This window comes from Primulina eburnea, chromosome 6 (genome assembly GCF_022965805.1).
Source record: "Primulina eburnea isolate SZY01 chromosome 6, ASM2296580v1, whole genome shotgun sequence".
Taxonomy (NCBI): domain Eukaryota; kingdom Viridiplantae; phylum Streptophyta; class Magnoliopsida; order Lamiales; family Gesneriaceae; genus Primulina; species Primulina eburnea.
The window spans coordinates 25,335,012-25,407,100 of NC_133106.1; the positions used below are offsets into that span (position 1 = coordinate 25,335,012).

The 72,089-nt window shown below is 36.7% G+C and overlaps 4 protein-coding genes across 8 annotated transcripts in view; 3 read left to right on the forward strand and 1 right to left on the reverse strand.

The window, feature by feature from the left end:
• LOC140833948 (apoptosis inhibitor 5-like protein API5) overlaps positions 1–11,904 on the forward strand; it is an 11,941-nt gene extending 37 nt beyond the window's left edge. The window contains exons 1-16 of the mRNA XM_073198488.1: positions 1–180; positions 278–439; positions 1,090–1,189; positions 1,272–1,337; positions 5,681–5,793; positions 5,875–5,949; positions 6,133–6,282; positions 6,916–6,981; positions 7,068–7,133; positions 7,739–7,849; positions 8,220–8,306; positions 8,392–8,498; positions 8,871–8,985; positions 11,004–11,069; positions 11,378–11,466; positions 11,557–11,904. The exon at positions 1–180 is cut by the window's left edge and continues 37 nt beyond it. Coding sequence (XP_073054589.1) covers positions 94–180; positions 278–439; positions 1,090–1,189; positions 1,272–1,337; positions 5,681–5,793; positions 5,875–5,949; positions 6,133–6,282; positions 6,916–6,981; positions 7,068–7,133; positions 7,739–7,849; positions 8,220–8,306; positions 8,392–8,498; positions 8,871–8,985; positions 11,004–11,069; positions 11,378–11,466; positions 11,557–11,737 — 1,641 coding nt within the window. The 5' untranslated portion in view covers positions 1–93 and the 3' untranslated portion in view covers positions 11,738–11,904. The remainder of the gene's footprint in view (positions 181–277; positions 440–1,089; positions 1,190–1,271; positions 1,338–5,680; positions 5,794–5,874; positions 5,950–6,132; positions 6,283–6,915; positions 6,982–7,067; positions 7,134–7,738; positions 7,850–8,219; positions 8,307–8,391; positions 8,499–8,870; positions 8,986–11,003; positions 11,070–11,377; positions 11,467–11,556) is intronic.
• A 31,041-nt stretch (positions 11,905–42,945) lies between these two features.
• On the reverse strand, positions 42,946–45,053 carry LOC140833949 (transcription factor TCP4-like). Of its 3 annotated transcripts, none has more exons than XM_073198491.1 (2): positions 43,334–45,053; positions 42,946–43,209 (listed from the first exon to the last, which is right to left on the reverse strand). In XM_073198491.1, the coding sequence occupies exon 1, from the start codon at positions 44,641–44,643 to the stop codon at positions 43,372–43,374; it is 1,272 nt and encodes a 423-aa protein (XP_073054592.1). In that variant the 5' UTR covers positions 44,644–45,053; the 3' UTR covers positions 42,946–43,209; positions 43,334–43,371. The 3 variants fall into 3 exon arrangements, with proteins under 3 accessions (XP_073054592.1, XP_073054590.1, XP_073054591.1); XM_073198489.1 differs by having other exon boundaries at positions 42,946–43,218; XM_073198490.1 differs by having other exon boundaries at positions 42,946–43,245.
• Positions 45,054–47,202: 2,149 nt separating this feature from the next.
• Positions 47,203–60,428, forward strand: LOC140833950 (uncharacterized). 3 transcript variants are annotated; one of them, XR_012118615.1, is made up of 7 exons: positions 47,203–47,282; positions 49,933–52,663; positions 52,757–52,802; positions 52,905–53,015; positions 53,213–53,284; positions 53,858–54,146; positions 54,208–57,922. XR_012118615.1 is itself a non-coding variant. In XM_073198492.1 (7 exons), the coding sequence occupies exons 3-6, from the start codon at positions 50,363–50,365 to the stop codon at positions 53,257–53,259; spliced, it is 2,505 nt and encodes an 834-aa protein (XP_073054593.1). In that variant the 5' UTR covers positions 47,203–47,282; positions 49,933–50,074; positions 50,302–50,362; the 3' UTR covers positions 53,260–53,284; positions 59,892–60,428. The 3 variants fall into 3 exon arrangements, 2 of the variants coding, with proteins under 2 accessions (XP_073054593.1, XP_073054594.1); XM_073198492.1 differs by lacking the exons at positions 53,858–54,146; positions 54,208–57,922 and adding an exon at positions 59,892–60,428 and having other exon boundaries at positions 49,933–50,074; positions 50,302–52,663; XM_073198493.1 differs by having other exon boundaries at positions 53,858–57,922.
• A 4,666-nt stretch (positions 60,429–65,094) lies between these two features.
• Positions 65,095–71,635, forward strand: LOC140833651 (uncharacterized). The gene is made up of 8 exons (XM_073197977.1): positions 65,095–65,585; positions 65,874–65,962; positions 67,092–68,461; positions 68,675–68,837; positions 69,285–69,467; positions 69,585–69,874; positions 70,196–70,648; positions 71,144–71,635. The coding sequence occupies exons 3-8, from the start codon at positions 67,094–67,096 to the stop codon at positions 71,633–71,635; spliced, it is 2,949 nt and encodes a 982-aa protein (XP_073054078.1). The 5' UTR covers positions 65,095–65,585; positions 65,874–65,962; positions 67,092–67,093.
• The last annotated feature ends 454 nt before the right edge of the window (positions 71,636–72,089 follow it).

Here is a 72,089-nt window from a genome sequence, read left to right on the forward strand (position 1 = left end):
TCTCATTTCCCCCACCATGCTTAAACCCTAATCCTATCTTCTCCAGACCGCTAAATTTCACTCTGACTATCGAATCCAATTATCGAGTAAATTATGACGGATACGACGGAGGATTCTGGAGAAATCGAGAAGCTCTACGAGTACTGCGAAAAACTCAACGAAGCCAAAGACAAGTCGCTAGTCAGTCGATCTTTATCTCTGTTATCTGTAAGATTTTGGGGGTCTAATTTTGGATTTCCTGTTAACAAATGCCTCCTCTTTACTTTTTCGGGAGCAGAATAAGGTGGATTACGAGGGAATTATAGCGGCCGCGAATGGAAGTGTCAAGGCCAAGCAATTGGCGGCTCAGATGATACCAAAGTTTTTCAAATTCTTCCCAGACCTCTCGGAGCAAGCTCTTGACCAGCATTTGTATTTGTGCGAAGATGAGGAGCTAGGGGTAAGCGTTTACTATCAATTTAGCTTCTTTTTTTTTTCTTCCTGGAGGGATATTATAGTTTTGGTACTTTGACTTTTTCTCTTTTTTTTTAAAATTTTTTGCACTTAAGACAAAGTAGAGCTGACATCGCTGCTGCTCATGCTATCGATTTTTGAAAGATTATTCCTTGGCATCAATTAAGAAATAATCGTGTTAGTTCCATGGGAAAAAAACTCAGGCGTGATATTTAGGGCTATTATTGTGATTTATAGTAAAGAATGTTGTTTTTTTACTAAATAGATTGCAGCTTTAGTGAATTAAGTTATTTTTTAATTATATTTTGTAAGAAACAAAATATATTAATAAATTGATGGTACTAATACAATTGAATAACGAGATAGTTTTCCAACCGTCCAACCGCTCCTATGAAAAAGCGAACTGAGATCCTAATTTGAATGCCTAATCTCTTCACATTAAGTTAAATTTGATTCATTAACATCACCATTCAAGGATACTGTAATGTATATATGAAACTGAAAAAGAAAAATGAAAAGGGAAAACCTATACTATAAAGACTTGTATGTATAAGCAATATGGTTAATTGGATTGAATATCTACCAAACCTATGCCCTTTGGAATATTACCGTATCTTAATTTGTTCATTGCTGAAGGTTCGAGTTCAAGCTATCCGAGGGCTTCCCTTTTTCTGCAAGGATACACCTGAACATCTGGCAAAAATTGTTGATATACTTGGTCAACTTCTTGTAGCTGGTATACAAGCCTTGATGTTTGTTCGCATCTTTACAGTTTTTTGTTTGTTCTTTAGTTTGATTGAACATTTTGGTGATTGTAGGAGATAATGTTGAGCGCGATGCGGTGCATAAAGCCCTTATGATGTTATTGCGGCAGGATGTAAAGAGTAAGACCAGCTAATAAAATTAACCATTTCAGGAGAAAAAAGTATCTGGAAGTTATTTCAAAGAATAATCTGGATGTTATACATTCTTTCACTTGTTACGGCACGATCAAAACTTACTCTTGTTTGAAATTTTAAATTTTTTAGAAAGTTGGACATTTCCTTAAAAATAATAATAATAAAAAAAAATTGGGCAGCATGCAGCCTGAGCTGCATGCAGCAGCTCACCGTGCGCATATGTATTGCAGCACGATCAAAACTTGCTCTTGTTTGAAATTTTAAAATTTTTAGAAATTCGGATATTTACTTTAAAAAAAAAATTTAATATAAAAAATTGGGCAGCAGAATGCATATTGCAGGACAATAAAAACTCTCTTGTTTGAAATTTTTAACTTTTTGGAAATTCAGACATTTCCTTCAAAAAAATTTAATAAAAAAAAAATTGTGTAGCATTGAGCATGAACTGTACGCAGCAGCTCACCGCGCGCGTGTGTGACTGTCAGCTGCAGTCCACCCACTCTACATGCTTTTGTCAAAAGCACAAAGCGCTTTGCGCTTGTTTGAGTTTTGCGCTTTAAGTGCGCTTCATAGAAAAACTTTGTTTTTTTTTAAAAATATGATAGATGAGAAATCACGCACTAAAAGTGTGATTTACTCCTCTAATATCTCGTCGCCTCTAACCAACGTCTGTAACGACCATGGGCTATCCCGATGTAGGGTCTTCTCGTTCACGGGCTTTCTCATGCGCCGTCACTTATAGAATATCCCACTCCTGGAAAGTGGTTTCTTTCGCCTTTCTCAACACTCGAACCTAGGATTGTTTTTAACGACCATGGGCTTCCTCTGGGGCCTTCGCCCGTAAACGGGCTACCTAGTAGCTCAATTGCTACCAACACTCTAGGAATCTAGCTACTTAAGTCTGGAGGTTCTGAGTTCGAGTGTTGGGAGAACCGTAGTAAACCATTTAAAAAAAAGTCTTTTTTTTTACGACTATGGGCTATCCCGATCTTGGGCTCTCTCTGGGCCTTCTCCCGGAAACAGTGTGTTACGACTTACGACATCTCCTTGGCCTTTTGCCCTCACATTTTATTTGATACTTGGAAGATGAAAATGGTGATAATTTCAATATTCGATATCTCATGTTTCATATTTTTTAAAATAAAATGATTTTATTTCTTTTTTTTTAGAATATTTTATTTATTTCTCTTTACTAGCGTGGGCTTCGCGTTGCGCTTTAAGCTCTAGGACACCTGAGAGCTTTAATGCGCCTTGCGCTTTTGACAACTATGATGTTGCCATTTTCTTTTTTTACTTTTTATTTTTTTAATAAAAATTTGTTTGATGTATGCAGGCACCCTAAATTATATTGGTTCTGCCATTTAGCCTTTGCAGAATTTTTTAAAATAATTTTCTTTAAATACTTCATTTCTCACTCCTTCAAATGTCATTCATTTCAGCCTTCTACACTAATCTTTGTATTAGGAAAAAACATTCTCCACCAAATTTTTGTTCCGTACTACTATTATAATCTCACACACACTAAACGCTTCATTTATTCTAAAATTTCTGAAGATCGTAGTCTATCTAACACAAAACATTCCAGACGACAAAACAAACAACTATACAACATAGGATCCTGGTGAAACATTATTGATGATGGTACTGCAACATCAATATAAATTAGCCGAATTAGTGAAAAGTTCTTATGAGAGTGGACAAAAAAGGTCAATCAACTAAGAACGTGCCGTTGGATACACTTAGCTTGTCAATGATTATTTATCTAATGACATCCGAGATGATGCAAAAGAGATGGCCTAAATGTGCTCTTTGCCCCTACTGGTGCGTGTTGTGTCGTAAGGATTTGGAAACACAAGATCATATGCTAATTCATTGTAAAGTTCACTAATGAATTGTGGGTTAGGGCTTTGGAAGAAATGAGACTGGTTTGGGTCGTGCCGAAAACAACACGAGATTTGTTTAATACGGATCTTGGACAAATGCTCGGCAAAAGAGGTAATTTTTTTGGAGAGTGATGATTCATGGAATTTGTTGGGCAATCTGGTTAGAGAGGAATAGAAAATTTTTTGAAGAATTGGAAGACGACACAGAAGAATGTTGGGAAAAAATCAATATCAAAATATTAAACTGGATTGGATCTCATAAAGAGTTTCATGGCTTATCGATACTTGATCTTCTACGAGATTGGACTTATGTGTATTGTTAATTGAATGTTTTTCTCTTTCTTGGTAGTTGACCACTAGTCCACTTCATGTAATGGAAAAAATCACATATTAATAATATTATTATGTTTCTTATAAAAAAAATGATTATTTATCTACTGAGTCGATGTATACTAATGACATGTTCCGACGACGATTCAGAATGAGAAAAAAGTTATTTTTTTTGCGCATAGTCTATGAATTTGAAAATCATCCTGATGGATATTTTAAATGGAGGGAAGATGCAACGAGAAGAAAAAGATTATTGTCGCTGCAAAAATGCACAACAACTATCCGTCAACTAGCTTATAGAGTTCCGGCTGACCAATTGAACGATTACCTGCGGATGGGTGAAACAACTTCCCTCAAATACATGTCCAACTTTTGCCAATGTGTAATGCAAATATGTAGAGGTCTATACTTGAGAAAACCCAATGCAACTGACATTGCTCGTTTGCTTTAAATGCATGAGCAAAGGCACAGTTTCCCAGGCATGTTAGGAAGCCTTGATTGCATGCATTGGGCCTGGGAAATTGTCCCGTCGCGTGGAGGGCCCAGTACACTCAAGGCAATCATGGCTACCCAAGAATTGTTCTTGAGGCGGTCGCGTCTGCCGATTTGTGGATATGATACTTTTTTTTGGAGTCGATAGGTCTCGTAATGACATCAACGTGCTTAACAAATCTCCTCTTTTTAATAACGTCTTGGAACGAAACATATCGGAGGTTAATTTATTGTGAACGGTACATAATTCACAAAATGATACTACCTAACGAATGATATATATACCCGAAACAAGCCACTTTCGTAAAAAGTTTTTTCTTGCCCCAGGATTCCAAAGGAATGAAATTTAAGGAAAGACAAGAGACTGCAAGAAAGGATGTCAAGCGGGCATTTGGAGTGCTCCAAGCTCGTTGGGTAATTATAAGAGGTTCAGGGCGACATTGGTTAATGGATAAATGCGACGAAATCATGTTTACACGCATTATTTTACACATATTTGGGTTGTATTGGATACCAGATTGGCATTGTATTGGATACCAGATTGGCATTGCTGCAATGTCTATGTTTCAAATTATCAGAATGAGAACTACATTGTCCATGAGCATTGTAACATACTGGGGATTTATGTATGAGAATGCTTCACCGTCGAAAAGAAGATTCCTACATTGAACGAACCAAATAACCCAAAGTCGAATTAACTGAATTGTTTTTAATTAACCAATCCAATCCATTTTCCATTAAAACCGAAATAACCGAGCCAAATTAAAACCGATTATTTCGGTTTGTTAAGCGAATTAACCGAAGTTTTATGAAAAAAATTGAACGTATACATATTGCACACAATGCAACCAGGCAAGAGAATGAGAAGATATTGATGCATTACTTTCTTCCTTGCTAAACAAAAGAATGAGAATAGATTAGCCAAAGATGAAAGTCAACAACCCAACACAATTAAGGCCTGTATGGAAATTCAATATTGTTTAAATCGGCTTAAGCGATTTTTCGTATCAGTAAGCAAAATCGGACCGATTTAACCACTATCTTTTAAAACCGAAATTTTGAATTAATTTGATTTGGGTCGGTCAATTTGGTTTAACCGACTTTTTTTTCACTTCTGAATTTTTGTTATCAGAAGATGTATATGCTTCTTAATATGTCTTATAGACTCCAAAACCTGGAAACAGTTGTTTATCTGGATGAGTCTTACGGAACACTATGAAAACAAGGATATTCCATGATAAAGCAGTTGGAGTCTGGCCTCTTAAAATTGTTGGTATTTTGTGAAGCAGAGTTGTCCGCATTAGTGGGAATATGATTTTGGAGATCCGATGTAAGATTGATAGTTTGTGCATATGATCAGCAACAATGGAATGGGCTCTACTTGAAGGGAATTATGATTCAACCATATTATTTTAAGTGCAACCAATCAACAATTAAATTTGTTGCTTGAGATAGAATGTTAATGTGTACACATAATTCTGTTGACCTTTTAATTGTGTTTTTAGATGCTAAAGTTACTAGATTTCTCTATGCCTGGAGTGCACGGTCTATGGCTTCAGATACTGCCATTAAAAAGACGAGTGCATGAGTGTATTCTGAAGCGATATACTATGTTTGCCTCAGCTTCATTAACAGCTTTATTCAAGCACATCGGAAGTATGGATGATAGAAATGCCGAGGATCTCAGCACGTGGGAGACCATCCGTGAAAAAGTTTTTTGCTTTATACGAGACAAGGTAGAAATTATTTAGTTTCAAACGGATTTTTTTCCACTGGAAGTTTTGCATTGGGTGAATCTAAATTTGGACATTTTCCAGGTGTTTCCTCTGAAGGCCGAACTGTTGAAGCCAGAAGCTGAAATGGAAAGACACATAGCTAATTTGGTGAAACAGGTAATTCTTGAGCGATGGGGCATCCAAATTAAATTCTTAATCCTTAGTACATTGGTCATACTGTATAGTCTCATTTCTAATTTTTGGGCATATTTTGCTTATAAAGTTGACGACTTCTATAACCTTTTGTTAGTAGCTTATTTACACCACTTGATCAAATACATTGATTTATTCTTGGTCCAGAATTTGCAAGACGTGACTGCAGTGGAGTTTAAATTGTTCATTGACTTTTTGAAAAGCTTGAGCTTATTTGGACAGAACGCGCCTGTTGAGCAAGTTCAGGAGCTTGTTGAAATTATTGAAGGCCAGGCTGACCTAGATGCTCAGTTTAATGTATGTTCATAATTCATATATTCCATCTGGATCCCATCATTATATTTAGCCGTTTGATGTTGCCAAGTCGACAGTTTTTATCTGTTATATTGGTTTGGATTAATGTAATATTTTTACCTTTTTGTTTATCACAATTAAATTCCTTCTTTTTATAATATTCTTTTCAAACTGTTGAATCTGGGTAGTAATATGGCTTCCGAGAATGAGTAATCCTGGTACTGAATTCTCATTTAATTTCAGTACATGTAGAATGGGTTATAAGAAAAGAAATATATAATGTGCGAGATTCTCTAGCATGTACTACGTGGGTTTCAGTTCCTGGATTTTTTCACAATTTTTTATGTTTGTTTCCAGTCAAGACAATTACCTCAATTCTTGGTCTTTGTTATTAGCAAACTTTCCTTAGAGAATAGGTGGTACGAGTTTGTCTGCATGTGTATTATCCAGATTACAGTTTCTTATTTTCTTTCTTAATTTATTACATTATTGTTCTCTTTAAAGAGTTTCTACATAATTTTCCTTTTTTTATAAGTTCACCCTTTTACAAGTGCAGGCTCTTTCTTGGACACAAAAACAGTTTGTAAAGTACATATATTTTTTTATTTTTATTTGACAAGCATCTTCCTTGTTCAGGTTTCAGATGGAGATCATATAGATCGGTTTATATCTTGCCTGCGCATGGCCCTTCCATTTTTCATGGTGCACTATGATAATACCAATCATCACATTTCTTTAGCTGTTGAATTTATGGTATATGTTGATCTTGTGCATATATGTGATTTTAGAGGGGTGCATCAAGTAGCAAGTTCTTCAGCTATCTGAACAAGCAAATTCTCCCAGTTTTTGACAAGGTAATATGTACTGACCAAACTAAATTTTTGGCTATAATGTCAAAATTGAGTGACCAAAAAGTTTTAACTAGCAATGCTTTATTCATTTCTCTTTTAGATACATTCCCATTATTGATGAAGCCATGCTTTGCTTTTCTCACAAGTGAAAATTTCTCTTTTTTATGCTATCACTTTACCATTCTATATGCCTGATTCTTCTTTTTGTCTCCTTTTTATTTCTACTCATTGGTTTCATCAATATAATGTCTCCTTTTTATTTCTCCTCATTGGTTTCATCAATATAATGTTCAAAACTGGTGAAATTTAAGGGTTTACCACATTTCTTATTTTTTTTGGTAAAACTGTGCTTTGGTAATTGCAGAGTCAACATTCTAAGAACCACTTATAGATATAGTTTTCTTACTTTGTGCCTTGATAACAGTTTTTATCAAATTGGCTGAAGCCTGTCCAGCTCCATTAAATATTGTTAAAGAAACTTGCCTTTTTTTATAACCGAGAAGCTTCGAGCTTAAGGCATCTCTTGACATTTTCCTTTTTTTTTATTGTTTCATTTATACATATTTATTTTGAGTTATCTGATGAAAGATTATCAATCTTTGCAATAGCTTCCTGAAGAACAGAAACTAAGCATGCTTAAGAACCTTGCTGAATGTTCATTTACTGCAAAATCTCAAGATTCAAGACAGCTTCTTCCTGCTGTTGTTCAGCTTTTGAAGGTATTCTTTCTAGTTATCATGGATGTAAAGGTGCATGATTCGTGTTAAGTCCGTATTGTCATTTATGCTTTATTCTTTCGTAATCTATTCTTCATCAGTTCTCTGTTGCTATTTATGTGTTAGTCCTAATTTTTTTTGATGAATTATCAAATCATCAGTGTTCCAGGCTTCCAGTGGGACAGGAGATGTCACCTTACCTACTTAACTGAATAAATTGTGGCTTAGCTCTAGGTTTATTATTGCAACAGCTTTGTTTCTGTTTGTCATTGTGGATATTAATGAAGTAATTTGAGTTGTTACAGATTGATGGTCTATTGTTGCATGGATTTACTTTCAGCGAATTCTTTCTGAATTACTCTCTCTCTCTCAGAAATATTTAGTACGAAGAAAGATTGAAGAAATGAACTTCACTAGTATTGAGTGTTTGCTTTATGCATTTCACCATTTAGCTCACAAGGTACAAATACTGCTGTATTTCACATGTGAATCTGTGTATCTTACGATTGCTAAACTGACTTCCAGATGTATTCATGAATTTATAGACTCCTAACGCCTCAAATAGCCTCTGCGGCTACAAGATAGTCACTGGACAAACATCTGACAGGCTTGGAGAAGATTTTTCAGAGCAATATAAAGACTTTACAGAGAGGTATTTGTGAACTAAATGGTCATCAAAATCTTACAATAAACCAAAATTTGGAATGATTTAGATGGACGCTATGATTAGTCTTCAGTTTGTGATCTATGGAAATGAGTGCAGTTGTGCTACCTGCCTATGACAAAACTGGGGAGTATGCCTATGCTAAAACTATAATGATTGTTGTATGTTAAAAAGTTTTTTTACTTCGTTTTATGGAGTGAGAGGGTTTTTTTGATTTTTTTTTTATTTATTTGTGTAAACCCCTTTTTCTTTAATCTCGGACTCCTGAACAGCTTCGTAGCTTCTTTATTGAACTAGTTTCTTCCAGGACTTGTGCCATTTATCCTTCAAAATTTGATCACTAGTTTATTGATGCAACAGATTGAGCACCATTGAGGATTTATCTAGAGCAATGATTAAAAAATTGACCCAGGGTATGGCGGATCATAATAAAGCAATGGCTGCAGCAAAATTAGAAGAAGAAAAAGACGTGATTGTAAGTCCTCCCTTAGCAACAATGATATTGTTATGATGCCTCCTTTGCATGGGCGGAGCTGGCTATATTATAATTTTTAGACTCAAAATTTTAAATTTGTATTGCTAATATTACATGCCTAGCTCCTCACACTAAAGCCAAAAAACAACAAATTTTTTTCCTTAATAATTTATAGACCCAAATATTAGACTAAATTTTTTAAATTTTTACGAAATATTGCTACCTAGATAGACCGTCTGTAACCTTGTAGCGCCCTTACCCGAGCCACTACTACACAGACTAATAAACATGCAACACTAAACTTAATAACAATAATTAAACAGCGGAAACCAAATACTTAATCATCTTACAACCCAAACGAAAACAAAACAATAACAGCAGTCTTAAACATTAATACAACCACAGAAAACCTCCACTGGATCACCGCCGAAAACCCAACTGCTCTAGCCACTGCCCTGGTCGTCCGAACCGTCCAACCTAAGACCTGTCCCGTGGAATGGGGTGCCCAAGATGAAAACAAAGACGTGAGCGACAATCGCCCAATACAAAAATGTACGAGTACACAAACTAATATGATGCATGCGAAATATGCTCAGATATCAAGGATCAAGTCAAGAATCTCATGCTCAGTCTAGAGGCGCCTGAGTGTGTAGTCTCTGATCTGTCCTAGGCATGTTTTGACTCCCACACTCATCATCAAGACGTGGACCTGCAATGTCCAGGTCATCAGAGCCCGCGGGTCCGTCGGACACTGTAGCTCTCGATGCCCCATCGTCCACAATGCAGAATAGGGCTGAGCGGCCCCAACAAACGAGGTATATCTCAAAAGATATCAGGCTCAACATGATATGTCATGCATAATATACCAAAGCAGTAAAACATGTATCATGCAACAGATAAATATGTAGCATATAAGTGTGTATACTGCGCTTAGATATCTCAGTCAGTACATCACGTACCTCACTAAAATAATCTGACAGAAAGCTCTGAACCTAGACAATACCAACATAATGAAATCACTAACAAATCAGATAAAACATGCTACAAAGATTTCCCTAATGATCCTTAAATCACTATCTAAGGATTTAGGATTATACCTGCGTCCGTCGTCAGCCCGCTGATGATGTCTCGATCTCAGTTCACCGACCCCTTCTCGAGTCGATACTAGCTCCGAAACTTCCGACACCAAAGTGCCCTAGAAACTGGCTAGAAAACCTAAGGTACAACTAGAACTCTCTCTGAAGAATGCGGTGAAGGAAACAAAAGAATCGGCTTCCATTTATAGGCTGCATCCGCACTATTTCAGAAAATCCGAATCAATCTTATCTACCACGTGTCAGAATCTCATTTGTGTAGTTGGATTTCTCGAGATAATGTAATCCAAAGTAGATCGGTTTATCCCTTTTTAAATTTGGTGGATACAAGCAACTTGATCCCGATTTATCAATTTCCCTAAAACTTAATTAGCAACTCATTAATTATCTTTTAATTAATACTTCATTCAAAACAAATATTCGGGTCATTACAAACCTCTTGTACACTGCTTTCTCCTCATGAGTCTCGAACTTCATATGCTTTGATTAACATTCATTCCAAATCATATTACTTACTGATTCATTTTCCATGTTTTTCGATAATTCAATTGTTTTTAAATTGTCTTTTTTCGATTGGAAATTAATTCATTTATAATTTTTTACGGTAGAGTTTATATTTTCTATCAGATTTTGTTTTAATTGCGGGTTCTGTACGCGTTGTTCTTTGCCATTTTTCCTGCGTTTCCCATCAACTAACAGGTCATTCTGGCCGCGTGTAGCTTATGTTCGAACCTTTGGACACATTATTATAACTGTCTATCAACCGGTGTCTTTTTTGCTTTATTAATTATATTAAGTTTACACCGTCAAAAATAAATTATATAAAGTTTACACTGAACCAAGATCTTGGCTCTGTCATGCTCCTTTCCAACTTAGATGTTTTTATAATTCGCTCATAATTTCACCTCGTCTTTTGTCTTGCAGAAAAAGCAGAAACAGAATGCTACTATGGGACTTCGTTCCTGCAACAACATACTTGCAATGACCCAGGTGAATGCTTTTTCCAAATTATCACTGTATTTATCAGCTGATTCTGGTAGAGACCTTTAATTATACTTATGGCATTCGATAAACAATTTCTTGTAAGATATAATGTGAACGGGTTGTCCAATTTTAAAAGAGTTTACGACAATACCCTACATTTTTAAATAGTGATCATTATCACCCAAGCTTTAGTTTTATATTCGTCAGAGGTTATAACCACACGAGTCTCTCTCCTTTCCAACTTCAGATCTTCTCTATTTTTGATGGTGACTCTTCTCATTTATCTCATATGATACATCATGATCTGCATTCAGCCTTTGCACTCGAAAGTACCTTCATTCATTGGTGACAAGAAAATTACCTTGTCATGGAAAGAAACCACCCCAACTGTTGCTGCTGCCGGGTAACAAAAAAATCCCAGACGTTTTTTTAACAACTATTACCTACCATTTTGCCATTCTATTTGTTTATCAGCAAATGTTTGTCATTCCAGTAAAAAACGAAGTGCTGCCAATATATCCAGCACTAGTGCGCCTAAAAAGGGTAGTGGAGCAGGACTTCAGAATCCACTTCTTAACAAGGCATTTGAAGGGTTAAACGAAGGAAGAAGTAGAGGTCGAGGTCGAGGTCGAGGGTGGAGGGGACGTGGTGGTAGAGGAAGAAGTTACCGTTAAAATGTGGTCGTTTCCTTGTGACATTTTCTTATGTGCACATACTTTTAACCTAGCTCTTGGGTTCCTTTAAAATTTATTTGATGGGTTCCAGTAGTCGGTTTACCTCTTGCATTCCCTAATGACAACTGTTGAGTTTCTAAAGAAGGGATAAATACATTTGTGGATGATCTCGCAGCGCTATATCTCTATGTTTGCATAATATTTCTTATATATGATCTATATAATTAGTAAATCATCGATTGGCAATACTCGTAGCCATATATTTCGTCGAAAATTTTCGTTCAGGGGGTTCGATATAACACTATGAACAACTACAAAGATACATTTTTTTGTGTGGCTAGAGCAGTTCAGAAAACATAGCTATCGACATATAAATATGTTGGTAACACATTATCCGAGCTAATGTACTTTGTATCTTGTTTTAAATCGACAAAAATGATTGGATTTATAGATTATGAAAAAATGATAAAAATAAGAAGTTTGAGCGTTTGATTAATTAGTAATATTCGTATTTAATTTTTAATAAAATATCAAAAAAAAAATTATTAGAGAACTCAGTATCTCTATTCATTTATTTGAATTTTGTAAAGAGGAAGTTTGGACTAAACAAAAAAATCCTGAAGGGAAACAGGATTTTTATTTATTTATCAAAATGCTATAGTTACATTTGAAAAATCAAAATCTTGAGATCAGTTGTGAGATTTTACTTAAATTGAAAAGGGAACAGAAACAAAATATGAGGTTAAGAAATACCAAAACTGTTTTTTTTTTTTTTACAAAGTTAAAAGCGAATATGTATATATATATTTTATTGAATTCAAATACTATAAGATTCAAAGTAGTAGCGGTTTTGGTATGTTTTCAAATACTCTATATTTTATACAAAATATAACGCTAAAACAAAGAAAACACTGGAAATTAATGACAAACTCCCGACACAACTTTGTACTTACAAAAAAGAACGAATTTAACAAAATATAAAAATTACAATAAATTTTTCTGAAATTTTGAGTGAAAAGGCGTAAAATACTTGAAAATAGACTAAAAACATGAAAAATGTCTGAAGATAAAAATTGGAATTTTGCAGAAAATTTGCTGTTTGTTATGAAAAAGTAAATATTTATGATAAAAAGGTAAAATTATCAAAATCTCAAAATTATCAAACTGCACACTTTATAATATTTTTCTCTCAACTCAATTGTGATTTTCTTCACTAATGAGATATCTATTTATACAATTTCTTCATAAATAATCCAAAAATAAATTCATCATTACATACATCATCACACACTAATTTTCAATATTTACAACTCTTATTTTCAACATTCAAAACATATTTTTGAACACTCCCCCTTATGATGATGATCATGATACATTGATTGTCCTCATTACGTGTTTTATACTGTCCTCGTTAAAAACCTTACTAGGAAAAATCTATTGGGATAAAAAACATAATAAGGGAAAAAGAGTGCATTCACGTAAACTCTCCTTCATATTGACACGAATAATTCTTCACAAGTTTCGTAGATTGCGCATCCAATATTATAATATACTTTCTGAATATTGTCGTAGGAAGTGCCTTTGTGAAGAGATCTGGTGAGTTTTCTCTTGATTGAATGTGACGAACATCAATATATTTATTCTTTTCAAGCTCCTTGGTGAATGCGAAGAACTTAAGAGGAATATGTTTAGTTCTGTCGCTTTTTATGTATCCTTATTTCATTTGAGCAACACATGCATCATTATCTTCATATAGAATCACAAGCTTCTCGTCGAATGATAATCCTACATGAGATTTGGATATATTGGGTCATTGATTTTAACCACACACATTCACAGCTGGTTTCATGTAGTGCAATAATCTAAGCATGATTTGATGAAGTTATTACGAGTGTTTGTTTCTTTGAATGCCAACTACTGGCAGTGCCTCCATGAGTAAATATATATCCAGTTTGGGAACGTACCTTGTGTGGATCAGATAAGCATCCAGCATCGGCATAACCAATTATACTTGGATTAGCATCTTTTGAATACAAAAGTCCTAAGTCTATCGTTCCTCGTACATAACCGAATATGTTTAATTTCGTTCCATTGTCTCTTTGTTGGATATGTGATAAATCTTGCCAATAAATTTATGGCAAAAGATATATCAGGCCTTGTACAATTTGTAAGATACATAAGGGCACCGATAGCACTTAGATATGATATTTCTTGACCAAGAATATCTTCATCATCTTCACATGGACGGAATGGATCTTTTTCTATGTTTAATGATCTAACATCCATTTGAGTACTTAAAGGATTTGATTTATCCATATTAAAATGCTTAAGGATATTTTCTGTATAATTTGTCTGGTGAAAAAATATTCCACATTCTTTTTGTTCAATTTATAAACCCAGACAATACTTTGTTTTTCCAAGATCCTTCATTTAAAATTCTTCCTTCAAGTATGACACAACTTCTTGAATTTCCTTATTCGTTCCGATGATGTTTAAATCATCAACATATACAATAATAATTACGCATCCGGATGTTGTTTTCTTAATGAAAACACAAGGGCATATTGAATTATTTACATATCCCTTTTTCATCAAGTGATCACTTTACCGATTATACCACATTCGGCAGGATTGCTTTAGCCCATATAACGATCTTTGTAATTTCACAGAATTACAATCTTTGGATTTTGAACTTTGTGCTTCAGACATCTTAAATCCTTCAGGTATTTTCATATATATATATATATATATATATATATATTACTATCAAGTGATCCATATAAGTAAACTGTAACAATATCCATAAGACGCATTTCTAAATTTTCAGATACCGCCAAGCTCATCAAATACCGAAACGTAATTGTATTCATAACGGGAGAATATGTTTCTTCATCGATTCTAGACATTTGAGAAAAACCTTGTGCAACAAGTCGAGCTTTATATCTTATTATTTCATTTTTCTCATTTCGCTTTCGAATAAAAACTTATTTGTATCCAACATGTTTTACACCTTCAGGTGTAAGGACTATAGGTCCAAAAACATTACGTTTATTTAGCGAATCCAATTCAACCTGGATGACATCTTTCTATTTTACCCAATCCTGACGATTTTTACATTCACCAAAATATTTTGGTTCATGATCTCCATTATCAGTTATGATGTCGATTGCCACATTATAAGAAAATATATCATCAATTTTTCTATATCTTTTCGGTTCCATATTTTTCCATTATTAATATAATTTATAGAGATTTCACGATTCTCGTCAGTTTGTGATTCTGACAGAACATTTTCATCATAATTTGTTTCTTCAGCAACATCATTCTCTATTTGTGATCATCATGTGTTTCTTCAGGAACATAATTCTCTATTTTTTTATCATCGTGTTTCTCTATGAATTTTTTTTCGAGGATTTTTATCCTTGGAACCGACTGGCCTTCCACGCTTCAGGCGTTTTATGGCATCATGAGCTTTTTCAATTTGTTTCTTTGGAATTTCAATTCGAGCAGGAGAATTTATAGCATGTATATATGATTTAGTTACCCATTTTGCATCTGTAAATACATATGGTGTTTGATTTGTTATTCTTTGCAAGTGCACAATTTGCTTGTACATCTTTTTCACATTATTTTGTCTTGGATCCAGATATAACAATGATGATACATACCATGTAATTTTCTTTTCGCAATGTTTCTTTTCTCCCCTTAACATTGGGAAGATTTCTTCATTAAAATGACAATCAGCAAAACGTGCTGTGAACACGTCGCCTATCTGAGGTTCAAGATATCGAATGATTGATGGACTAATATAACCGATATAATTCCAATCTTTCTTTGAGGTCCCATTTTCTTTCGTTGAGGTGGTGTAATAGGCACATACACCATACATCCAAAAATTCTCAGATGAGAAATGTCTGGTTCTTTACCAAATGCAAGCTGCAATGGGGAGTATTTATGATATGCACTTGGTCTGATGGAATTAATGCAGTGGCATATAAAATTGCATGTCCCCATATAGAAATAGATAGATTTGTTTTCATAATCATAGGTATAGCAATCAGTTTCAGACGTTTAATCAATGATTCAGCAAATCCATTCTGTGCATGCACATGAGCAACAAGATGCTCAACAGTAATTCCCATAGACATACAATAATCATTGAAAGTCTGTGAAGTGAATTCACCAGCATTATCAAGTCTAATTTTCTTGATTGTATAATAGGGAAATTGGTTCCTCAATTTTATTATTTGAGCAAGTAATCTTACAAATGAAACATTTCGAGTTGAAAATAAACATACATGTGACCATCTGCTGGAGGCATCAATCAATACCATAAAGTATCTAAATAGTCCACATGGTTGATGAATTGGTCCAAAATATCATCCCTGAATACGTTCAAGAAACATTGGTGATTCAGTTTGATTTTGGCTGGTGATGGTCTTATAATAAGTTTTTTAAGAGAACATGCTTTACATTGAAACTTATTATTCTGAAAGATCTTCTGGTCTTTAAGCAGATGACCATGTGTATTTTCTATAATATTCGCATCATTGTTGAACCAGGATGTCCTAATCGATCATGCCAATTGGTTAATATTGAAGAATTATCAACTATTATTTTTGATTCAATGTGACTTACATGTATATAATGCAATCATTTTGTTTGATTCAATGTGACTTACATGTATATAATGCAATCCAGTAGGGATATTTGATTCAATGTGACTTATATGTATATAATGCAATCCAGTAGAGAGCATTGAGAGTTTTTCAATCACATATTTCTTTCCTAATTTATATGTGGTAAAACATATATATTTCTCAGTCTCTTCATTCATTATTTGAGTATCATACCCATGAGAATATATATCATTAAAACTCAACAAATTTCTTTTTGATTGTGGTGAATACAGAGCATCATTGATCAAAAATTTTGTACCATTAGGTAACAAAAATTGTGCTTTTCATAACCTTTAATCAAGTCTACAAGGACATGCTATTATATTCACCATTGTTTTTATTTGTTTTAGTTCCAAGAAATATCAATTATCTTGGAGGATAGTGTGCGTTCTGCCACTATCAGGTATGCAAACTTCAGCTTTGTTTATAGCATTTTCCATATTTGAACTTCAAAAAAATATGCAATGAAATAAAATTACTGACAATACATTTATAAAATACAATACAATACAATACATATGTAAAAATATAACACACGATAAAACATAATCATACGAGTACATGGAAAAATAAAATATTTTACATTATTCCATCTAGCAAATTGATCATTGTCCGAGAAATATCAGAAAATCTCCAGCATCAAAATGAGTTGAATCACTCAAAGGTTCACTGTGTTTAGTGAAGTTGGTCTCCTTTTCTTTCCCCTTTATTGATTCTTTATAAAGTTTAAAAAGGTGCTCAGAGGCTCGACAAATACGGGACCAATGTCCTGCAGTACGACACCTAAAACAAGAACTTTCAAATTTTTTTGAGTGATTTTCATTAACACTCATATTCTCATGATGCCTTTTCAGTGGATGGTTTGGGACACTCTTTTGAGATGAGTTATATAAGTAATTATCTCGATTATTTTCAAAACTACGGCCGCGTCCACGACCACGACCTCGGTTTCGTCCTCGACCAAAATCTTGTCTACAACTTTGATTTTGGTTTCCAGATTTAAATTCATTTTTGCTTACGACATTTACTTCAGGAAATCCCGTTGAATCAGTGGGTCGTGCTTGATGATTTCTCATTAACAGCTCGTATTCTTTTCCGCCACAAGGAGACATGCGATAAGTTCAGAATATCTTGAAAATCCACGCACTCTATATTGTTGTTGTAGAGTTATATTCGATGCGTGAAAAGTGGAAAATGTTTTTTCAAGCATTTCCAATTCAGTAATCTCGTGCTCACAAAATTTCAATTGTGAGATTTTTCGATACATCGCCGAGTTGTAATCACTAACTTTCTTAAAATCTTGGAATCTCAACGTATTCCATTCATCCCGGGCGGTCGGAAGTATAACTTACCTTATATGTTCGAATCTTTCTTTTAATCCCTTCCACAAAGCAATGTGATCTTTTTCAATAAGATATTCACATTTTAATCTCTCGTCGAGATGTCGACGCAAAAATATCATGGCTTTTGCCTTTTCTTGTGATGTGGATATGCCATTTTCTTTTATGGTCTCATTTAGAACCAATGGCTCAAGATGCATTTCTACATCTAGAGTCCATGGCATTAATTTTTCTCCGTAATATCTATAGCAATGAATTCGAGCTTTGCCAAGTTTGACATGGTGGTATTAAAAAAATGATACATTTTATTAGTTAATGAATATTGTAATAGATAAACAACAAGTACAAGCATTCGTAAAAATAAAGAAAACACACGAGGATGATATTCTCCGATAAATACAAGATTCGTGAGTATAATAACCAAAATAATTAAAAATAAACTTGAGAAAGTCATCTTCTTTTTTTTTGAAAATTTGATGAAAAATGATTTTTAGAGAAGAAGAGAAAGTTGGAGTGATTAAATGTATTTGTGAGATCATATAATTTATAGGGCAAAAAATAGCCGTTTTGTTACCGTTTATGATCGTTAGTGTACAAAAAAATAAATGTATGTATTTGTATAATTTTATTGTAATAATATGATGTATATAATATTAGTCAGGTTTAAATAATTACGTATAACATATCACATTATTATATGATGTATCAATAAGGTATTTTGTTTAAAAACCTTATAGGCTTTTATACTTGTCATATCCTTTACCGGGAGTATGAGATGTCTTTACATCCTCCTAGGATTTATAACAAGTTTTTTGAAAAATTTATTTTTATTATTTCTGATCTTTATTATATAATAAAATTATATTATATATTAATTATATACACAATAAATAAATAAACAGTAAAATAAATATTATTACTTTTTTCTTCTATTTTGGAGCTTGGAAAAATATGGAGGAATTTTAGAGCTTCGTGCTGATAACGTGTTATGAAAAAGTAAAAATTTATGGTAAATAAGTAAAAATATCAAACTCTCAAAATTATTAAACTACACTACTTTATAATATTTTTCTCTCAACTCAATTGTGATTTTCTTCATAAATGAGAGATCTATTTATAGAAATTCTTTATAAATAATCCAAAAATAAATTTATCATTACATACATCATCACACACTAATTTTCAATATTTACAACTCTTGTTTTCCACATTCAAATATTCAATTATTATTTTTCAACATTCAAAACATAGTTTTCAACACTGTTGAGCGATGTTGGAGGAGTTGTTTTTTTCTTTTTCTGTCAATCACTTCTTTTTATTCAGTTTCTAGAGGACTTTTCCCCCACTCCCTACCATCACGGGCCACAATCTTCTCCGCAAATTGATTGTTCGCTAGTATATTAATTCGAAGTTTCTTAAAATATGATGGGCTTTTACCTATTAATTTTCAGACACTCTACTCTTTTGGACTCGGTCCAAATTACTTGCGCCCAAATAATTTTAGGCCAAAAAAATGCCCTCCAAATGAACTGGCCCATTGAGACAAAATGCCCTTCTGTAAGCTTATCCGTCCAACTCATTTCTCATTTCCACTCATTTAATGGGATGAATCATTTGATCTAGGAATAGAAATCAGGTCATCAAATTCTAATCCCTCACTTCCACCCAATAATTGAATTAAAAAAAATTCTCTGCCCCGGCTTCAAGGGTGTGTATTCAATCTAGAAAATTTAATTACTTTTGTTAGTTCTTAGTCGGAAAAACATAAAGTAGAGCTTATAAAAAATACAAGTTAAGCAAAACTAGCTTAATCACATGGGTAAAACTTCTACCTAGCCTACTTCTACATTCTCGTTCAATGGAATTTCTGACAATAATTAATCCATAAATAGAAGATAATATTGTGCAAGCTATCAAGTCGCCTCCAAATTAAAATTAAGAACCAAAAATCCTGCTTATGCCCAATTCATTTGACCTATGCTCCTCATGAAGGCCATGATATTCAAGTCTTGGGAAAAATTGGATGGTGAATAGGGATGTCAATGGGTCCGGGTTTTATCCAGACCCGCAATGGACCCGCGAGTATGGGGTGGATTTGGGCATACTAAATGGGTTATGGGGCGAGTCTCGGGTCCAATTTTTCAGACCCGTCCGGGTACGGGGTGGGTCATGGGTCCTATAATACCAGCCTCATACCCGCCCCATATATGTGGATATAAATACTCTAGGGTTTTAGTTTCATTAATTTTAATTTTTTAGTACCACACCTCAACCATAACGATCTTAGTTATTTCTATGTCAATTGTTGTATTTGAATCAGCTTTTAGCAATAGTTGAAAAATAGATGGTCCTCATCTTAGTAGGCTTAATCCAAAGACTTTGGAGGCATTGATGTTCTAGCAAAGATGGTTGTGGGGTGAGGTGAAATGTAAATAAATCACAGTTTAATTTTGTTACTGTACTTTCATTTTAATTTTGTTACTGTACTTTCTTTCTTTAAATTACATTTTTTTTATAGTTTTAAATTATAGTTTTATTTTTTCAATATACAATCTCTCTTTAATTTTGTAGTTAATTCTTCAAGTAGTTTACCAACTTGTTCCACCATTCTTGATGAAGAGGAAGATGATCCTGAAGAATGTGTCCGAAATATTTCCTGCTCGCTGATTTTATATTGATCTGTTTAAGTTATTTTATGACTTATTTTTGGGCATGTCAAGATTTTTTTGGAGAGCTAGTAACTCTTTTTTTTATGTAATTCTTTATGTCGTGAAAATACTGTGGTCGAAGACATGAATTAATTTTCTATTGTGTTATATTTCGAGACTTGTTTGTTTCATAATTTAGTCTGTGAGAAGAAAGATTATTGTTTCTATTTTTAAAAAAAATCGGGTCTCCCGGGTCTACTCGGCCCCATTTCGTTCGAGGTGGGGTGGGTTTGAATAATATTTAACCGAGGTGGGACGGGTAATGGGTCAAAATTTTCTTCATAGGGCGAGTCTTGAGTTTAGTCATAACCGCTCCATTGACATTTCTAATTGTGAAACACAAATTCAAATAGGCACAAATTATAAGTAACTTGTAAATTGGGAAAGATGTGTTATCGGCTTGGACTTTTTGACGGCCCTATGACAGTCTTTGTAGGAGTTTGATCCATCTAGTCTTTGTAGGAGTTTGATCCATATCACTATTCATTGATTTTATTTTGTGTCGGAGACTTATTTGTTATTTGCTTCTTTTGGTCAATACCTAATAAAATGTATATGTTTGTTAGCTTCTTATCGTTGTATATTTTATATCTTATGCAAGTAATACTATCTGTGAGAGATTTACAAGAAAAATATTTTAAATTTGCTTATTTCCAAGATTATATATGTTATCCATTGGTTACTTGATTCGACAAATGCAGTTCGATAGGTAATTTTTTTTTTAATGAATTGTGGATATGAAAATCGAAGTCAATTATTGGCTCCTTTTAGAGGTGTTCATTATCATCTCCAAGAATTCACTGGCCATCGTCACACTGAAGATGCAAAAGAGTTGTTCAATCTTCTTCATGCATTTTTGAGAAACGTTATTGAGAAGATATTTGGTATATTTAAATAGCATTTCAAAATATTGAAAACTGCTCCTCATTTCCATATACAACACATGAGGAGCTTGTATTGGTTTGTAATGGATTGCACAATTTTCTTCGAAAGAGTGTCGATCTAATTGAACAAGAGAATGAATTTTCACAACCTTCATCAGAACAAGTTTACGAGGATAACAACTTTGATCAAATATTTGACACTCAAGAACAAGAACGAGCAAATACAAATGCATGGGGAGATACTATAGCAAATCGAATGTGGAGTGACGTGGATCATATCGACAATCACGAACCTTAGATTTTTTTCATAAAAAACTGCTTAATATTATCAAATTTATACTGTTTTGATTAGTTATTTATTTATATTGATTAAATTTTTATATATGCTTACAAATTTTAAATTTATTGATTAATTATTTATGCATGTTGAATAGACATGGGATTGTTGTTAAATTGAATTGTGATTTTTTTTCATATATTAAACATATTTAATTTTTAAATAAGTAAATTTATTTACATTAAAAAAATTATTTTAAAGTGAAAATCTACCAAATCCTGAAAATCTGTTATTTAAAAGAAGTTATTGAAAGTCATTAAATCTCTACACTGAATACACCACATTCAGTCCATTTTTCTCTTTTGATTTTTCTACATTTTGTTGTTGTTGAAATCCCTTGCAAAAATCTTGATATTTCCATAGCCCAAAAATCTCATAAATAAATCCCCAAGTTCCCTTTTCCGGAATCCTAATTTCACATTCTTTTCCAAAATTACGAGTTGCTCTTTTAGATACTTCTACCGACACTTACACTTCTCCCACAGGCCAATAGCCTTTGCCACGCTATTGACTTCTACGAGACCATTGTTGTACTAGCAGCCACAATCTCCATTTTACAATATTTGTCGCTTTTCACAACACACTCACGCTCCTTCTCGGCCATGGCCGCGCGTATCTCGTCTCGCAGTGACCACTACTGCTATTTGATTTGATGAGTCCACCTAGTTGTGTGTTTGTCTTGAATGTGTGCCACTTAGCCACCGCGTGTACTACCTTCTTTGAGTCGAAACTGCTGCACCAAGAAATCACCACGGCTGCTGGTCTCTGCCTCTTCAGAATCCATCCCAAGGTTAACGCACCCGCTTTTCTGACCGAGAACTACAAAAGAAAGGGTAAAGACAACGGTGTTGTTTTTCACCGATGTTGTAGGTCTTGTAAAATCGTTGTTAAATGTCATGTGGTTAAAGGGTGTGCTCAAAGACGACAATGATAAACCGTTGTCGTAGGTGTTGTAAAACCGTCGTTAGCAAAGGTATTCATGCAAAATCGTCTCTAATTAGTGGCGGTATACTTAACCGTCGCTACAATTAGCGACGGTTTTCATAAAGTTTGTCGCTAATTTTAGATACGGTTTAACATGATTTCCGTCGCTAATTTTTTCAATAAAATAAAAAAAATATTTTAATAATTTAATAAATATAAAAAAAAACTTAAAATCTTACTATGCTAACAATAGTCTTGATCTTAACTAACATTTAAAAATTCACTAAAAATTAAAGTGAAAAAATTTACTCTAAATCAAAACTAAAATCGTGTAAGAGAGAAAAATTTGAAGTGTTGTACAGTGGTGTGGAGGAAAATGGAGCGAAAACACTGATATTTATAGACAATTTAGGATGGTGAAGACTGTCGCTAGCAATTGCTGATTTTAAAACCGTCGGTAATTAAATATTTGCGAATATATAGCGGCGGTTATGCATAACTGTCGCTAAACCGTCGCTAATTAAAATTATGCGACGGTTTTGCTTAAAACCGTCGCTATATATAGCGAAGGTTATGCATAACTGTCGCTAAATTTAGCGACGGTTTTTCTACAATCATCACTAGCGAAAACCGTCTCTAAAGTTAGCGACGGTTATACAAAACTGTCGCAATATTTTAATTAGCGACGGTTTTAAGCAAAACCGTTGCAATACAAAACCTTCGCAAAATTTAATAATTTTATAAAAAAAAATTGAAGACAACAGTTGTAGTAGCCTGAATTCCAAATTGGGTAATTAACGGATTAATGGGGATTAAGAAGGTTTAATGTGTAATTTTGACCATGGTCATGATCGGACGGACCGAAGATGGTTCGGTAGCACCGAAGAGTTCGGACGATCCGAAGTGGGTTCGGTGGATCCGATCATGAGGTGTCAAGAGTTGATCGACACGTCAGTTTGCATGCAAGTTCGGATGATCCGAAGTGTAGGTTCGGTGGATCCGATCATGAGGTGTCAAGAGCCGATGGACACGTAGGAGTTCGGACGTTCCGAAGTGGGTTCGGATCGTCCGAAGTGTACCAGATCGGAGCTTCCGAAGTGGATCGGAGCGTCCGAACATTGGCTATAAATAGAGGCGCGAGGCTTCATTTGTGACTCGCCATTTCAGAGTGTTCCAGAGCATTTCAGTCGTTTCTGACAGGTTTCTAGTCTTTTTCCGAGGTTCGGGCACTAGCGGGGAGCTACTAGTGTTGTAGCGGAGCTGTGCTCTAGTTTGGAGCTAGCGGCACCAGTGGGCTGACTGCGGACGCAGGCGTGAGTCTAGGACTGATTGTTAGGATCTGCTGGTTTGAGGTACGAAAGTACTATCCGAGATATCCTGGTCGAGTATACATCCTTATATGTGTTGCATGATTATGTGGTGCATTGATATATGTCATATGATGCATGCTATTATGTCACGTTTTATGATGCATGTTGCATTTCATGTTGAGCCGTATCTCCTTCGAGATAGCCTTTACTGTTGAGCTGTATCTCTTTCGAGATAAGCTATATCTTGTGGGGCCGCTCAGCCCTATCTTGTGGACGCATGGACACCGAGAGTACACAGTGGCCGACGGGTCGGGAGGGCTTCGGTGATCCGGGACATTTTAGGTCCACGTCTGTTCTTGTAGTGGATGCAGTGACCCAGAGGAGTACCGCGCGGCACTATCCACTTGGCGCCTCTAGACTGAGCATTTTGAGATCCTTTGTGACTCCTATTTCTTGACTACCCTGGTATCATATCATAGCATGTGCATTTCATATAGGTTTGTATACTCATGCTTTTGTACTGAGCGTTCTTATCGCTCACGTCCTCGGTTTTGTTTATCTTGGACACCCCATTCCCACGGGGCAGGCCTCAGGTTGGACAGCTCAGGAGGAGGAGGAGGAGGACGTTGAGTAGCTGGTTGGTTTAGTTCTTCGGTATCTTTTTGTTTCGTTATGGTTGTACCGTATATTTCATTTTTAGTTTAGTTGTCCTGGATTCTTCGTTTGGGTTGTATAACTATCGTTTGGTGTCAGTTTTCCGCTGTTATTTCTGATTATTATTAATTAAGTTAATTGCATGATTAGTTCTTCATTAGTAGGTGATTCTGGAACGGGTCACTACAACAGTTGTCTTCTACTATATTAAAAAATAAGAAAAGACAACATGTGAGGCCCGGGGCCGAAGAGGGAGGGGGGTGATCGCCGGTGCCATCAGTTGCACGGACAATGAGCGGCTCCTGGCAGGCTTCTAGGTGGAGGGAACATGAATGAATCGACCCACACGGGAATGAGAGGGATTCCGAGACTGTTCAATGTAATGGACTGTACAGTTGAAGAGGGCATAAAAGATTTGATTTGTACTACTCATATCACGAAGGTGCATCTTCTTTTCGGTAGCTCATCACATAAGAACTCCGAAGTTAAGCGTGCTTGACTTGGGGCAATTTTGGGATGGGTGACCCCCTGGGATGTTTCCTAGGGTGCGTGTGAGTGAGGACATAAGCACACTGGAAAGACCTGTCTTGATACAGTGAGGACAGTCGTCGAATCTGGGACGTTACAAGTGGTATCAGAGGCGAATTCTCTTAGTACGGTGTGGTTCGGGGACGAACCAAGCGGAAGCTGGTGGGCATGTGAGGCCCGGGGCCGAAGAGGGCGGGGGGTGATCGCCGGTGCCATCAGTTGCACGGACAATGAGCGGCTCCTGGCAGGGTTCTAGGTGGAGGGAACATGAATGAACCGACCCACACGGGAATGAGAGGGATTCCGAGACTGTTCAATGTAATGGACTGTACAGTTGAAGAGGGCATAAAAGATTTGATTTGTACTACTCATATCACGAAGGTGCATCTTCTTTTCGGTAGCTCATCACATAAGAACTCCAAAGTTAAGCGTGCTTGACTTGGGGCAATTTTGGGATGGGTGACCCCCTGGGATGTTTCCTAGGGTGCGTGTGAGTGAGGACATAAGCACGCTGGAAAGACCCGTCTTGATACAGTGAGGACAGTCGTCGAATCTGGGACGTTACACAACGTTTTATAAAAACCGTTGTCGTAGAACTAAAAAAACCAGCTGAAAGACAATGGTTTAAACAAACTGTTGTCTTTGACCCTTTACAAAACACATATAGACACCGGTTTTTATCGTAGATATATCAAAGACAAAGGTTTTGAAGAGACTGTTGTCTATGAGCGGATTTTTTAGGCTACGACAACGGTTTTTTTTGAAGCAGTTGTAAAAGTAAAAAGACAACGGTTTTAATAAAAACTGTTGTCTTTGATGTGTTGTTGAATGTGTATTTTCTTGTAGTGGAGGTTGCTGCCTTCTTCAATTTCTATTTTTGTTGTTTTCTTTCGTATATTTTTCATGATTCTGTGGTTGACTAGCTATCCATGGCAACATGTACTCCTATAGATTGTTTTTGAAAGGGTTGTTGCTCATAAATGTACATGAAATCATTGTAAACTAGTATATCAGAATTTGATGTTGTGCTCGGTGTTGTCAACACCAACACACAACACTGCAGCGGAAATTAATATTTAACACACGCGTAAACTTTAATAAATGAACACCAGTTATTTAAATCATGCACAAGTACGAATACTTGTGCGATGCCTCATGGAAAGAAAATTCGCTAGAAAATTATGTAATCGTTTTAACAAACCAATACTAGTGAGGCTAACAAACCTAAATTCCTTGACACTCAAGGAAACCAAAAAACATCAAAATAAATCAATACTAAAAACTAGATGCATAAAAACGAAACGTATTGCACAAATCCAAATACACTCACTCTTCGATCAATATTTTGCGTCATTCTTGTTCTTCGAGTGTTGTCAATACTAGACAGCAACACGATCACGATGTGAGTCAATCACCCAAACTCTTTACGCGAATCTTCAATACTGAATTTGATCAGATTCAGCAAAACTCCAGTAGCCGTAAGCAACTCTTCTCCCGTCGCCCTCTCCAATTTTTCTCTATATTCGATCACCATATATATTTCTTCTTAACCTAAATCTCCATATATACTCCCCGCCTATAAACAAGGCAACCAGAGTTTAATAGGAATAAAAATCAATTCAAAGCTAGTACATTATATAATATAGATAAGTTCCAAAATTTTATTGAATATTCCCAAGAATAAGATTATCTATATCTAGGGAAACAAATCTTTCAAATTAGTATAGAAATGCAAACATAAAAATACAATCTTAATTGATTAGGAATAAAATATTCCTTTCAATCTCCTCTTTTTTGCATTTCTGGACAAAACTTCCAAAAATGATGACAGACAGGCTTGTAGTCAGTTTAGCTCCCCCTGAGTTTCAAAGTGCATCTCCCCCTGAATTGGACTTGTTAGATTATTGGTATTGTGGACAGTGTTGTCAACACTAACACGCAACACTAGAAACCAAGATAAGACAATTGAAGACAAAAGAAATCAGAGTTCATTATTTATTATTTGAATAACAAAACAACCATAAAAGAGAAGAAGGAAAAACAATCAACGGAAATAAACAAGAGAACAGAAGACACGTGGACTCAGTTTTCATCAGCTTCTTTATCAGTTCCTTTATTGGTACCAACATCATCTTCTTTTGGAATTTTTGGCTCTGCATCTCATTTTTTTTTGAACAGAATGCACGTCGACCTCGAGAAGTAGGCGATAGTCAGCAATTTGATTTTCATAATAGGCAATGACTTCCTTGGCTTGTTTGATTTGCTAGAGGCCAAAATCTATTTGTGCTTGGATCTCGGAAGTGGTTAGCAAGATAAACCCATCAGGAACGGATGATGATGAGGGGGCGGTGTTGCCAACACTAGGGGCAACACCAGTAGCAGGTGAGGGAGCAGTGTCACCAACCTCCGGGGCAATACCCGCAGCACACTAAGGGAGATCCAAGACCCGATTCCCTTTAAAGCTGGCAGGGGCAATTTTTAGCGATTCCCCAACATCTATCAACTGTTCCTCATCTTCTTTAACAAAACCCTGTGACTCCAAGATTCCAAAAATCAGGGAAGAAAATGGGAGCTTTGTTGATTTCATTCCTCCTTCCGCAAACTGAAGGACAGTGGTGAACACCAACTGCCCAAAATTAAAGTTGCGGCCCGGTCCAATGGTAAACAGGGTGACAACTTGTGGTCGTGTCACCACAGTTGTGTTGGACGAGGGAGTCCAGTTGCGAATGGTAGTCTTGTGAAGAACAGAGTAAAACGATATCAAATTGTCCGCTGCAAGGCGCTTGGGGTGGCTTGGAAATTGAGTGATGAGTCCCCCGGCTAGAACAAAAGTAATGTCATCAATGTGCGGGAGAGCATCCTCATCATCTTCAGCTGGAGTGTTGTAGAACTCATTTATGGTGTAGAGGGAGAAATCATAGATAGTGTCTCGTACAAACACCCGACCAAACTTGGCAGATCTCTCATCACCAACACTGGAGACCAGATTAAAGTAGAATTCAAGGATCGTTTCCGTGCATAGGGCAGAACTGAAGTAACCGTTGAACACAGCCTTCGGGACTGTAGAAAGGTGGTCAAGTTGTATTTCATGTATGCCTCATAGTCAATATTGCGTTTCTTGATGAACTCTTTGTGTGCATACAAGAACCATTGACCCACAACAAACTCAGAGTAAAATTTTGAGGAGAAAGAAGTAGTAAGATTATAGTCCTCAGAGTTAGTGTTGTCAACACCTGGCTCAACACCGTTCTCAGTTCCTTCAGCATCTTCCCCAGAAGCAACTGCTCATTCAGAGTTAAAATCAGATCTTTCTGCTTCAGACATGGACTCAGATTCCGATGGGACCTTTTCGGATGACTCAGATTTGGCTTCATCCGCTTCTTGCACCGATTCCTGACCCTTTTTTGTGTCTTGCAAGTTGTTCAGAAAATCAGCCAACGATTGTTCTTCCTCAAATGAGAAACATACCTTTTGAGATGGAACAGGAGATTGCTCAGGTGGAGCGACAGAGGTATATGAGGAAGCGGATGTCTTTTTAGTTAGGGCAAGCCGCTTTCGAGCAAACAACTCAGTTTTCATCATTGGAGTCATCTCTGATCAAGCAAAACATACACTGTGAAATCCTTAATAAAAATATGGTTTATATGCTCAAAAATTAATCGCAAGTGCACGATGTCAAGTAATAGTATAATGTACAGGAGTACGAGTATCGTTCCACTGAAGACTGTGTTTGACAATTATTATTTTCAGTTATTAAATCTTTAGCAACGAAAATTGATTGATTGTTTTATTACTATTGTGATCAAAGAAACATGCAAATAAAAATATTAACGAATTGAATAATGATATAGAATATCTAAAATAGTTTATTTAAACTTCAAAGAGAAATGAATTTGTTGGGAATATCGGTTCACCTACCCCTTGTTAATTAATTAATTCGTTCGATATTGATTATATGCTTCCGACAGGATTTCCTATTCAGTTGAACACACTTTCTCGAGCTATGCCAAACTAATTATACTCAACGAAGTAATTAAATGTCTTTAATAATTTATCAAAGTGAATTTCATGTCGATTTATGAAATCCCCTAGTTTTCGACCCTTAGGACTATGACTATCGGCGCGTATCCAATTTCATTTTTCTGAGTAAATTGTAGATCCACGGATTATACTACTCGTTCCTATCACAAGTTATTCTCTCGAACTCACTCGCAACATAACAATGTTGTTAAATTTAGCTACGCTCTAACAACACGATATAACATGAGTGTAATCAAGAATAACGCAACAATCGAAATATAAATTAATTAGATCAAAGTTCGGGGTAAGATCCCCTTAAATCCCAACAAATAATAAAATTAGCTACTAGAATTCATAGTGGAAATAAACACAACAATGTTAAAGAGATAAAAACTAAATTAGAAATACTAGAACTGATGAAAATTGCGAAGAACGACGCTCGGAAAGCTTCGAATATTCGAAAATTTCCGGGCGTTGACACAATATAATCTACACAATGACGAAAATTGCGAAGAACTGACAACAATGTGTTAACACAATATAATCTACACATTGCCTGACATTTATCTGGGGGAATGGCCCGCAGATAAGCCTCACGATCAAGAGAATTCTCGAGATCGACTGGTTTCCCTGGTTTATCTGGAGCATTTTCCTCCAATGGGCTGTGGAGCGGCAATCACCATCTGTAATGGATTTTCAACAGGAGACTCTGCAGGTGGTGTTGCCTCAGACGGTGGAACACCACGACTTGCTGCCATTTCACTGCGAATATCCAACGAGTAAAATCGATCGTCAGCCATCTATAATGAGTGAGAGTTCAAGAATTAACAAGTGAAAGAGAGAGAGAAAACGAAGATAAGAAGCGATTTTGAAAAATCAGAAAGAATACACAAGATTATTAAACAAGGGTTCAATTTGATAACGATAGTTATAAGCTCTTGCTTCAGTGGTAAGATTTTCTTCTAGAAACGTCGCACAATAACGGTAAAAAAAAGGTAATCCAAGCAATTTCAGAACAGCCCTTCCTAGCCCCAATGGTAACTTTTTAGAAATTTTCTCGCAAATCTAATCACACTTTTATCCCTAAATCAAATGGTAGCTAGAATTTAAGCATGTGTTGCAACATTTCCAAAAGGTAATCCAAATCAAACCCACGTCGTTTACACCCCCATGAACGTAAGAAGCCACTTCTCTTCAAAAAATTGGTAATCAAGATTTCATCAATTGTTATATGTTAGATACAGATAACCCGCTGATTACGATGGATTCACGAAACTATTAACAAGTATGCATGTCCTAATTATGCCTCAATTGAGATGAAAGATCAAAATGTCAGGCAATGTGTAGATTATATTGTGTTAACACTAAGTGTTGGAACACCATAGTGCAACACTGCTGGATGTAAGGCAATCTTTCCATGAAAATGATTTGTGTAAGACATGGTAGCTCCCAAACTAGAAGAACGGTCTTCAAAGGACTCCTCAAGGTAGCTTTTTCCATCTCTATTTTGACTTAGAAGTGGTAGCTCCCACATTAGAAGAACGGTCTTCAAATGACTCCTCTAGGTAGCTTTTTGAAGGATCGAGTGTGCTAGTGCCTTCGAAGGCATTTCAAACACTATATTCTCCAATGAGCTGCAATAGCTCGTGTTCTAAAAATGTTAACACCGATGAATTAAATTGGTTTTGGTTTTAAAACCAAGCGGAAGAAACTCGAAGTAATATTTTATGAAGAAGACTATTATATTAGAAAACACTTTAACTTATGTAAACTGAATAACTGAAAAAAAGTAGATTAGTTTTTGCATTCATTAGTTCAATTATGGTGACAACTGAACTGATGGATACTCTAACTGATCCAAACAGTTTGAAAACAACATTTAATCAGTTAAATACTCAAGATATGTTTATGGATGTTCGGAGAATTCAATTGCTCCTACGTCACCCCTTCTACCACCTTGGGTAGGATCCACTAGAAGAGTTTGATTTATACAACTACTTGTACAAACCCACTTAGCTTAGGACTTACCCACTACCTAACGGAACTCTTAGTCTAGACTGAAGGCAGCACCTTCCAGCCAACACTTCTTTTACGTCTATGTGAGAAAGACTACATACACAAGTTTAATATGTTTGTGCAAGACTGTATTGGAGTGGTGATGAGAGTGTTTGTGTGTGTGAGAAAATATGTTCTCACACACTGGGGAAAATAAGCTTCTAATCTAAGCTTATATGACTGTGAAGATTTCTCTCTGAGCTGATTGCTTCTGAAAGATGATGTGCAATATGCGTGTCCTTTCTTTTCTCTCGTATTTGCGTTGAAGCTTCTCGTCTCTGTATGTTGAGTCTTCACTGATCTTCTCTTTATATAGGCGGGAAAACTGATAGTACAGTGAGACTCAATTATTGTATCCATTACATCTTAAATTCGTTTCTTGGATTTTGTGTCTCGACTTTCCGACTTCCCTTCTGAAACTATTTGTCTTTAATTCTCTGGTGCAACGTCCATTATTGTACCTTTGACTGGACAATTACTTTGTACTTTGTTGTATAGCTGGAATCCTCATAAAGAGTTTGTCTTTATCTACAACTGAAAGATTTGACTGATGCTTCGAACTAGTCAGCTGAACTGATTTTCAGTTGGGCTGGTGAAATCAGTTGACTCGTCAGTTGAACTTATTTCACTCTCGTTCAGTTGAACTGATCAGATGGGTTTCTTAATCAGTTGAACAATCCTTCGGCTGTCCAGGCTTCTGAGGTTCTCCTGCTGAACCACCTATCAACTGGAAAATCAGCTGGACTGCTCAATTGGCGTAACAGTTAGACTGATTCAGTTTTTGCGATCAGTTGAGTCCTCATTTGCGATGTAAACATCTCGTGACTGATCCTAACTTCTGCACATTATGGTAGATTATTAGTAACACAAATTAATAAGTTTTGTTAACATTTAAATCAAGATTGCGAACTTTAAAAGTTCCAAAACTATTCCTTTTTTGATGATTACAACACTGAGCAGTTAAGCACAATATATTCAATTTAAGGGTTAGTACATTCAAACATCGTTAAAAGATCCCTCTCAAGAACTGAATTAAAGAAGTTTTGAAAACCATTTAGAGATAGAGGATAAAAGAAAAACTCTCATTCCAAAACTGAATTGAAAAGCCTCTTTGAAAAATAAACAGAATTAAGAAAACACTTTTCAGTTGATGAAAAAGGAAAAATTCTTCTCATCAACTGAATTTTAAAAACTGATTGAAAGCAATTTTTCAGTTTGAGGGTAAAAGAAAAACTCTCTCTCATAGACTGAGTAAAGCCCGTATTTGAAAAATACTTATCTAGTCAATAATACAGATGCTATAATCATTTAATCATCGTAGACAAGAAATTTGGAAATATCCATCCAGTCACAACGAAACATAGCTGAATAAACGTGATGTTTATTTAAATAGATTTCCTTGTATTTAAATTTGAGTACATACATCAGTTGAAAAAAAAAAAGAATTGTTACAACAATAGCATATTTTAAACAACATCAGATATCAGTCGGTTTATGTGACAGAACTGAATATACCATCAACTGGTTGCTTGATTGCTTGAAATGCTGCATCGGTCATGAGTTCAATTTTCTAGAGAAACAAGTTAAACTGTTTTGAACTTGAACCCTGTGCTTACCCAACTGGTCGGGCAGACTCTGACTAGGCTCACGTGGAATTCAGATAGTGATTAAATCGACCAGCATCCCAACATAGATTAGTTTCGTCTGAAGAACAGCTGACCTAGTAGGCTTACAACTAAAATCTTGTTCATCGAGCAATTTAGCTGTGCATCTTTGCAGATGATTCTCAGTCCCTTGCAGGCTGACTAAAACCCCAAAGCTAATGAATCTAGAGCAGTGGCTACAACATTAGTTGCAGAACCAATCCTCTCAACTCTTTGCTAAAGAACGACATATAAATATTTTTAAATATTTTTGAAAATTGTATGAAATACTTTTAAATAGCTTTTAACATTATTTTAAAGTAATAAATTTTAAATAACAGTTTTCTTCAAATGTTCTTAGAACAGCTAGCTGTGATATCAATTGAAGGATCGAGTGTGCTAGTGCCTTCGAAGGCATTTCAAACACTATATTTTCCAATGAGCTGCAATAGCTCGTGTTCTAAGAATGTTAACATCGATGAATTAAATCGAGTTTGGTTTTAAAACCAAACGGAAGAAACTCGAAGTAATCCTTCGTGAAGAAGACTGTTATATTAGAAAACATTTTCACTTATATAAATTGAATAATTGAAAAAATGGTAGATTAGTTTTTGCATTTATCAGTTCAGTTATGGTGACAACTGAACTGACGGATACTCTAACTGATCCAAACAGTTTGAAAACAACAATTAATCAGTTAAATATACAAGATATGTTTATGGATGTTTAGAAACTTCAAATGCTCCTACGTCACCCCTTCTACCAACTCGGGTAGGATCCATTAGAAAACTTTGATTTATACAACTACTTGTACAAATCCACTCAGCTTAGGACTTACCCACTTCCTAACTGAACTCCTAGTTTAGACTGAAGGCAGCACCTTCCAAGAAAGACTACATACACAAGTTTAATGTCTTTGTGCAAGACTGTATTTGAGTGGTGGTGAGAGTGTTTGTGTGTGTGAGAAAATAAGTTCTCACACACTGAGGAAAATAAGCTTCTAATCTAAGCTTATATCACCGTGAAGTGTTCCCTCTGAGCTGATTGCTTCTTAAAGCTGATGTGTAATGTGCGTGCCCTTTCTTTTCTATCGTATTTGCGTTGAAGCTTCTCATCTCTGTATGTTGAGTCTTCACTGATCTTCTCTTTATATAGGCTGGAAAATTGATCGTACAGTGAGATTCAATTATTGTATCCGTTGCATCTTAAATTCTTTTCTTGGACTTTGTGTCTCGACTTTCCGACTTTCCTTCTGAAACGTTTTGTCTTTAATGCTCTAATACAACGTCCATTATTGTCCTTTGACTGCACAATTACTTTGTATCTTTGTGTAGAGCTGGATCCTCATAAAGAGTTTGTCTTTATCTACAACGGAAAGATTCTGACTGATGCCTCGAACTAGTCAGCTGAACTGATCTTCAGTTGGGCTGGTTAAATCAATTGACTCGTCAGTTAAACTTACTTCACTCTCGTTCAGTTGAACTGATCAGCTAGGTTTCTTAATCAGTTGAACACTCCTTCGGCTGTCCAGGCTTCTGAGGTTCTCCTGTTGAACCACCTATCAACTGGACAATCAGCTGGACTGCTCAATTGACATAACAGTTAGACTGATTCAGTTTGTGTGATCTGTTGAGTCCTCAGTTTGTGATGTAAACAGCTCGTGACTGATCCTAGCTTCTGCACACTAAGGTAGATTATTAGTAACACAAATTAAGAAGTTTTGTTAACATCAAAATCAAGATTGTGAACTTGAAAAGTTCCAACACTTTTTCCATTTTATTCTAAACTTAATTATACTCTTTGTTCATCTTTTTTTTTCCCACCAAAAAGAGATTTAAGGAACTCAAATCACTTCTTTCGTATTGGACATATTCAAGAGGTTCTTGAAATTCCACACTTGTTTGATGATCAAGAATGAGTATAAAACACTTACACAGCTCGATAGGAGGATTGTACATAGTCATGGTGCACGCTTAGGATATTGCCATCATAGTACGCATAACACCATAAAATAAGATGATTCTGATTATGCAGTATGCCTCCCTTAAATGAAAATTCGTCCTCGAAATTAAGACTTACCGAATAACTCCGGTATGTCGATCTCATTTTCCCAAGTATCTTTCTCTTCCGGATGATTTAGCCACTTGAGTTTGACCTTATTCAGGATCCTTCTTTCTTGCCTATCCAGAATCTGCATAGGCCTTTCCTCGTATGATATATTCGGAGTCAATTGTAGAGCTTCATAGTTCAGCACATGTGAAATATTCGACATGTAATTCCGCAGCATCGAGATATGGAACACATTATGCACTCCAGCCAGCATGCTGTCACTCTATAAGCTAATGTTCCAATCCTCTCCAGCACCTCAAACGGTCCTATGAACGTCGGACTGAGTTTGCCTTTCTTACCAAATCTCATAACACTCTTCATAGATGATATCTTTATAAATACGTGGTCACCTACTCCAAACTCTAGTTCTCTTCATTGCTTATCTGTGTAGCTTTCTGGCGGCTTTGAGAAGTCTTCATTATATCTCAGATTTTGACTACTAGCTCTGATGTCTACTTGATCAAGTCTGGTCCTAATTCTCCTCTTTCACCAACCTCATCCCAAGGTATCGGAGCCATACCTACAGACGATTGGTAGCTATTGTTATAGATGAACTCCACTAGAGGTAACTTCGGTTCCCAGATGCCCTGGAAATCGATCACACAAGCTCGAAGTAAATCTTCCAAAATTTGAATCACCCTTTCACACTGACCATCGGTCTGAGGATAAACGTTGTACTGAACAGCAACTTTGTTCCCATAGCTGAATGTAGACTATTCCAGAAGAATGATGTGAACCTTGGATCTCTGTCCGAAACAATAGACACTAGAATTCCGTGCAATCGGAATATCTCTCAGATGTACAGTTTTGTGTAATGCGTCATGGTGAATGTCGCCTTAATAGGTAGAAAGTGCGATGATTTCAGTAAGACGATCAACTATCACTCATATAGCATTGAATCCCCTGATAGTACTTGGAAATCTCACTACAAAATCATCGTGATATTTTCCCATTTCTACTAGGGAATATGAAGCGGCTTAAACTTCCATGCTAGCCTCTATTTTCTGCCTTAACATGCTGGCGTGTCAAACACTCGGACACAAGATATAAATGTCTCATTTCATGCCCAACCACCAATATAATGTCTACAAATCCTTATACATCTTTTTACTTCCGGGATGAATGGAGTACGGAGTATTATGGGCTTCTTTCATAACAACTTCTCTCAGTGAATCATCACTAGGAACCCATAGTCGATATCGATATCGAACTAAGAAATCCTCCACCGAATACAGCTTCTGACCCTTAGATTCATCTCTCAGTCTCCATTTCTATAATTGCTCGTCGGAAGACTAACCTTCGCAGATTCTATCCCTCAGGGTCGACTGAACTGTCAGAGTAGTGAGATTAGGAGCCTCGCTTCTATCATACACTGCAAGCTTGAATCTCTGAATCTCTGCTTGCAATGGTCTTTGAACTCTCAATTGATCAATAACAGCTATCTTTCTACTCAAAGAGTTCGCGATCACATTAGTCCTTTCCTGGATGGTAGCTAGTATCACAATCGTAATCCTTCACCATATTTAACCATCTTTGCTACCTCATATTACAACTCTTTCTCGGTGAAGAAGTACTTAAAGTATTTATGGTCAGTGAAAATATTTCACTTCTCCCCATATAAGTAATGTCTCCTGATCTTCAGGGCAATTACAACTATTGTAAGCTCGAGGTCATGAGTCGGGTAGTTCTTCTCATGAACCTTCAACTTTCTAGACGCATAAGCTATCACTCGGTCATTCTGAATTAGGACTATGCCAAACCAAGTTTCGAAGCGTCTGTATAGAGAACATACTCTCCTTACCCTAAAGGCATCGATAGAACTGGCATTAAAGTCAAAGCTTGCTTCAGCTTCTCGAAACTCTCCTGGCAACTTAATCCCTAAATAAAATTCGTATTTTTATTCGTCAAGGCGGTCAGGGGTACTACAATAGAAGAGAAACCTTGAACGAACTTCCGATAATAGCCAGCTAGACCCAAGAAATTGTGGATCTCGGTCACACTCTTAGATACTGGTCACTCTCTAACTGCCTCGACCTTGCTTGGATCGACCTCAACTCCATCTTTAGAGATATGGTGGTCCAAGAATGCCACTCTCTCGAGCCAAAACTCTCATTTACTGAATTTAGTGAACAACTTTCTATCTTGCAATATCTGTAGAGCCGTTCTTAAGTGCTGACTATGCTCTTCTCTGCTTCTCGAGTAAATCAGAATATCATCTATAAAGACTACGATAAACTGATCTAGATACGGCTGAAATACGCGATTCATGAGATCATGGAAATAATGTGCGGCATATGCTTGTTACTTTGAGCCTCGTCTCATAAGCTTCCTCGCACAGACACAGGAGATAATGTGTGGCATATGCTTGTCACTTGCTGCCTCAAAGACAAAAGATTTTCCGCTGGACAGTCTAATAGATACTGGCCTCTACCGGAAATCTATTGAATCTCCATTCAAAGATAGCCAATCCATACCAAGAATGATGTTGAATTCAGACATTGGGAGTACGATGAGATCGGCCTGAACCGCATTCTTCAGTAAACGAAGCTCCAGATTCCTCACAATACTCGTGGTAACCATCTGATCACCAGAGGGAATAGAAACTTTAAACCCTAAATCCATATCCTCAGGTACAATCTTTAGTCGCTTGACAAACGTCTCGGATATAAAAGAGTGTGTAGCTTCTGAATCTAGTAATGCATAGATAGCTACACCTGAAATATATATCCTTCATGTGATAAAAATACCATCAAATCCAATCGAATCGTAACTTAAATAATTTCTATCATTAATCACCCAAAATAAGTTCGAAAATTGCATTCCAACACCTTAAAGTTTCGAAATTCTCCATTTTAGTACTTCAAATTTTGAAAATTGCATCATGCTCCAAATAAATTTTGAATTTTATCAATTTAGACCTTTACTTTTCTAAATTCATTGTTTTGATCCATAAAATTCCAGAAATTACGGAGACAGCCCTTGCTTTCTAGAATTCACAAAACAGCCCCTGAATTTCTCGGCTTGTGCACTTAGACCCTTAAACTCTCGATTTTTTACACTTTGGCATTTCTAGTTTTTGATTTATTCAATAAGCGCCCCATAATTTCGATCCCTTCATTTTTAAGACTTAAAATCCTTATTTTGATTCAATTTATTCTTTTATAAACTTAAAGCTCATATTTTATGCTCAGTTTCTAAAAGTTCAATGTAATCCCTTAAATCCAACTAAGGTAGTCCATGCAACTTAGTTTATTCTAAGTTTCTTATTATCCCAGTCAATACCACTAACCAATTTAACATTCCATGCAATAAAAGCAATGTAAGAACGTTAAGTAGTTAGGTTATCCATGATCAAAGTCGTGTCTAGCTCTACTTCAGTCTCCTCAGCATGCATGAAATATGCCCTACCAGTAGTAAGTCCATTATTCCTCAAACAATCCACAGCTTTATGGCCCTAATCCTTACAAATGAAGCACTTAAATGATCCCCACGTGCACTTGCCATAGTGTGGGCGATTGCACTCCTTGCATAGTGTCCTTTCTTCAGGCTTTGGGGCAGCTCAAATTGTGGTGGCTTCTGCTGCCCTGGATTCTTCCACTGTCCTTGGGGCTTTTACTGCCCCCGAGCTCTGGGAGATCCCGTAAACTGCCTCTTAATTGGCTGAGAGTTCTGCTGATTCCGCTGCCGCTTGTACTGTATCTCAAAATCAATATCCTTCAAGGCTTATTCAGCTTATAACGCACAAGTAGTGGCAACTACATAATCCGCTGGTCTCATCAACATCACATCTCGACAAATAGTGGGTCGGAGGCCATGCAAGAAATGCCTCGGTTTCTTAGCAGCATCTCTAGAAATGAAGTGCACAAAGTGAAAACCCTTATCAAACTTCCTTATGAACTCAGCCAAATGATGTCTCCCTGACGGAGACTCATAAAATCCCTCTTCATGCTTCCTCTAATGTCAGCAGTGAAGAACTTCTCATAGAAGATTTCCTTGAATCGTACCCAAGTAAGGGTGCCTATATTGACACCCTGCTCAGCTCCTTACCATCATAGGAAAGCATTATCCCGCAGCATATAAGTGCACCTCATGTTGTGGCCTCGGAGCCTGCTGACTCTGATGTTCAAAGAAGCGTGCCACACCCTCCAGTACTCTAGTAGCGGCATCCCCATTGGGAGGTGGGGGTGCATTCTCTCTACGATCCTCATGAGTATCAGTCTGCCTATCACTACTAGGTGCGCATCTAGGAGGCATTATATTTAAACATATTCCAAATTCTAAAGTAGCCCATATGCAATTAAATCTAAGCTTCTAGCCGTTTAGCTTATGAAAATCATTTATCGAGCAACTTAAGCATGAATATCAATTAACTTCAAAAAGTATTTAAACATGTAACTTAAGCGTATAAACCATGTAAAAATGCAGATTCCATCACTAAAATCATTTAAAGTATTTAAACATAGAGACTTGAGGCTTGATGACTGAACTTGCTGGAACTGGTGGTAGCACAACGCTTTACAAGAACATTGCTCTGATACCAATTGGAACGTCTCTAACTCTTTTTTCTTGAAAATATTCTAGATTTATATTTCGTTAAAAGAATCAGCTGAACCTATATACATATATATATGTTTGCACCATTTAAAATAAATTCACCATCTACTTTACTCAAAATCCAAAAGTGCAGTAAAAGCCATAAAATCATAAATTTCAAACCAAACCTAAAGCTAACATTTTTCAAAATAGTATAAATATCTTAAATCCTCTCAAACCCACTATTTACCTCCAAAAATCATGAAAATCTTTGAACAAATGTAAATCATAAATGAGCGGAAAAACTAGCAATGCATAGGTCCTCGGGTTAGTGCACCATCCGCCCTAGTCAGTTCAATCATTCAACCCTCCTGTCTCAACATCAAAATCCTAACTGCACCATTCGCAACTAGTGAGTATAATGATTCAGCAAGCCTTAACCATATTAACAAATAATACGTATACATCCACGTGCAACATTGAAAATACTTTTAATTAACATACCTTTCATGATATTTCATAAACGTAATCATATTCATTTCCTGTTATCATATACATATATTTGTTCCCTTTAGATGAATTCAGTTCATTAATTATGACTTTCGTATCAGCTGTTTTCGATTTATTAATCTTACATATTAGCATTGTACTAGGCGGTGGAGACATCAGCGACACTCTCACCCGTCAACCGACCCTTGACCTTACATTTCATCGTGTCATTTCGTATTCGTATTAGTCACAATCAAATCATGCATATAACATTTTCTTGAAACCAAGCATACAACTTATTCTTTAACATTTTACAATTTTTATCAGAAAACTCCATAACCTTTCAAAATATACATTTTAACCTTCGTTACTGCATTCAGGACACTGTCAGGACTGCTAACGTAATTCAGGTGCGTAATGACTATTTTGCCCCTGAAACCCTAACTTAACCATTTTACTCTTGGACCTTAAAACGATGACCATAATCCATCCAAACTTATCATAACACCTTAAAATACACTCATATACATTTTTTATATGTAAACTTAAGCTCCTCGACTAATCTCATAATTCGTTTTAAAACTTGAACTGACGTCCTGGTTTTAATCCGAATCAACCCAAATCTTAACCAAACTTTAACCATAGCTTGCTAACACCTAATCATCCCCTTTTAAACCCAAATCAATACATTGAGAACCCTCAGAAAAGCTTAGAGACCTACTGAAAAATTTATGCACTTCTCAACGAAAACCTAACCCTAACCAAGCTTCCTCTCCTCGACCCTAGTCCCTAACCAACGCGACCAGACCCTAACCAGCCATCCTAGGACCTAGACTGAACCCTTAGGAACTAATTGGGCCAGGCCTACTGAGCCATGCATGAGGACGTGAATGGTTCATCCAACTAGTGTGCGGCCATGGCTAGGAAGTATCCAGGCTCTCCAGCCGTGTGTGGACCACCATGGCTCAATGCTATGACCCTCAAGAGCCCAGCCCCTCGCCAAGGAAAACACCCCGCGCGGCCTCCCCCTTTCTTCCTCCCAAAACCGTGCCCTAGATATCCATGATCCCAAACTTTCGCTCCTCTTTCTCCCTTCATGTCCAGCCCTTGCATAGCCCCATCTAGGGCTCCTAAACCACTCCTAAATCAAGCATATATCAACCCTAACCTGGCAGCCCCTTGTGCAACATCAATATAATGAGTTTCATGTCGAAAGAATACAAGTTTTACATGTATATTCCATAAAAACGAAAATACAAGCAGGGACATCAGAGTTTTCATGCAACAATTATATTCACACATAATATGATATCAATGATGAGAAAGAATGAATAAGGCATTCCTTTGCATGATTCAAGAACGGAAATCAATTCTAGACACAAAGAACGTTGACGGAGAGACGGAGGAGACCTTGCTGCGTTTTTTCTTTCAAAGTCCACGTGAATTGCTTCCAAAAACGTGTGGGTGGGGAGAGAAACCCTAGGTTTCTAATGCTTTGAGTGTGTGATATGAAGTGTTTTGTTGTTTAGAAACTCCATCTTTTGATATAAATAATTGGGTAGAAAGATATGCGCAATAACCTTGATATAATAGGCCCATTAGACCCATTATAAAGTAGGAGAAATATCTCGTTTAGGAAAGTTTTCGAAAATAATAACCGAGTATACAAAAAATCATTGTTATTCAAAAATCGATTACCAGTTTAAAATACGACTCTGCATGTAAAAACATCTCAAAAGACACCATTTTTTAAAATCACACCTTAAATATACCATATATTAAATAATTAAAAATAATCATTAAAAAAATATTTTTAATTTACAGTCCCCGGTCTCCGTTCCTCAGTTGCGTCTCGAATAACCCTTGAAAACACAGTTTTATGTATTCTAATAGAAAATCACATTTTAAACATATAAACATATGTACTACATATAAATAATACAATTAAAATGATTTAATTAATCATTTTTCATTTTCCTAGTTTTGCATGCAATTGGACTATGTTATCGTTTTTTTGACCTTTTGCATACACTTGAACTATGTTATCGTTTTTTGGAACTTACACACAAAAATGTATTAAAAAAAAACAAACAAACAAACATTAAAAGATTAATGTTATATTTCAAAATCTTGATTAACCAGGATATTTATTAAACTTTCTTCGATGTTTATTGAAATGTTCATTTTATACTTTCTTGCATCCTTCGTTTCAGGACAAGAACCTCGAAATATCCGTAATCTTAGAAGACAATTATCGATATATCTTTGAAAGCTCAGACGGAGGCTCCAGGCGAACTTCGGGCCGAATCAGGAAATTATATTTTCACTGTGTAATTTTTTTCAAATTCAAGATTTGGAACACCTCCTAAAGTAACAAGTTTTACGCTTTCGTCACCTCATTTTGAATTATATATAGGTCCACCCCTGAATACGACTTATCGGCTACAGAGTAAATTTCACGAATATCTCCATTTTAGCACCACGTAACAGCAACTTGTAGATAGACTTGGAAACTTTCAAGCAGAGATTTGCAGGATAGGGGGACCAAGAACTGACGGCCAAGTACCATATTTCCTTGGAATTAATCTCAATTCTGTCCATTCAATTCTTCTATCAACTGAATAATAGTTACCATATGTCAAGCAGCTATAGACTGCTCAAATGTTTACAAACTACTCGAGCTTGATGCATAAAGCAGCAGTATAAATTCGATTCTAGCCGGAGGGTAGTAACAACGTCTCATGTGTTGCCAAAATGGCATGATTGAATTTTCTGAAGTTCTTAAACATAACAGTGTCAATCTTGAAACACTTGATGGCACCCTTCTCGCAATGCTGTTCAAAACCCGAAAACAATGGGGCGTGAAGGATACACATCACTTATAACATCTCTTTCTTTAACACCAGATTTTTGAAAAAATTATGAACCAAAGCTTCACGTAACAACCACATTATCTGAATCGATCAAATAAGCACACAGTAGCAAGGAAAGAAACTTGTAACAAAACCTGAGAATTACGAATTGCTCGATAAAATGTTGAGCTCTACGCAGCTCATTCACGTATGAAACCAATAAACTTGAAGCTAGAAAAAGAGACAACTAAGATATGGTGGCGAACCGGGCCTGAAATTCAACTCACGATTCTTCGTATCATGACAGCTGCAATCGGGTTGAACTCATTCCAGCTTCCTCCCTCTGCTTCTCCAGACTCTCACAACCAACAGCGGAAACAATGAGCATCGACAACTTTTGGCCAGTACTTGGTTTCCTTTATGAATTTGTATTAATGTTAGGCCTTCAAAAGTGCATTTAATCTAACAGTACACTGATTTTAAAGTACTCGAGACGATAGAAAAATCTCAAAAGTTCCTTCAAATTATCACCTGTTAATGGAATAAGAGAGTAGTTCCAACTTGATCAGTTAAACTTGATGGAGAGAATCAGGGGAAGCAGAGGATGGATTGTTAGAGTAGCCAACTTTCTTCTCTTGATTACCTTGAATTCGTGCAGGAATGCGGAACTCTGGGAATCCACCTACTCCAGAGGTGAATCCAATGCTGGACATCGATGATGGATACACAGGCCTAACTGCTGGATGCTGAAGTTGCGGCTGCATGTTATTATCAGCATCTGCAATTGGTATTACGGATGGATCCATCCAAGCACAATCCGAAGAAGTGTTTCTGGACTGAAGGGTTCCCCTTTGTGAAAGAAACTGGAGTTGGCCTAATAGCTGCTGCGACCCTGGTGGTGTATTGAACATGTATCCTGCAGCTGCGGCTGCTCCACCTCTCCCACTGACAGAGTCTCCACCCGGATTCAAAGCTCTTAGACTCAGCGACTGGGTAAGTTCAGCTGCCTGCAGATGGTGCTCTTGCCAGGCATCAAAGCCCAGTGGAGTGCCGGCAAGGAAAACTTGGGCCTGGGAATGAACTTGATGAGGATGGTGAGTGGGATTCTGATGCTGCCGGCTCTGGGGGTGGTGAATAAGAATTGGGTCATGGACTGACCGCAAGGAGAGTCTCAAATCTTGGCTGTGTGTACTAATTCTTGAGAGATATTCAGGAGCTGGGAAGTTCGGAAACTGCACAGATGAGGAGCTTGTCTCTGCTGAAGCACCCATTGGGAAGAAATACATGCTAGTATCCAAAGATGGAGGCACAAAGCTTGCATTTTGAACATTATGATTCACAATATCGTCACTTTCCAGCATTAAAATTGAACCTTTAGGCGAAGGCCCTGAAAAATCAGTAATGATCGAATCAGCCTGGTGAATGCTATGCTGTTCCTGTTGCCCTTCTTGAAGCTGTTTCTGGGCCTCTTCCTCCTCAAAACTCGTCTTCGCAGCAAAAATTCCAGAGGTAGGTTTCCACGCTGGAAGCTCCGCAAGATCATCAATGGCGGCCTTTGCCTTCTTGATGAGCCAATCTACCGCCTTACTGGGACGGTCATAGCCAAGTCGATCTTGCACGTCGTAGAACTGAATGGCCGTGTGTGCAGCAAGGCGCACACGGCGACCCCTTGGACCTCTGGCAGTACACACTTTACTGTGGCGGTCTTTTCTCCCGGTGGACCTAATAACGTGGCCGCCTTCTACCTCCACTATCTCTCCTCCGCCAGCACTTCTCACGTCCACTAATCTTGATACAGATGATGGTACCGGGAGGTTGCAACGTTTACTGCTCTCTCTCATTTTTTCCGCCAATCTTGCATGTTCAGCAGTGGACGCAAGAGATGAAGATACAGGGAAACATTAAGCTTCCTCAATTCAGCTAATCGATCTTTACTTTCTGCCAAATCTGAACATCCCCTCAAAAACCATATAGGAGAGAAACAATACAAAATTTTTTCGGCCTACCCCATTACTTGCATTTCTCACTTTTGCACGCCTTTTGATGAGTAGGCCATTTGAGAAGGCTTGATCAAGAAACCTTGCGGTGGTTTTCTTGAAATTCAGTCCTTCGTTTTTTTCCTTATCCAGTAAGCATAAAAAGGTTCTGGTGAGAGACAGCTCAACACTGACTCGATTCTTCCCTCTATCCTTCTGTATGAGAGGCCTTGAGAGCAGTGGTAAAGCTGGCAGTGATCGGGTCTGAAAGCAGAAGTAAGATATATGTATGTAATGTAAGACAAGACTCTACCTACTTTAATAAAATATATCCAATTAAAAATGTTGTATTAAAATATGAGAAAGATGTACTTCAAATATAGCATAGATTCGACCATCTTTTTGTCTGAAATATTGTTTTTAATATTTTAATTTTTTGCCCAAAAGCCCCTATGGAACACAAGCACAAAATCGAATTAAGACTCCTTGAATCTATGGTTTATTCGTTTATAAATCATAATTCAAATTCATTAAGAATGTAAATTCATGTAAGAAATCTTTTTCTCAAATAAAAAAAATCAAAAAATATAAATATTCTAAAATCGAATTGATATTTATGATTACTTGCTTGAGGAACCAACAAATAATTCTTGAGACACACATGCAAATATAGTTTAAATGGCACATGCGCAAGAGCAATCAATCACTATAGTTTTTAGACCATCTCCAATCCTTGCTCCACAATGGAGTTGCTCCATTGTGGAGCAAGGATTTTCACTCCAATCCAGCACCAAAAATGGTGCTGGACTAGAGTTGCTCTAAAAGCAACTCTACATGTGGCGCAGCACTCACATCTATTTTATTTTTTTTTAATTTTTTTTGTTTTTTAATAATTATAAATATTTAATATTCTATTATATATTAATTATATAATTAATATTTTATTTTTAAATTTTTAAAATAATTTATTGTTGAAACATAAATAATAATTTAATTTTTTAAATTTTTTTTTAAAAATTAAATAGATTGTATAATTCTATTTTTTTTAATCGATTTTCTAATAAATAATGAAATAATATAATTACATTTATTATGTATAATTGTGTAATGAAATTATAAATAGTTATTATTGAATTAAAATTAATATTATAAAATATTCTGAGAATATTCTTTTTAGTGTAGAATGTAGTGTAGATAGGTTGGAGATGAATTAGTGTTACACTATTGTAGTGCAGAATATAGTGCAGAATGTAGTGCAGTGGGTTGGAGATGGTCTAATAAACCCTTTAATTCCTTCACCCCACTCCCTTGTATTGTTTCTCCAAATTCAACTCTTTTTTTGCCAAAAAAAAATGCTATAAATTTCAATCTCACTGGATTCTAATATCTATATTGAAAAAGAAAGATGTTGATTGGTTGTTTCACCACTTAATGGAGAAAGTGACTGACTGGTTCATTTATGTGGTTATAAAAAAAAAAGTAAAGAAAAATGTTGTCGTCGTGAAAAAATGTAGTTTGAAACACGTATCTTTACTATATTAAACCTCTTAGGGCACCCACCCATGGGTGGGTGTTATAATACCCATCAATTCATCAAAAAGCATGGGCTTCACTGCTACATACTCATTATAACAACATATCTCTTTTACCAACATTCTTTTAACATTATAACTCATTATTCATGGGTCTCACAGTCCACTCATTCATCTTTAATTTTTTTTCTTATTAAATAAATATATTTTACATTATTTAAATAATTAATCTAATTTTAAAAACAATCTAACTTCGTAATAAAATAATTTTAAAATGTTGAGTATTTTACTGTATTGAGTGTTTGTGACAAATTTTATTATGTTTTGTATTTTACGTTTAACATTAACGTTTCAGTTGATTATACTTTTGGATTTTTAACCGCAGTTATTTTATTCAGTAGTTGGGTTGTTTGGTAAATCTAGTGGAGAAATTTATATATATATATATATGCAATTATGCATGTATTGTTTGGCCAAGGCATATACTTTTAAAATTACATATATATATGTATATATTTTCAGTAGTATTTTACCAGTAAACGTTTCATGGTAAATCTTAATTTTGGAGATAAGGTCAAGAAATCTTGATAATTAAGGAAAAAAATAATGAATAGTTTTTTTCTTATTTTTTAAGGTGATTGTACAATATTTCAAAGAGAACAAAATACTAAAAAAAATGAAATAAAATATGAAGTTAACGTATAGTCTTAAAGTTTTAGAAGAAAATCTGAGAAAATTTTGACAAAAAAAATTAGCATTTTTAAAGAAAATAAAATTCTACGATATTATTAAATTGAATTTCACGATTTCTTGTATCCATATTTTTTCGATGGAGTACGTGACACGACTTTCTGAATACAATTTACTCGATTTGCAAGTCAGTGTATTAAATCCAAAATTTACCAATGAATGCTCAGTCGGGAAATTTTTTGAACTGTGTCCAAAAGTCTGTGTAGTATTACCATATTTGTAGTGCCCAAATTCAGTACACGTATAACCCAAATTATTAAATAATTTAATTAATTTTATATTGATTTTAGCTGTGCATGATTTATATAAATGCATTATTTTAAATTATTTATGTTTATGTGATGCACGTTAAAATGTTATTTGAGTTTCATGTTTCAGTCGTTCATTCGAAGCGGGATTGAGGAAAAGACCCGGTGACGGCTTTTGGCAGTTTAAACTGTGGTATTTTATTTTAAGTTAAGGATGAGGTATTTTAAATAATTTATTAAGTTTTTAGTATTTTAAATGCCTTATTTATGTATTTAGTAATTTAAGAGTTTAGAACTTTTAAAATTAGTGTGTAATTATCTTAATGGAGGAGTTTGATTGAATTAGTGGGTGTCAACCTTTAATTAGTATTTTTATTAGTTAATTAAGCACTAATTTCTCCTAATTAAAAACCCACACACACGTTACACACACTCACACACACTTACACGTTTTTACACACACTAAAACACACAACACACCCTACACATCTTATTTTCAGATTTTTAAAAGATATAAACCTAGGGTTTCAAAAGTAAGAGCAGCCGCCCCTCTCCCTTCGTCTGCCAGCGAGGTTTTGGTGATTTATTGCTAGAAAGTCGAGCCACAAGTCGCCCTCGGATCAACCTCGCTTCCATCTCCGCTTCGGTGACGTCGTTTCGGTAAAGTTTGATATCAAAAAGGCACGTATATTATGTTCTTTCTGCATCGATCCTGTCATATTATGTGTTGTGTTATTTTTATATGTAAAAATTCATGTGTGACATTCGTTGTTTGAGCGGAAGAGGGTTTGAATGCGTTTTGAAATACTTTTTAGATCTGAAATCTCGTAACTTACTGTTCTGTTGAAAACTACGATTTTTAGGTCGGGATTTTGGGAAAAGTTTTAACGTGAAAAATGTAGAACTTTTCGATACCTTCGTTTTGATATAAAATTCAAAATTTTTGGACGAAAATTGAGTAAGTTATGGCGCTTTTCGTGGGACTGCTCAAACTGCGTTTTTCAGAAAATTATGTATTGATATGTTCTTGAAGTTTTTGTGTTGCAGGCTTCGTTAGGAATCGACGGGTGATCGCTGCTGCGTATAGGTACTTTGTTTATGATGTTGGGATGATTATTAACGTGTGGATTCGCGTCGTTAGACACCAAGTTGAATTAAGTGTCATAGGAAGAAAGTTGGTGTCGAAATCCGAATTGTGTTATTGGTGGTGGATTGTTACTCTTGGGGTTATTTTTAATGTTCACTTGGGTTTGACATAATGCCTTAGTGTTCTAAGAAGTGTCTCGTGGTGTCTATTCGTAGTCCGTACGATTGAGTTTAGGTGTTAAGCATATCAGGTTCAGAATTTTCACGTGTTGGCACGTCCCGCAGGTACACGGACCCTGGCACGGGGTCCGTGCCTTTGTTTCTTTTCGGTGTCTTTTTCTAGAGTCTACACGGACCCCCACACGGACCTTGACACGGGGTCCGTGTCCACCCTTCTTTTCGAGCCCTTTTCACCCGAGCCTACACGACCCCTATACGGATGTAGGCACGGGGTCCATGTCCTTCATATTTTGGGAAAAATATTATAACATGTTTGAGGTTTGATGTCATGGTTTAGTGTAAGGATTTATCAATGTCGCGTCATGGGAAATTTTAGAATGTCCTAAGTAGTGGTCGAACTCGAGAGTAAGTATGATTTCTACGTTAAGTTATGCAGGTTAAGTATGCAAATTCATGTTAGTATGTGCAGCAACGGCCCCAGTCGAAGTCCAACGAATCCCTCAACGCCGAGTAAGTATGTTGACGTGCAAAAGAAAATATTTTAAGTTTTTGAGGTATGCTAATTGTCTCGTGACCAAATTATGAATGGGTTTGGAAGTTGGTGAACGTGGCCGAGGACCTCTCCACCCCGATAAATTATGAACGGGTTAGATCGTGGTTGGAAAGCGTTAAATTATGAACGGGGACCAACCAGCCCGTTAAATTATGAACGGAGATCTCATGTATGTGACAGCGGATACAGCCCAGTACTGTGGTTTGTCTGATCAGGCGGTTATTATGTATGTGTCACTTACTTTGAAACATCCTCTACGCAAAATAAAGTGATGTATGTTTAAGTACGTTCAGTTATGCAAGCATGTTTATGAAAGCTGTCAAGTCATGGCACGTCTATGTATGTATGTACGTATGTACAAGTTACGTTATGCAAGCTCAAGTTTTAGTATGTATGCTCTATTTTAAAGTTGGATGCGGTTTTATTATGTAGTACTCGTTATTCCCCAGTTTTTACGTGTTGAGTCTTTAGACTCATTAGACTTGATCGATGCAGGTGAGTATGTTGATGAGGAGACAAGAGGTGGCGACCAAGGGGCAGACTTGGACTGAGCGGGAGGCTAGACCCGAGGACCGTCCACGTTATTTTAACGTTTTATGCAAGTTTAAAATACTCTGATTTTATGTTTTGATGCGAGATATTTTGAACAAGCTTTCTTTTAGCAAAAATTCTATTGGTGATGCTTAATTTCAAATATTTTTTTCATGAACGATAAGTAACGACCGTATAGATGTTATAATAAGAAATTTTAAATTTTTTCGTAAATTTTTAAGTATGAAAAGAACCGTTCGTGACCATGTTAAAGAATGCGTCGGTGGGGAAACAGTTGAGGAACATGATTAGAGGTCAACGTTTTCACTCGGCGAGCGAGATCCCGATCTCAAATCCCATTAGATTCCTTTCTCGGCGAATCCAACGTGATCCCCGTCTACCTTCAAACCCTAAAGGTTGGGACATGATTGTTTGTTCTTTTTTACGTGTATGTTTGAGTGTAATCTTAATTTGTCAAATGCTTGAATCTTCAGTTTTTCTTAGTTCTGACGTCTGATTTTTTTATTTACGCGCGTTGAATATGCATTTGTATGTTGAAAGGCTAGGATTTTGGGTAGTTTCCGAGCTCAAGTTTCTTTTTTGTTCTTTTGAATCGGGGTTGGTTTTGATTTTGTTGTCGTAGGGTTGTTGAGGTTTGATGTGGAAAAGTTAGGGTTTCGTTATCAATAGTTGGTGTTACTTGTATGGCTTCTGGCACCACTGGGGATTTCAATTATGATTATTTGAAACCGAGTACGGTTTTATGGACTGAAAAGAGCAAAGTTTACACACGAAGGATCCGCAAGAAAGTCCCAAAAACTAGCATCGACATAGATGCAGCAGACACCAGAACTGGAACCTCCACAGCCTTGTCTACCAGCACCGAGAATACCTCGACCACCGCTGCATCCACTGAGGCTTGCTCTCCCATTATAACCACATCTGCCTCCACCGACGAACTTATCCATTCTGCGGTTGCCTTGACTCCGAAGCCCACTAATGACATTCCAGCCACATCCCCCAGGTATGTTGGTGACATTATTCTGCAAGAAAGTGTGGAAGCATCAGTGACCAAGGGTATTGATTCCTCTCGGGAAAGGCTTCAAGTGCAGTCCCCGATTGAAGAGACTTATTCACAAACATTGGCAGACAGAGATGTGGATTCCTTCCAGTCTCAGCAGCTGTCAGGACAAGCAAAGAATTATGAGCAGAGGCCATCAGTGTCTGAGAATGAGTGTTCGAATCAGAATGTGGTGGGGCAAGGCAGTTGCTGTCAAAGTTTGGGGCAGCAGAATCAGAGAAGATCGTCTCCATTGCTGAATGATGCTGAAGCCCAGAGCCCAAAGGAAACTGCCTCGTTTCATAGTGAGAAGAATGATAAACTGCAGACAAGTGAGAATGAGCGACATAATTTGAGGGAATCATCTCCATTATCATGTGTAAACGATCTGCCTAATTACGGTCAGATTAAGCTGCTAAATGATGAAAATTCAATGTCAGTGCTACCACCAGCTCCCTCTAGCAATCGGCCTTCAAACGCAAATGAACTGGTGCAGGCGCTGGTGATAACTAGGATAGATGATAGGGTTTTGTTTAGGTTATCAAAATCAACACAGAAAGATGATATCAAGGAGCTTAGGAGCAAGTTAGAGCATGAGCTTGATCAGATTAGAAGGTTAGTTAATCAGCTTGAAGTCAAAGTGCAGGAACTTGCTTCATCTAATACCCAGGTTAGCAATAATAATTTCAATGATATAGACTCTGGTGTTGAGGGTGGTGAATTTGGTGGATGTTATCGTCCTCAACCAGTGAATGTGCCGAATGATGCAGTGGAGAGGAGGGCTTTGGTGAGAATTAATTCAGAGATGAGTGTGATGGGGTTCCGAGAAACTGCATCTATGAAGTTAGCTAGACTTAGTTCCGATGTGGGTATTGCACGAACTCTAGAACCAAAGTCATATAGCCAGCAGCTCAGTATTGCTGTAATGGAGAACACCCATGATGCTGGTGAAATTATTGACAAGGAGAAGAGAACACCAAAGGCGAATCAGTATTACAGAAATTCAGAGTTCCTGCTAGGGAAGGAAAGACTGCCTCCTGAAAGTATCAAGAAATTGAAAACGAATCATGGGAGGAAGCATGGTGGTCGATCAGAGCAGGCACCTGGTTTCTCTTTTGGGTTTGATAAGAACAGGGATAAAGTGTTTAAGAGCTGTAGCAGTATACTTCAGAGGTTGATGAAGCATAAGCACGGTTGGGTATTTAACGAGTCAGTGGATGCCAAGGCCCTAGGGCTGCATGATTATCATGTTATCATTAAGCATCCAATGGACTTGGGTACAATTAAAAAAAGATTATCCCAAAACTGGTACAAGTCTCCTAGAGAGTTTGCAGAGGATGTGAGACTTGTGTTTCGCAATGCTATGACTTATAACCCAAAGGGTCAGGATGTTCACGTTATGGCGGAAGAATTGTCTGGTATGTTTGAGGAGAAGTGGGCTGTTATGGAGACAAAGTATAATCCCTATTTGAAATATCATGTGTACCAGGACACAGGGTTGCCTACTCCCACTTCGAGAAAGTTTCCTCAGCCTTATTTAGCACCAGCCTCTGTTCATTCCTTCACACCTGCTGCCACTATGACTATTGATTCAAAAATTGAACGTTCGCATGTTGGCAGGATGGCCGTTCCTAAGAAACCTAAAGCTAAGGATCTGAATAAAAGGGACATGACTTACGAGGAGAAGCAAAGACTTAGCACTAACCTTCAGAGCTTGGCTTCTGATAAGCTTGATGCCATTGTTCAAATCATTAAGAAGAATAATACTGCACTTTCTCAGCATGATGATGAGATTGAGGTGGATATTGATAGTGTCGATCCAGAAACACTGTGGGAGCTTGATCGATTTGTGAGTAATTACAAAAAGGGCTTGAGCAATAATAAAAGAAAAGCTGAAGTTGCTCTTCAAGCTAGAACAATATCTAATCAGTCTGTTTTACTGATGGTAAGTAAGAGTTGGTGAATAATCTGAAATATAGCCCAATGCTTAAATAATGTCATTTCTATTACTTGAAATTTTCTTTGCAAATTGTTTCAGACCACCACCCCAACTGTACAGGAGGTCCAGGTTGAAAGTGGAACAGGTGTTAGTTTACTCTTGTATTTTCAGTTTCCTGTTGACACTTTTTATGGAGTATGAATTGTATTTTGGGAGATCTGAGATCTGTTTTCTGCTTTTTCTGAAGTCATTGATAAGCAGGAGACACATGCTGTTGAAGGTGGAAAGCAGGGGAATGATGTAAGTAGGTCTAGTAGTTCAGGCAGTTCCAGCAGCGATTCTGGAGCATCTTCTGGTGGTAAATGTTTATCCTCGTCCTTCCAACTTCACCTTGTTTGATGTTTATTCTTTTATGATAGTTTGATATTTTGCATTCGTAATTATTCTTTCTTGGTCAGGCCTAGATGTAATTCTTATGTTGTCACCTGTCATGATCTTTATATTTCTTCATGAAAATGACTGATGTATGTTCATTTCTTTATATTTAACCTACAGATTCTGACAGCGGCCAATCCTCAGCGAATGAATCGGATGCAGGATAATCACTTGGACCGGAATGATATTAAGGTACAGGAATGGTTAACTATTGATTGGATTTGTCTTTTTGTGATTAAATTCTCATGGATTAGAGCCTAGACTTCCTTCTTGCCTTACCACGTCCGACCAGATTTCGGGATCCATGATAATTTTTGGTATTTAAAGTAGTTTCATTTGTATATCATAATGATATAGAAATGTATATAGGACTTTCAATGATACCACTTTGTTATGCAGACAATTTTAGAAACTTTGTGGATCTGTGTTCACAATGGATGTTGTACATGTGGAATTTATTAGGTATTTGGTTGTAAACTTGTTTGTTTGCTTCAAATTTCTGGAGACATACTTCAACTAGTTAAAAATGGTCTGTAATTGCTCAAAGAAGTCGTGCGTTTCTTGCATGATCCAAAGAAGTTGATTCACTTTGAATTTGTAGTATCAGTTAGGCTTTGCCATTCTGTCCAAATATGCTAGTTTTTACATCGTTATTTCAAATTAAATTCATTTCCAATTATACCCGATATGCATGTGCTTGACTGTCGTTAATACTTGGGAAGGAATCTACTGCTAGTATAATTGCATGTTCTCCACTGATTGCAGAAATTAATTGATCAAATAATGATGAAATAAAGTAAATGAACTACAATCAGAGCTTCCAAAGACACGGAAATGAAAAATCAATGCTCTCGGAAACACCCCCAGGTGCATTGACATCAAAAGGCACACGCTGCTGCTGACGAGCAGGGCATGGCCGAGGTGCAGCATGCTTGTGTCCTATGATTTTTTTTTTCTTCACAAAAATTAAGGTGTTGCGTAGTTAGAGTTTTAAGAAGTTCTACAACAACTCAACTTAAACCAATCCTCCAATTATGGTAGTGGACGCTGGCAGGTTTCATATTGAATTTTCTTAGGCATTTTAAGGTATTTTTGCTGGTAGTGGACGCTGGCAGGTTTCATATTGAATTTTCTTAGGCATTTTAAGGTATTTTTGCCCTTTTTTCCTTTTAATTTCATTTGTTTTGGTGAATCTTTAGTTAGATCTAGATCTTTATTGTGACATTGACTAAAAATAATTAAGTTGCTATGTTCTTACACTTTTTGCAAACTGTTTGGCTATATTAGCTGAAATTTTCAGCACCGACTGTTTGTATGATTGAAATTTTTTGTAGCTTCTATTGAACGGCGATGCTCAATAATTGATGTATATTTGATTTTAGTTTATGTGATTTTTGAGTCAGCTGTAGTTTTAATTTGATTAAGAATTGTTTTCTATATTTAATTTTCCCCTAACAGCACCTTACATGTGAAAAGCACGAGCTTCGTCGTATGCCTTGTGGTGAGCGGTCTTGGGATTTGTTCCTTATTAACGATGACAACATTGACAAAAAATTAATTATATCTTGAAATAGTTAAGATATTAATTGGAAGTATACGAGGCATTATGTGATTGATCTCACCATGTAATTCATTTATAATGAATTAATTCAATCTTAAATGTTTGTTCTTTCTAAATACTAGGGATACTAGGGGTGTGAGGCTTAATAGTAATAGAAGATAACAATCCCCTTCCAAAATAGAGTAGTCAGTTGTCAACAACAATTTATGAGTTAATTCAATTTTTAATGTTTTTTCTTCTTAAATATAATATTTCTCTTTCAAATAAATGCAACCAGTTTGATATTACGCTGGAGTTCGGCATCATTATTCAATATGATGCTGGTGTGGCTCAAATAAATTGTACCCTACTTATTTTAGACAAATCTATGTTTGACATACACGTGAGCATGTGTTAGAAGAATGTGTTACACTTTAGTTTAGGGGAACTGGAAGAACAAATTGGGGTGGTTTTTAGAAATTGGAATTAGTTAGCATGTTATTTTTTTAGGGTTTTCTAGCTTGAGCTAGGAGCAAGAGAAATCACTCTCTTGTCCAGGGTTCTCTCTTGCGGGCATAATCTCCATTATTGAAGATTTGGTCTTTGTTTTGTATTCCTTTATATTTCAAATAATATATATTTTTGGATGTATTTCTTTTCCTTTTATGTTTAAATTTATTTATGGTGAAATTTGTGGTTGTAATAATGTCTGTTTAGAATAACTGTTTAGCAACCCATTACCTTTTAAAGAACACACGAAGAAGCCAATGAAAATGTTACCCTGATGTTTCTATCAAATGGTTACTCATTAATTCAGGAGAGCTTATATGGCTCGGTGTATGAGGTCTTTGTACCTCTTAGAGAATCAATATGAAAGGTGGTCGGTGCCGTGCATGATATAAAATGCCGAAGCTGAATCAAGAAAGGTGAAAGAAAGTATAAACACAGTTAATTAAGTGATAACTCCCAAAGCCATATAATATCAATTTCAGTTATATCAATTTCCTATGATGATATTGGAAAACTTGATCATAATTATTAAAGTTTCCAGAGGCAGATGAAAGATGATAAGTAGTAGACAACTAGAATATTTTTCACCTTCTTCCTACCTTGGTACACTTCTGAAGACAGATGAAAAGTATTAATGCACAACCAGATCATCTTTCACCTTGCATGACTTGGTGGTTGTGTTCTTTTAACTCAAGAAATCTCCATTTTTTAAGCAAAAAAATAACATTTCTCTATTTGTAACACCCGGGAATCTCACTAATAATAATTAACAAGTAAATCACATATGTGGTCGATTAAAATTTCATTTAATTTATCTAATCCTTTTTTGTTCTAAACTAGGTGAGTATTTTAGTTTAAATAAAATACATCAACCACACAAAAGTAAGCACACACGAGCTGTGGAAATAAAAGTTATATACTGGAGACATCCTCTAGGTAGGTTCAAAATTTAGGTGATACAATTCCAAACAACAAATCGCTCCTCGCACAACTACCTAGATCACATTGTTCTCCTTTCCATCTTCCGAAGGTTCACCCATCATCAAATCCTTTAGTTCACCTATGAACCCACAACAATAAACAAATCCCCACCGAGGGGTGAACTTGTGCTCAGTGTATATGAAATCATGTAAATGCAGAATCTCATAGAAATCCATAAATCATCAATGCTCGTGAGATGCACATTGATATAGTACTCCCGGATGGTCGAAATAAATACAGTGAATGATATGTCCGTTTGAGGTTCACCAATGCGGTGAACACCCCCACCAGGGAAGGAAGGAAAACATTCATTCTTGTGAGCCCAACTGCCCAAGTCAACCGACCGCCACCAGTGAGACATGTCTACTGGCTGAACAGCTGGAGGACCCTGGTATAGTCAAGTCACTGCTCCAATTCAATAGGTTGGCCTAGGTGCACCATAGTCATAGATAATACTCTAGCAAGTCTGAGCAACATGATTAATAATATAGAAACACATCCATATCAGACACATCTAGAGTCTAGACTTGCATTCATAATCAGCAGACAACAGCCTGACGCTCAATATATAAATTCATATTACCAGCGAACTAATATAGGCAAGTGCATAAGGCCTAGTTAGAATCTTAAAAGTCATACATACCTCAATAATAGTCGGAAGACCCAGAAAATCCTTTGGGAAGATACCTACTTGTATTCGAAAAATGTAACATTCATAAATCACAATTCAAGTCCAAACTTATTATAAATATGAAATGGAACTCATCACTTGATTCACCAATTTCCCATTTTTGTTAAAATTGAAATATTACATTTTTTGGACATGGCATGTTTATTCAGCCGCATAAACTCACTTGCCTACTTGCAATGTGTATAATTACCACTTTGATATCAACCCCAAATATATTCTCATAGCTCTACAAGCTTTAAATCAAGCCAAAAAAGCCAACAGATCGAATTAAATGCTTACCCAAATCGAATCACAAGCTAAAAATCCCCAAAATAGCTAAAATGCCTAAAAATCCAATTTATTCAAAGGTTTCTTTACAAAAGATGCAAGTGATGGCATAAAACATCTCTAATCTTTAATTACGTGGCTTAAACCAGCCCAACGGTCGAAACGCTAAAAATTAAACTTGAAGAAACTGAAAAATGCTTACGCCTATATGTAGTCCTTGAAGTCTAGATCTTGAATCTGGAGTTGGACATTCATAGGATGTTTTGAGCCTTAAAGTTTAGAGAGAAGTGGGTGAAACGTGATTGAGTGGGTTTGTGACCGGGAGGAGGGAGAAAAGGTTGAATGAAACTTGGATCCCACATTTCTGCTTTTAAAAAGACCATCTTGGTAACCCAGGCTCATGTGGGTTCATATGAAAAGTACCTTGAAAAATGCTCTATATGAAAGTTGTAGCCGTTGTCTTGGCTTTGCAATTACTTTACAATCTCTCAACTCAGGATATCACTCGAGAGAACCTTGCTCGGAATATGAAGATACTGTGTCATCTGTAGCTGCATTTTTTAACTTGACTGTGGTGGCCTGATTTTCTCCTTGATAGTAAAAGCATAACTTGGCTCAGTGATAACATATGGTTTGTTGCCTTGATTGTTTGCGTTGTACAGATCAAATAATTGTGGCATTTGAATGTGTAATTGGAGCGTCATGCTTAATATATGGAGAGACAATTGATCTAAAAATCTTCAAATCTTTGTTCGAACTCATGGTGAAAGCTAATTACCATCCTGAAGCTGCTCGAGTTCTTTGTTATCCTCTCTTTATTACTTGATTTCATAAATTTGTTGTTAAAAAAATGATTTATCCACAAGGTGATGAAGATGACATGAAGTGTAAATATGGATGTAGCATGTTCCATGCTTCTAAATGATAAACTAAGATTGATTATTGACTCAATTAATTGAAGCAAGGTGCCACTCGTTCAGTCGGGAATGATATCGTCATAGTAACAATTGGTGGTAATTTTAAGGTAAATATTGAGGTAGATAGTAAAAAAATGGATCCAAGGCAATTGGTTTGATTGATTGCTTATGGTGTAAATTTATCTAAATAAGTTAGTAAAACTATGTCTGAAAAGCTCAAAATTGGATGGTTGACTGCTGAAGCATAGTAATTAAAAGCACTCAAGTGTCTCCGGGCTTTAAGCGCAAAGTGAAGTGCATGCTTTACGGAAATAAAGTGCAAAAATTAAAATATTCTCAAAAATGAAAATAAAAGAATTATTTTAAAATGTGGCAAGAATAAAATGTGTATCAAACTGCTTTTTTTTAATAAATAATCAGGGCAGAGGCAAGGCGCCTGCAACTGGATGATTGAGGAAACTAGCGATGTTAGGGTTTCAACAGGTTATTTTCTGTCTCTGTTAGAAATTTAATTAAAAAATGGTTTTCCGTCTTCGAAATGCGCTTGAGCACGACTGAATACATGGCAGAAGCGCGTGTTTCATGGAAGCGGAGCGCCTCGGAGTGCGCTTTGCTGCGGTTTGGGCTTAAGTGCATGTGTCATACTCTTTTGACAACTATGTGCATGATTAAAGCAGTCTGGTGCTAATTTTGGTTCACCATAGTGATAATCTTGATTTTCTATTATTGTTTGTTGTATAATATTATTACCTCCAGCTGGTTAGTTCATTCATCCTCCCTACTTATTTTGGACATTAAAATACTTTCTCTTAGGTGTCGGTCTCAGACCCCCTGCATATTCCTTGTTCTTTCGTTTACATGATCGTTCATGATAATTAAAAGGGAAAAATAGGAGCACCCAAGTCTAGGCACAGGGATCCTATTCATCTTTCCAGTCAAGGTAAATCTAGAGGCTCATTATAATGCTTCCAGATTTATGCTAAGCAGTTACCTGTTTGAAAGATTGGAAGAGGTATCGAACAAGTGGCATATCGCCATGCTGTTGGTGAATGTTATATTCAATTATGGATATAACTGGGGGCAGAAAGAATTAGAATTTGCAGTAAATATATAATTCCTGATTTGATGGATTCCGTATTGAAGACTCTGCTCCAAGAGAACCGGATTATTCCAAAATTTTGTTTGGCTTGTATTTGTATATTTGGCCCCCAAAAAAGTCATCTGTAAAAGGTGTGGGGTGCTGTCAATATCAAATACTTCAGTCTTCACTGTGAAGATGCGTGCTTTATATGGTTGACTTGGCATGTTCCTACTCCTTGCTCCAGGCGCAAGGGCTGCCTGAATCTGGTACTTTTTTATTTCCAAATAAAAAACCGCAGCTGAATTAAATGCTGATACTGCCAGAGGCCCAGAATTACGGTGTTTACTGTCTTGTTGAGATAAGTTGAACAGTGAAGTTATAACACTATCCTGTTTTTGTATTATATCATTAAATTTAACTTTTGTAGACTATCAATAAGTTTATTCATCTCACCTGAGCAGAGCGCCTTTCTTGTTGTTAGACCGTGAAATGTGGCCAACCAAGGTGTAGCTGTTGGTTTCCAAACTTAGTTCTGGGCTCGAGTCTCTGTGTGGAGTGAAATGAAACAAACAAAAGATAAACTATTTGGCCTTAAGATTGTGTATGAACGTTGTGGCCTGGAGCAGTTATGGCAGTGATTACTTCTCTAATCTATAGTTGCTTATTTTTAGTACGAGTTGTTGTAAAAATTCTTGCGATACTTTATCTTAACGTGTCAGCATGTGATATATTTACTCGTCGATTCTCCAAATGCGCGACTAATTCTAGATGATTTACAACCTGTAATTGAATGGTTTACTAATTTTCCACAGGACTTGTTCACTGAATTTTCACTCAATTCATCGTCTGTGTTTACCTAAACATGGTTTGCATAAAGCAAGTCTTGAGACTCATTTTATAACATCAAGGGATATCTCTGGGACAATTTGTCTGGACCGAAACTTGCTGTTATTGAAGCTTTGGAGATCTTCGGCTGTGCTACATGGCGTGTGCTGAACCTGGTCTCGGTTAGCTATTTAGGTTGATGACTGGAAAGTTTCATTCTATTTGCTGAATAAGATGTCATGGTTCATAATTAGGTAGATGTCTGGAAACTTTTATTCTTGTTTTTGCCGTGATTTGAACGTTTGGGTTATGTTCAAGGGGTTTTGTGTTTTTTTGGGTTCTACAGAAGAATTTGTACTTTTGGTTGGTTGGGACGGCGATGGGGGAATATTGCCGGTGTAAATTGTCCTTGTTGCGACCAATTTTATTTATAAATAAGTAGATTGTTCTAGGATGTTTTTAATCGGCACTAGTTTGAATGGGTTCATGATGGTGCATGCAAGAAACATTACCTTTGTATGGTATCTTCTTGGATGAAAGTTTTATTTTTGTTCTATAAAATGCATGTTTTGCGAAACAAGATGTATTTGGTCACTTATCCAAATTAAATTAAATTAAATTTTTGAGTACCTCGGCTGGTTCAGAACTACTTCTTGTGGTGTATATTCCTTGTCTAAAAAATATACTTGAATATGCTCACGTATGAATCTTTTTTTTCCCTTTTAGAAGCAATAAAACAACAGTTTTCCACATAAACTGTACAAGTACGAGAACATATATGTTGTTTGATATTTTAATACCTTTAACTCCTTCAACAGGCCCCACGAGCCTAGTGCAACAGCAGGAGCAACACATATTGCAGCATATGGCCGACCTTCTTCAGGCTGTTTTTCGACCAAGTTTTTCAAAGTTTTGTTATCTCTATGAGTGGCTGCACGGGACATTTCTCCTTGTGTGACTTATTAAGTCGGTACACTTCTTGTCAGTGAAGACGACTTTCTCCACGACGCAGTATGTGGAGTTATATATCAGGGAGATAATTCGATTGCACGGGATCCCAGTTACTATAGTATCCGACATGGACTTGAGGTTTACATCGTCTTTTGGAAGAGTTTGCATGCAGCCATGGGGACGAAATTGCTATTCAGTACAGCTTTCCACCCTCAAACAGATGGCCAGTCTGAGCGTGTGATTCAGATTTTGGAAGACTTGCTGCGAGCCTCTGTGATTGATTTCCATGGGAATTGGGAATCGAAGCTACCTCTTGTGGAGTTTACCTACAACAACAGTTTTCAATCGTCGATAGGTATGGCTCCCTACGAGGCACTATATGGGAGGAATTGCAGGTCGTCGATTCATTGAGATGAAGTCGGTGAGAGTTCAGAAATAGGCCAGAGATTGTTCAGCAGACCGCAGACGTGGTGGTCAAGATCTGAGACAGGATGAAGACCGCCCAGAGTCGTCAAGAAAGTTATGCTGACAAGAGGAGGAGAGATCTAGAATTTGCCGTAGGTGATCACGTTCTCGTGAAGATAGCACCCATGAAGGGTGTTATGAGATTTGGGAAGAGAGACAAGCTTAGTCCGAGATTTATTGGACCGTTCGAATTCTTGACAGAGTTGGGACACTAGTTTATCGTGTAGTGATAAGCACGAATTATATAGCATTTTAGAGACTTTATTTTGTCGTATTCGTGCTTATCTGGCGTTTTTATTCCGAGTTTTGCGCTTATTTCGTCTTATTATGGCTGTTTGCAGGTTTGACCAAAAGATGATAAAAACCAAAGAAATGGAAAGAAGTCAAACTTCGCAATGCCACGTCAGAAACACCCGGAAAAATAGGAAAAATAACACGAAGGCCAAATACAGACCCTTACACTGACCCCGTGTAAGGGTCCGTATACATCAACGTCCAAAGAAGCGAAATCCAGAGACTACACGGACCCCACTCCGGACCCCTGCACGGGGTCCGTGTCCCTCATCATTCGAGAATCAGATTTACAGTGTGTACACGGATCTATAGACGGACCCCTGCACGGGGTCCGTGTCTATCATCTCCCGGAAAGAATTTGAACTGCACATACACGGACCTGTAGCCTGATGCATGCACGGGGTCCGTGTACTTTATATCAACATCAGATTTTGGCGAAGATTTGCTCGTGATCTGGGAAGGAATAAAAGGAAAAACCTAGAAAAAAAAGTGGGTTGTTGAATTTTCTGAAGAAGGCAGCCGAAACGAGGAGAGCTTTGGCATCGTTGATGACGGCGACGACTGAGGAGAAAACGAGAGAAAATCGTGCACTTCTCACGCAAGAACCGCGCACCATCACTGAGATTTTTTCTTTTCTTTTCTTTTCTTTTCTTATTCACAGACATGAATCCAAACAATAAATTTGATTTTAGTTTTGAATTTATGGAGTAGTTTCTTCTGTGATCGGGACCACGATAGGGACAAACGACTGATTTTGTTTAGTTATTGGATTGTTTGATTTATAAAATTGTTTTATGTTATTGATTAATGTTTGCGTAAATTTCGTGCTTGTAATCCGGCCAATTATTTGCATGTCTGTTGTTCAATCTTGACTCGAAAGGGAATAGATTGAGTTTAGCTTCAAAAATATTAATCAACACACGGTTAAACCGACTAGAAATAGTATTCGGTTTCAGTGTGCGATTTTAGGCGACAGCTGTAATTCTATCGTTGTTAAATGCGTTTTTGTTTAATTAAATTCAATTAGAAATAATTGGACTGTTAAATGAAAATAGGATTGTAAATTCTAGAAATAGATTTATAATTAACTTAGTGAATTGCATCGTGACTTCGAATAATCTGTAGTTAAATAATTCCAGTACATGATAATAATCAGAGTTTGTTACCGTCGTGTGTTCCCGGTCATTTTATTTAAATTTGAAAATCCCCAAGTCCAAGCTTTTCTGCCAATTTGATTTTTTTCATTAATTTAGCGTAAAATTAGTTTGATTTAATTAGTTTAAATAATCTTCAAATCACTTTTTATCAATTGCCTAGATTAAATAGAATAATTCAATCTTAGTAATTAAATAATAGTTGTGGGATTGATACTTGGACATTCTGTCCAATTACTATAACTTGACCTAGTCCGCTTGCTAGAATTAATCCCAACCGAAATCGTCGGGCATGTAGCCCTATTGCCGAATCTGGCAGGTGTCCACAATGTGTTCCACGTCTCGATGCTGAGGAAGTACATAGCAAATCCTTCGCATGTTTTAAGTTATGAGCCGTTCAGCTTGCTCCAGATCTATCGAATGAGGAAAGACCTGTCCAAATCCTAGACAGACAAGAGCGGAGACTTCGGAACAAGGTGACCAAGTTGGTCAAAGTCCGGTGGCTGAATCAATAAGTGGAGGAGGCCACTTAGGGAGACAGAAGCAGATATGAGAAGTTGTTATCCGGAACCCTTTGGTAAAATTTAATTCCGAGGACGAAATTTGTTTAAGTGGGGGATGAACTGTAGATTCCAAAATCAGTACACGTAAAACTCATGCATTTATTAAATTGTTAAATTATTTAAACAAGTTTTAAATAATTTTTGAGATGCATGATTTATGAAATTACATTATTTTAAATTATTTATGTTTATGTGATGCACATTAAAATGTTATCTTGAGATTTACGTTTCAGACAATTATTCGATGCGGGATCGAGGAAAAGAGACCGACGACGAATTTGGCAATTTTGAAATTCGGTATTTTATTTTAAGTTGGATTTGGGGCATTTTAAAAGGTTTATTTAATTTTTAGTATTTTAAAAGCTTAATTTAATTTATTAGGTGATTTTAAGATTTTGAACTTTTAAAGTTTAGCAAGTGTGCATTTCATTTTAAAATGGATTTTATTAAGTTAAAAGTGGGTTGGCATTTTTAATTGTTTTCTAATTATTATTTAAGCACAATTTATCTCCTAATTATTTTTTAAAAAAAACTCACACACCGAGACACACACATACACGTTTTTACACACACATACACGTTTTTACACACACATTTCATTTCATTCCATCTTTTTTTTTTCAACAAAAAACCTAGGGTTCTTGGAGTTCTAGCAGCCTCCCCTATCCTATGTAATTTTCCAGCAAGTTTTCGTCACTTTTCTTCAAGAAAATCGTGCCACGTTCGTCCCGGATCAACCATCCCACTGTTTCCGCTTCGGTATCGTCGTATCGTGAGTTTTAAATATCAAAAGGCATGTATAATATTTTGTGTCTGCATCGATCTTGTTATATTATATGTTCTTATGTTTATTATGCGTAAAAAGCCATGTATGTAGAAATTTTTTGTTGGATAGGTTTTGAAACGATTTTAGATCTGAAAACTCGAAATTTGCTGTCAATTTAAATACTGTGACTTTTCGGTTGATTTTCTAGTAAACTTTTAACAAATAAAACGTAGAAATTTTCGATACCTTCGATTGGACAGTAAATTCGAAATATTTGGATAAGAAACGAGTGAGTTATGGTTGTTTTCGTGTGATTGCTCAAACCTGCGATCTTATGAAAATGATGTTCATCATGTTTTGAAGTTTTTGAGTTGCAGGCTTTGTTGGACACCGCCGGGCTTGTGCTACTGCATTTAGATATGTTATGGGATGTATTTAGGTGTTATTTGGTTGTTCGTTTGGGTCGGGATTGGCTTGGTATGTAATAGAAGTCGTAAGAAGCCAATTGATGTCGAATTACAGGTTATTGTTGTATTGAATTTGCTTGTCGATGCTTGGGAACGTTTGGAGTGTTTTTACGGGTTTGAATCAATATAATAATGTCCTAGGATGAGTCTCGAGGTGTAATGCCCGAATTTTGAAAATGTGATAGTAGTTGTGATGGTTTATGACTTTACGTTATGGTATAAATGGTAATGAATGTTATAGAATGGAATAGATAATTGATGGGAAGAATCAAAGGTGGATTTTGAGCTAAATAGGTAATGGAAGTGCAGAAACAGTGTGAAAAATGTGACAGTGGTTGTGGTTTTTAGAATAATGTTTTGTATATTGATCCAATTGATGTGAGGCCACTTTCATTAGAAAGATATGACATAAGGCTATAACTTTGTTATTTTGCGTTTTGGTCAAATCATTAGGGAAGACGAGCCAAAAACGCCCCGAAGTGTGTCGTGCGTATCGTCGTTCCTACAATGACACATGTTGGGAGAATTGGCATAACTTTTTACTCAGACCTTCAAATGAGCTGAAATTTTGGGAGATGAAAGCCAAGACATAGGGCTACAACTTTGTAGTTTACCACTTTTCCAAATTCTAAAGGGAAGAGGCGTTTCCGAAGCGATCTTTGTAGTGCCTGTGCGCAGTGTGCTCGCCCTAGCGGGAATTTATGTCCGCCCTAGCGAGCCATGTTCGAAAATTTTGGTGTTCTGGCCGAGAGTTACGCGCCCGAGCGGAAAAAGAGGTTCGCCCTAGCGGCCAGCAAATTGAAAAAGCGTGTTTTGGTGTTTGGGAAGGCATAAAATCGAGTGGGATGCTCTTTCTTCTCATTTTCCTTCTCCTTCTTTTCTCTCCATTGGGTTAGAAGCTAGGGTTCTTCATTCTTCCTTCCATTTTCTAAAGTATTCTTCAATCCATGGGAGATTTGTTCAAGGAAATTATGAAATAAAGTTAGATTTGTGATCCTCTCATCACGGGCTTCACAAGGATGTAAGTTTTTCCGATTTTTGTTAAAGTTTGGAAATGGGTTGAAGTTTAGAATTGATAATTGAATTGATATTTGAGATATAGAGATGTTGGAGATGTTGTGATTGTGTTGGGTTGAATTTAAAATAGAATTGAAGAGGAGCTAACCTTTTAGCACACATGCCATGTGTTTGATGAAATGATCCAATGAATGTTTTTATGGAATATTATGATTAAGAAATCTGTGGATCTTGATTTGAAGCCGTATTGGATTGATTATGAATTTTGAACATAAATACTCTATTTTGATAGATGATCAAAGTCCTTGAGTTATAGTAGAATTCAAAGGTTCAAGACTTCTCACATACGCATTTCGGTCTTCTTTTGGTAATATTTGAAAGGTATGTTACTCTCGATAACATACGAGGTAAAAGTATTAATTTTATTTTAAATTGAATATTTTATGGCTCGATGAATTACTTGTGATTCAATGATGATTGTGGCCTTGAGATGAGTTTATTATTATATTGAGATGATGATATTGATTTGCATCATGGCATTGCATATTGAGCCACTTGTTGATTCAGATTTGATATGGCGGAGGTCGCCTTGATATATTGATTTGTTGGACGTATGAGGCTATAGTTGAGTTGGCATAGTGTATGCGGAGGTCGCTGCTATGGCCTGAACACTCTCTATAGGCGCATCATAGTCCTGGGATTGTAGAACACAGCACCCCACCCCGAGCGGATGAGTCGGTGGATGTTGCTGGGTGATTCTATTCCCTTGGGTACCCTATGACCAGATGATTCACTTGATCTTGAGATTTATTGATAGCCCCCAGCTTCTGATCATACATTGCATTATATTGCATCTTTATGATATTATGTGAAATTGTTGTATTTTAATTCTCTTATGTTATTGATTTTATCATACTGGGTTTATACTCACCGGCATGTCCGGTACCTCTTGTTTTCATGTGCTTGACGGTAGGTGAGGCGAGGCTTGGGATGCCAGAGTCAAGCTCCAGGCGAGGAGATACGAGTTAGAGTGGGATTCTCGGGTCTTAGGAGCATTTGAGGATGTTGGGAAAAATTTGGTTCACTACTTTATTTTGGAATGTTGAAAATTATATTTCAAACATTTGAGAACTTTAAATTATTTTGATGACGTTATGTGGATTTGTGAACAACAAATTATGTATTTTATTAAATCATTTGGTTTGTTACTTTTATAATTATTGGTATTAGATGTCGGACCCGGGGCCCCACATTAGGTGGTATCAGAGCATAAGATATTTGGGGAACATGGTAGATCGAGTCAATTCGAATTGCTTGATCATGTGATATATTTGCTAGCATTTTCATTGTGCCATAATGTGAAATACATGATTTTAATTGAGATATTATATTGTTGATCTTTATTCGATATTTTTGAGATTTTGAGTCTCGAGAGCCAGAGATGATGGATACGAGATTGAGATGATTATGATATTGTGATTTTATCTGTGTTTGATCTATTGTACATCAGACATGGCTACTCGTGGTAGAGGTCGTGGTAGACCTAGACAGGACGTACCAGTGGCACAAGATCAGGGCAGTGCTACTCATACTCAGATGGATATAACTCCTACTCCGATGGAGATACTTTTAGCCAGATTTCAGTCTTTGCACCCACCGATGTTGAAGGGTACAGAGAATGCATTAGAGTGTGAGAACTGGTTGGAGAATATGGATCAATTATTTGAATCTCTTGAGTATCCAGATGATCGTAGAATCAAGTTAGTTGTTCATCAGTTATTGGATGTTGCTAAGAGTTGGTGGATCATGACAAAGAAAGCTTTAGAGAGTAAAGGTACGATTGTTACCTGGGATATTTTTAAATCTGAATTTTATCAGCGTTTCTTTCCTACCTCTTACAGGAAAGATAGGGGAGCCGAGTTTGCAAATTTAAAGCAGGGAAATCTGAATATTGAGGACTATGTTGCTAAGTTCTCGAATTTACTGAGATTTGCTCCTCATGTAGCATCCGATGAAGAAGCTAAGGCCGATCACTTCATAAATGGTCTTAACCCAGATATATTTACCTTGGTTAATACTGGAAGGCCTAACACTTTTGCTGAGGCTCTTGATCGAGCCAAGGGAGCTGAAACCGGTATCATTAGACAGAGAGGTCCTCAGTATTCTCAACGACCCCAACAGCCACAGTTTCGACAGCAATTCAGACAGGGCAATACTGGTAGTAACAGTGGCAGCATAAGAGAGCAGTTTCGGGCTAGAGGCAAGCAATTTAAGAGGCATGGCAGTAATTTTTTGAGTTCTAGTGGATCGAGACAGTCTGGTTCAGTTCAGAGCACTGGTTATTCAGGTCCGACTTGTGGTCAGTGTGGTGGTAGACATTATACCGATCAGTGTAGAGGAATCTCGGGAGCTTGCCACTTGTGTAACCAGGTGGGACACTATGCTCGAGTGTGTCCTAACCGTGGCAGTGAAATATCTCAGAGTGGGGGATCATCGAGACAGATACCTCACCAGAATCGTCAGACCCCTACAGTTCATTCTTATCAGCAATCAAACAGGACAGATCAGAATAAACAGAGTGGTAGCCACAGGGTAGGACAGCCACCAAGACAGCAGGCTCGAGTTTTTGCACTCACTGAGGATGAGGCACATAATGCTCCCGATAATGTTATTGCAGGTAATTGTTTTCTCTCAGATTATCCTACTTATGTTTTGATGGATACTGGTGCATCACATACTTTCATAGCTGAGCACTTTGTCTCGTTTCATTCATTGCATTCTATGCCATTATCATCTACATTATCTATTTCTACTCCACTGGGCAAAGTGATGAGGTCAGCTGAAATGATAAATGGTTGTGAATTTCGTTATGAGGATAATGTAATTGAACTTGATTGTATTGTATTGGAGATGTCTGATTTTGACTGCATAGTTGGCATTGACATGTTGACAAGATACAAGGCTACTGTAGATTGTTTTCATAAGGTTGTTAAGTTTAGGCCTGATATGACAGATCACTGGACATTCTATGGTAAGGGTTCTCGAGCTAAGATTCCTTTGATATCTGTGTTGTCCATGACTCGTTTGTTGCAGAAAGGAGCCGAATGTTTCTTGGTTTATGCGATTGATATTTCAAGGTCAGTACCTAAATTGGAAGATATTCCAATTGTTAGTGAATTTTCAGATGTATTTCCAGATGAAATTCCAGGATTTCCTCCAGTCCAAGAGGTTGAGTTCAACATTGAGTTGATGCCAGGTACACAGCCTATTTCTAGAGCTCCTTATAGGATGGCACCAATTGAACTAAAAGAATTAAAGGAACAACTTGAGGATCTATTGGCTAAAGGATATATTAGACCCAGTGTTTCACCTTGGGGTGCTCCGGTTTTATTTGTGAAGAAGAAAGACGGATCTATGAGGCTTTGTGTCGATTATAGACAGTTGAATAAAGCCACAGTAAAGAATAAGTATCCTTTGCCAAGGATTGATGATCTCTTTGACCAGTTGCAGGGTTCTTCAGTATATTCTAAAATTGATTTAAGATCCGGATATCATCAGTTAAAAGTTAGTGAGGCAGATGTGCCTAAAACTGCTTTTCGTACTAGGTATGGGCATTTTGAATTTTTGGTAATGTCTTTTGGGTTGACCAATGCACCTGCGGTATTTATGGATTTGATGAACCGGGTGTTTCAAAGGTATATAGATCAATTTGTGGTGATATTCATTGATGATATTCTTATTTATTCAAAATCTGAAATTGAGCATGCCGAGCACTTGAGAGCTGTTTTGCAAATTTTGAGAACTGAAAAGTTGTATGCTAAATTATCGAAATGCGAGTTTTGGTTGGATAGAGTGGTTTTCCTTGGACATGTGATTTCAAGTGCAGGTATATCAGTTGATCCGAGTAAAGTTGAGGCAGTCATCAATTGGTCTAGACCGACATCAATTCCTGAGGTGCGTAGTTTTATGGGTTTGGCAGGATATTATCGTCGATTTATTGAAGGATTCTCACAGATTGCGAGGCCAATTACCCAGCTGACACAAAAGAATGCACCATTTATTTGGTCGCAAGCATGTGAGGCTAGTTTTGTTGAACTTAAGAAGAGATTGACTAGTGCTCCAGTTCTGACTATTCCATCAGGTGTAGGAGGATTTACAGTGCACACTGATGCTTCACTTCAAGGATTGGGTTGTGTATTAATGCAACATGGTCGTGTGGTTGCCTATGCTTCAAGACAGTTGAAGCCACATGAGTCTAGATACCCCGTGCATGACTTGGAACTAGCAGCAGTGGTTTTTGCGCTAAAGATTTGGCGACACTACTTGTATGGGGAGAAATTTGAGATATTCACTGATCATAAGAGTTTGAAATATCTCTTTTCACAAGCAGAGTTGAACATGAGACAGAGGCGTTGGTTAGATTTGTTGAAAGACTATGATTGCGAGATAAAATACTATCCGGGTAAGTCGAATGCAGCAGCCGATGCTTTGAGCAGAAAAGTATGCAATATGTCTTTGATCACTAGCAGTGTATCTGATCTAGTAGAAGAATGTTGTCTTTCTGGTTTGGATTTTGTGGTAGATACTCAACCTGTAAGAGTATTTATGATTCAGGCAGAGCCCGAGTTGTTTGTAAAAATTAAAGAGGCCCAAAGGTTAGATCAAAGCATTCAGAAATCAGTTGAACTTGTCAAATCAGGACATCAATCAGAATTTCAGGTCAATAATGATGGTATTTTGTTTGTGAATGATCGTATTGTAGTTCCTAATATTTCAGAGTTGAGGATGCAGATTTTGCGTGATGCTCATTGCAGTAAATTCAGTGTACACCCTGGAAGTAAAAAGATGTACAATGACTTGAAGAAACAATTTTGGTGGAAAAGAATGAAATCTGACATAGCAGAATTTGTTTCTCGTTGTTTAAATTGTCAACAAGTGAAAGCAGAAAGAAAGCGACCAGGAGGTCTTTTGCATAGTCTTAAAGTTCCAGAATGGAAGTGGGATCATATCACCATGGACTTTGTCACAAAATTGCCGAGGTCGTCGAGGGGTTGCGATGCAATTTGGGTTATCGTTGATAGATTAACCAAGTCTTCATGTTTTATTCCTTATCAGATGACATATAGGCATGATCAGATGGCCAGATTGTACATCAGAGAAGTTTTGAGATTGCATGGTGTTCCTAAGTCAATTGTATCAGATCGTGATCCCAGATTTTCTTCTCATTTTTGGCAGAGTTTACAAGAGGCCCTTGGTACTCGTTTGCATTTGAGTACAGCATATCATCCTCAGACAGACGGACAATCAGAACGTACTATTCAGACATTAGAGGATATGCTGAGAGCTGTAGTGATGGATTTTGGTATTGGTTGGCAGGATTCATTACCACTTGTCGAGTTTTCTTATAACAATAGTTATCAAGTGAGCATTGGAATGTCACCATTTGAAGCACTGTATGGTAGAAAATGTAGATCTCCTCTGTATTGGGACGATTTATCTGAAGCACCAATTGTAGGACCTGATATGATAAGAGATATGACAGAGAAGGTGAAATTGATTCAGAGTCGTATGCGAGCTGCTCAGGATAGGCAGGCTAAGTATGCGAACATCAGGAGACGGCCGTTGATTTTTGAGAAAGGTGACAGAGTTTTTCTGAAAATATCTCCTTTTCGTGGTACAATTAGATTTGGAAAGAAGGGTAAATTATCACCAAGATTCATAGGTCCGTATGAGATTTTGGAACGTGTTGGTGATTTGGCTTATAGATTAGCTCTTCCTCCTGCATTATCAGGTGTTCATGATGTTTTTCATGTGTCCATGTTGAGAAAATATCATCCAGATCCTTCTCATGTACTTCCAACCGATGAGGTTGAGTTAGATCAGAATTTGAGCTACATTGAGAGACCGATTCAAATTCTAGACAGAAAAGATAAGCAACTCAGAAATAAATTGATACCGTTGATTAAAGTACAGTGGAACAGACATGGTGCCGAAGAGGCAACTTGGGAATTAGAAGATAAAATGAGACATAAATATCCAGAGTTATTCAAATGAAGTACGCTTTTATTCTCGGTTTTATTTTCAGTATTGATTATTACATGATAAACTTGAAAGAGATGATTGATTTCGAGGACGAAATCTATTTTTAGAGGGGAAGAATTGTAATGCCCGAATTTTGAAAATGTGATAGTAGTTGTGATGGTTTATGACTTTACGTTATGGTATAAATGGTAATGAATGTTATAGAATGGAATAGATAATTGATGGGAAGAATCAAAGGTGGATTTTGAGCTAAATAGGTAATGGAAGTGCAGAAACGGTGTGAAAAATGTGACAGTGGTTGTGGTTTTTAGAATAATGTTTTGTATATTGATCCAATTGATGTGAGGCCACTTTCATTAGAAAGATATGACATAAGGCTATAACTTTGTTATTTTGCGTTTTGGTCAAATCATTAGGGAAGACGAGCCAAAAACGCCCCGAAGTGTGTCGTGCGTATCGTCGTTCC

What these genes read in the sequence shown, in the direction of transcription:
- LOC140833949 (XM_073198491.1), bottom strand. Translation starts at nt 44,643, where the DNA reads ATGAGAGAGAGCAGTAAACGTTGCAACCTCCCGGTACCATCATCTGTA.
- LOC140833950 (XM_073198492.1), top strand. Translation starts at nt 50,363, where the DNA reads ATGGCTTCTGGCACCACTGGGGATTTCAATTATGATTATTTGAAACCG. An exon ending in CCAGGTTGAAAGTGGAACAG is followed by an intron (nt 52,803 to 52,904) that starts GTGTTAGTTTAC and finishes CTTTTTCTGAAG; the next exon opens with TCATTGATAAGCAGGAGACA. An exon ending in TTCTGGAGCATCTTCTGGTG is followed by an intron (nt 53,016 to 53,212) that starts GTAAATGTTTAT and finishes TTTAACCTACAG; the next exon opens with ATTCTGACAGCGGCCAATCC.
- LOC140833651 (XM_073197977.1), top strand. Translation starts at nt 67,094, where the DNA reads ATGGCTACTCGTGGTAGAGGTCGTGGTAGACCTAGACAGGACGTACCA. An exon ending in AATTTCGTTATGAGGATAAT is followed by an intron (nt 68,462 to 68,674) that starts GTAATTGAACTT and finishes CGTTTGTTGCAG; the next exon opens with AAAGGAGCCGAATGTTTCTT. An exon ending in GGGGTTGCGATGCAATTTGG is followed by an intron (nt 70,649 to 71,143) that starts GTTATCGTTGAT and finishes AAATTGATTCAG; the next exon opens with AGTCGTATGCGAGCTGCTCA.